We start from the raw sequence: 72089 nt of genomic DNA on the forward strand, positions 1-72089 counted from the left end.
GCTGCTTTGAGAGGTGACTGATATGTGGAACCAATATCCGTGAATTTGAACTATACAGCAACAAAATGTTCCTCCTATTAAAGAAATGGCCCTGAACACCTCTCAGGTTCATCACTAGGTGAGAAATGTCTGATGGATGCTCGTTGATGGAGACTTTTTTCTGTTACATGCTTGGTTCCAGTGGTTTAATTCTGACACATCATCACATCATCTTCAAGTGTGAAATTACCACTTATTTAGGATAGTTCAGACTGAGAGAGCTCCCCTGCACTGTCCTTCAATAACTTTAATTGTAGCAAGCCCAGGAAAATACATTTCACACACACATGCACACACATACAGTAGCAATATACACACACATATATATATATGTATATATATATATATATATATATATCGCTGAATCAGAGTGGCACTCAGAGGCTAGTAAATGGTGAAACGTTCAGCGGTTTATTGTTCAATATTTTGGAGTACAGAAAAGTGAGTGCAACCCTGATTCAGCGCTGTGTATGTGGTTGGAGTCCCTGCCGGGGGTGGGCACCAGAGCAAGTTAGCCTGTTGGGGCCAAAGATTGCTGGGTGTTGCTGTGTGTGTGTGTGTATATATATATATATATATATATATATATAGATCAATGCGCTGCACTCACATGTCAGAGTGAAATACTTCAAGGTGCTCCAATAAAGATAGCAAGGTCCAAATGTAAGTTTGACATATAATGGGCACTCACCAAATAGTACAAAAAATTCTATTTTATTGATCACATACAGTACCACGATTTGACGTTTGTCAAGACAGACAGACCGCCACAAAGCTACCCACCACAGAAGCCCATGGGGACTCGTGGTATGTGATCAATAAAATTTATTTTTTTCTACTATTTGATGAGTGCCCATTATATGTCAAACTTATATATATATATATATATATATATAAATGTGTATAATATATATACATATATATATATATATATATTTCTCTATATATGAAAAAGAGGGTGAGAACAAGCGCCTTATAGTGTAATATGATCAGGAAGCTTGGCACACTTTACAGTGAATAAATGTGTACCGTATTGCCCAAATAGTATAAACTTCATAAAAACTTTGTCAAGTCCAGCGAATCACGCCTAAGTGACGAAACGCGTTGAGGATGCGGGGACCCCCGCTATTCGTGAACTTGATATCAACTTCAGATAAGCCTGTTTTGATCTTATTTAAGATGAGATGAGAGCTGCATAAGCTTAAGGATATGTAAGAGTTCTTAGTTTTTTGTAATTAGTTGGAATTTGGTCAACTGTTGCTAGGTAGAGTAGTTTTCGGGGTTTATTTGGTTGGTTGGTTTCTGACCATGTGTTGGCTTGTGGGAATGGCTACATGTGGGCATTATAAGGCTGGTGTACACCCAGCAACTTCCTTTCTGGATGGTGTTTGTCCCTCTGTGCCATCCTATACAGTATATGGTGATATTTATTAATTTTCTTCTCCCTGTCTGTGTGTTCTTGTCTATTTTCTGTTACCCCTTGTCTTCTCTTTGTGTCTCCTTTTATTCTATTCCCCTATACTGGCTCCCTGCTCCATTCCCCCCTCTTTCATTGCATTTCCCCTCTTTTTCCATGCCCGCACCAGGGTGTGGCCTTCTGCTGTCCACCTCCGCCGGGTGCCCCCATGGTGCGGTATCAAGCTGCGGGGGGCCCGGTTTAACATCTCTCCTTCTGCGGCACCCCCCCCTGTGGGGGGTAGCACCCACCATTTTGTTCCCTGGACCCGCCCCTTCATACCAGGGCACAGCCCCCTTTTTGGTTCCCTGGGGGGAAATTTTGCTGGGGGTACCTTTTTTCCATTGGGGAGGGCAGCTTCCACCCCTCCTCATCCCCCTCCGTTGCCTGCCAGCCTTCAGCCCCAGCCTGTCCCCCTCCCCTTTTTCCCTGCCAACAGTCCATCCAGTTTCCCCTGCACTTTCCTCTGCTCCTGCTCTCCCTGCCTGGTTCTCCCCAATTTTTCCTCCTGCTTCCCAACCCCCTGTTCACATTCTTCTGGCCAGGGTTCCCTTTTTCCCATTATTCTTCAGCTTGCCCCCTCCCCTTTTTTCTTACTGGTACCCTTTTTTCTCTGCTTTACCCTTTCCCCCATTTACCCTGCAACCGGTTTTTGGGGTTTCTGCCTCCATCTCCACCTTGGTTGCAGCATTCTCCTCCTCCACAGGGTCCAGCCCCACACCCACCGGGGCATTCCCCTCCCAGAGCAGGTTGCACTACCTCTCCCCCCTTTACCTTCTTCTCTCACAGCATCTTCTCCTGCACCCCCTGGACTTCCCCTGGTGACCGTTCCAAATACCCCCGATGTGATGTCTAGTGATTTAACATTTTCTGTTTCTTGCCACAGTGTTTTGCCTAGTGTTCCATGATGACTTCTGGTGGTGCTGGGATCTCAAGTGGAAGCGCTGTGGTATGTCTTGCTATAGGTGACATGATTGTTGCCCATGATTTTTGCGGTGCCTGCGGCTGTTGGTGACGGGATGTCGGGGCCGGCTGATGGAGAGTCTGCTGTCTCTCCTTGGCTGTTTGATACGTCTGGTTCACCATAAATTAGCTAAGCTGGTTGTGCGGCATTTAGTTAGGAAGGCGGATAAGCATCAGTCAGCTCCTTTTGCTATTGTGGGGCCTGTTGAGGATTCTGATATGGTTTACTGTGCCAATACAGCAGTGGAGAGGGGTTTGCAAAAGAGGGTTAGGGACAAGATTAGTAAGGGTAAGTTTATGGACGTTTTTCTCTAACCAAGGAAAGCTTTGAAACCTGGGGGGCCTGGGGAGGAATCTTGCTGTAGCTATCACCATTGGCTTAGAGGCATACTGTTTTTTTCGGCCTGCTACTGTACCTCGAAAGGCGGCCATTGGAGCACCGAAATGTCATTAAGTATATTCATTTGGTGCACAATAATTTTGTCAAATCCAAAGATTTTGTTTGGAGAGATTACGACATACAGTTTCATTTGAGGCAGGATGGTCAGCTGGTTATGCCTCTGGGCCGTAAGGATGTTGGGGTCTGGTTAGCAGTTAACTAGGAAGCTAAGGTGCCTGCGGAAGTGGTGCAGGACAGGAAGGCTACCCTCCTTTTGCATGCTGGTGTGAATGTGCTTGCCAAGGGGAAATGTCTTGTCTTTAATGATTCCCTGTGTTCCTGGGGGGCTGGGTGTCGTTTTTGCCACTCCTGCCACATCTATAATGGCAGTCACCCCACCAAGGACTGTAAGTCAGGATCGGAGGGCGGTTCAAGGGGTAGGACTAATGTTTCCGGAGTTGACATATAAGGCCTATTCTACGGTGTCATTAGATGATTTGGCCAAATGGTTGGGCTGGTATCCTTTGCGGGAAGATTCCTAATTTTTGCTGGACAGTTTAATTTAATTTTCCGGTTACCCGTAGATGGCACATTGCATGTGGCCTCCTCCCGGAATTTGCGTTCGGCCAGAGAGCTTCTCCATGTGGTGTGACAGAAAGTGTTTGCTGTAGTGGCTTTGGCCGTAAGTCCGGGTCTTTTTTCCAGCGCCACCCTTTGCCGGACCTGTGCATTTCCCCTCTCAGTGTTGTGCCATAAAAGGTCCAGGGGAAATACCATTTTATGCAGCATTTGTTGTACCCACATGGGGGCTCTGTGAACGATGCAATCCCTCACTCACTTTGCCAGGTTTGGTACCAGTTATTCGGAAGGCACTCCTGATGATACAGGGTTTTGGTCGTGGGGCTTTGATGGCGATATTGGATGTGGAATCCACTTTTCACCTACTGCCATTGCAACCTGAGTCCCTACATTTTATGTGTTTTAAGTTAGATGCCAATTTTTTGTTGACAGGCGGCTCCCCACGGGCTGTGCTATCTCATGCGGACATTTTGAAAAGTTTAGCACTTTCTTGCATTGGTGTATTCAGGCTGGTATGGGCCATGCGGGCATTGGACATTATTTGGATGACTTTTTGTTGATCGGTCCATTAGATAGCACAGTTTGTAGGGATGTATTTTTTCTTGCACAGGCCCTTTTTTGGGTCCTTGTGGTGCCGTTTGCCTTGGACAAGATGTTAGGCCAGACTTCTTTCTTGTCTTACCTTGGTATCGAAGTGGACACAGTTGCTGGATGCTTTCGGTTGCTGGCAGATAAGGTGCAGTAATTGCAAGGTCAGATTCCGTGTTGCTTGGATTCACACCTGGTTAAATTACACCAGGTGCAGCCGGTCCTCGGTTCATTTAATTTTGCATGACAGAACATTCCGATGGGGTGGGTGTTTTTCCGCAAGGTGGAGCGTGCCATTGCAGGGGTATCCCACCCGCATTTCAGTGCCCGCCTTTCCAGGGAAACCCTGGATAACCTCCGGGTGCGGGCTTCATTTTGGTGGATTTCAATTTGGAGTCAATTTGGCCCTTGCAGCCTGTTGACAATGCCATATTGCAGTTGTTCACCGGTGCTGCAGGTTAAAACTGGGTTCAGAGCATTGTTCAGGGGGACTGGTGCGCTTCTCCATGGCCTGCATCATGGATATCTCATGGCTTGCAGTCCAACCTGCAGTAATTGGATCTTTTTCCAATAAGAGTGGTTGTGGATTTGTGTGCTGACAGGTTGTCTAGCCGGAACTTAATTTTTGGTGTGCAACCTGGGTGTGGTGCACCCTAATAATAATCAGCATTCTTCTTCTAATATGGCACTGCGTCTGTTAAGGCTCTTAGTTTTGAAATGTTTGCAGGCGAATTTTGTCTTCAGGGTGCGATATGCCAAGGTATTGGGAACAGGATAGCGGATTCCCTATCATGTTTTCAATTTCATAGGTTTCGGATGTTGGCCTCTGAGGTTAATCCGATTGGGATGACTTCTCTGTCTTCTGTCTGGCAGATTGTAGAGCCAAACTAATTGCTCTGGCCCGGAGTTCCCTGGCTCCTTCAATGTTGTGGGTTTATGGGGCAGCTTGGCATGATTGGGAGACTTAACAGGTTAGGTATCCTTCTGTGGGTAAGCCTTTGGGTCAGCACTTAGTTGAGTTTGAGTGGGGCCATTATCAGAGGGGCAGATCTAAAGCTTCCGCCCTAGTGGGTATTGCTCTTTCTCTCGCCATCATGGCAGTCACGACCCCACAAAGTAATTTAGTGCTGTCTAAACCCCCCCTTAAATGTTGGGCTATAGAAAGGCCCATTGTAGGCAATATTTGCCGCCAATTTGATGTGGCACTGCTTCAGTGTCTGGTAGGGGGGTTTCATTGATTACTTCTTCTGAATTTTAATCTGTTTTGTTCCAATTAGTGTTTGCGCTGGCTTTCTTTGGTGCATTTTGGATTAGCGAGTTTGTGGCATCTAGTAGGAGGTCTGCTGAATCTGGTCTATTACTTAAGCTTGTGGTACTTCAGGCTGGGGCTGTCCTGTGCAATATCCCCACTTCTAAAAGTGATCAGTTACGGTGTGGGCATTGGGTTACCATCAAAACTCATCTTAATACTGAGATTTGCCCTTTGCACTTGGCTGGTTTATATGCGGGTCTGCGTCCGTTAGTCGGCCCGCAATGGTTATGCATGCGGACTCCTCTCTCTTGATTAATTTCCAGTTTGCTGCTGTGTTTAAGCCCTGTTTTGGTCAGTTGGGTTTGGATGTTGCACAAAATAGTAATCGCACTTCTTGCGCAGCGGCAAGCGGGTTGCTTCCATCTGCCATTCAAGCTGTTGGTAGATGGAGATCATCCGCCTTTAAGTCATGTGTTATATGTGATAAGCTTTAAGTTGTGATTTTCCTACCCAGACACATTGTTTACCTGCCAGCTTTAGAATGGCTAGCATTCAAAAATTGAGGGTGTGAAGGGATTTTTTAGTTTTTCCTCCAAAAGGGCCTCAATTCAATTGGCTTATTATCCATGGCTCACGGGAGGTTTTTTAGATTTTCTCCTTTGCTTGGGTATTGCTACTAACATTCTCCTTCTTGGTTACCACTCTATACTTTTTTTTATATATGTTCTGCAACGTTTTTGTTCTATTTGTTCTTTTACTGCATTATCTGTGTCTTCTGAGCAAGTGTGGCTTGTGGGCCATTCAATTATCTATTGGACTGAGAAGCATGGGATGGTAAGACGGGCATCCCTGTTAGGTGGACATCAGGTTCGGTGGTTTGGGATCCGAGGTATGCATTGGTCAGCTCTTTTGGACCTTCTGTTTCATCATAAGAAGCACTGTGGGTGCCTGTCATGGTTGGCGATTCATCTTGGAGGCAATAATATTGGGCAGTCGAGGGTATTGATCTGTTCTTGCGGGTGAGGGCTGACTTGGCTGCCATGTGGTCACGGTAGCCTGAGGTGTGCTTGGTGTGGTCAGAAATTGTTCTTCACAATGTATGGAGGGTTTTTAGAGACCTTTTGGCCTTGGATAAGGCTCGCAGGAAAATTAATAAGGTTGTTACTCATTTTGTCTCCAAGGCCTGGTGGTTTGGTGGTGTGGCACCCAAGTTTGCGGCTGAAACAGGCTCAAGTTTTTTGCCCTAATAGGGTACATTGGTCAGGACTAGGGTAAGTGTGTTTTTGGGTGCTGTTTCCTTCTTTTGGATGCGGTCTGGTGTTTTAGTTTGGGTGGCAGCCTGCAGTTCATTGAACCTAGCGTTGGTGAGAAGGTGCTACAAATCAGCGGCCACGTTATGTTTAAGAAAATGTTGTGGAGCACATATCCTTTGAAGGGTCATAGTATGTCCTACCTCTGTGAGAGGACTTTGGGTGTCCATCTCTGCAGACATGCACATACTATGCAGTATTATAGGGGGTTTGTGAGTCTTCACAGCTCAGCTTACAATGGCCTCAGGGAGGGCATATCAGTCACTCCCTAATATTGGTTAAGTAACATATGGCTGGAGCTGAGTATTTGTAGCATCCTTCTTTGCCTCCCAAAAGTAAACTAAAAGCTCAGGGTCCTTCCTTCAATAAAAGCAAGTTATGACCATTTAACCAAAGCAGTCTGTGTCCGTGTCTTTATTTTAGTATAAGTTAGTTGTAAGTTGTTATATTGTCTTTAATTGCAATAAAGTTATAGTCATCTTAATGTACTTTTACACCTGTAGGCGTTTTTGTCTGTGAATATAAAATAAACTGTGTTTAATATACTACACTATGAGAGCATCCTCTTTCACTTTTGATTTTGGTTACTGATGCTAAAGGTCTATATACCTACTGCAGTGGTTGTTGTACTGGTGTGGACACAGGATGTCACTATAAAGATACACAACTACATGCCTATTATTTGAGGCAATACGGTACGCATTTATTTATTGTAAAGTGTGACAAGCTTGCTGATCATATTACACTGTAAAGCGCTTGTTCTCACCCTTTTTTTCATTAACTCTCGGGATCTTACAACAATGGTTAAATTGGAAAACATTGAGCTGCCACCGGGACTCCGGGATTATAGTTGAATGGACTGACTTCTCAAAGAGATTTTGCATATACAGAAATCCAGTGGACTGAGCGCTGTTTAGTACCATAGTCTCATATAAATATATATATATATATATATATATATATATATTTATATATACAGTATATATATATATATATATATATATACAGTCAGGTCCATAAATATTGGGACATTGACAGAATTTTCAGATTTTGGCCTCTATTCACCACCACAATGGTTTTGAAATGAAACAAACAAGATGTGCTTTAACTGCAGACTTTCAGATTTAATTTGAGGATAATTACTTCAAAATCAGGTGAACGGTGTAGGAATTACAACAGTTTCAATATGTGCCTCCCACTTTTTAAGGGGCCAAAATTAATGGGACTATCAACTCAAAAGCTATTTCATGGACGTGTGTGGTTTATTCCCTCGTTATTTCATTATCAATTAAGCAGGTAAAAGGTCTGGAGTTGATTCTAGGTGTGACATTTGCATTTGGAATCAGTTGCCGTCGACTCTCAATATGAGATCCAAAGAGCTGTCACTATCAGTGAAGCAAGCCATCATTAGGCTGAAAAATCAAAACAAACCCATCAGAGAGATGGCAAAAACATTAGGTGTGGCCAAATCAACTGTTTGGAACATTCTTAAAAAGAAAGAACGCACCGGAGAGCTCAGCAACACCAAAAGACCCGGAAGACCACAGAAAACAACTGTGGTGGATGATAAAATAATTATTTTCCTGGTGAAGAAAAACCCCTTCACAACAGTTGGCCAAATCAAGAACACTCTCCAGGAGGTAGATGTATATGTGTCAAAGTAAACAATCAAGAGAAGACTTCACAAGAGTGAATATAGAGGGTTCACCACAAGATGCAAACCATTGGTGAGCCACAAAAACAGGAAGACCAGATTAGAGTTTGCCAAACAACATCTAAAAAAGCCATTACAGTTCTGGAACAACATCCTATGGACAGAGGAGACAAATATCAACTTGTACCAGAGTGATGGGAAGAGAAGAGAAGGAAAGGAACTTCTCATGATCCAAAACATACCACCTCATCAGTGAAGCATGGTGGTGGTAGTGTCAAGGCGTGGGCATGTATGGCTGCCAATGGAACTGGTTCCCTTGTATTTATTGATTATGTGACTGCTGACAAAAGCAGCAGAATGAATTCTGAAGTGTTTCGGGCAATATTATATGCTCATATTCAGTCAAATGTCTCAGAACTCATTGGACGGCGCTTCACAGTGCAGATGGACAATGACCCGAAACATACTGCAAAAGCAACCAAAGAGTTTTTTAAGGCTAAAAAGTGGAATGTTATGCAATGGCCAAGTCAATCCCCTGACCTGAATCCGATTGAGCATGCATTTTACTTGATGAAGACAAAACTGAAGGGAAAATGCCCCAAGAACAAGAAGGAACTGAAGACATTTGCAGTAGAGGCCTGGCAGAGCATCACCAGGCATGAAATCCAGCATTTGGTGATGTCTATGTGTTCCAGACTTCAGGCTGTAATTGCCTGCAAAGGATTTGCAACAAAGTATTAAAAAGTGAAAGTTAGATTTAGGATTGTTTAGTTTGTCCCATTACTTTTGGCCCCTTAAAAAGTGGGAGGCACATATAGAAACCGTTGTAATTCCTACACCGTTCACCTGATTTGGATGTAATTACCCTCAAATTAAATCTGAAAGTCTGCAGTTAAAGCACATCTTGTTTGTTTCATTTCAAAGCCATTGTGGTGGTGAATAGTGGCCAAAATATGAAAATTCTGTCAAGGTCCAAACATTTATAGACCTTATATATAGGCCGACGCGCGTTTCACCGGAGGCGGGCTTTTTCAAGGACGCTGCCCTCCGGTGAAACGCGCGTCGGCCTGTCAGCTGGGGGATCCCGGTGCGCACTAGGGATCCCTTTACCTAACACCCGTCAGAGAGCACACTCTATACAGGTATAACCTATTACTTTCTCTTTCTCTGCTCTCTCATTAGATGCCTGTGTGGGGGGTCTCTGCGCTGCATGTAGCAACAGAGATACTACCTATACGGTGGCACTAAAAGCAGAGGCAGTCTGCACTGTTTCTTTGTATGCCTGGTGACAGTGAAACTCATCCCACATCCTCTGATTTCATTGATGTGGGACAGCAGTATCTGACCCTTAAGCGCATACGCTCTGCATTTCATTCTATAATACATTGTATGCTCTCATATATCTGAAGGAGGGACGCCTCTATATATATTACACAGTAATTACTGATGATACGGGGTTATTTATTGATTACGGTACACAGCTTTTTAATTATGTCATTGTTGATTATTACATGTTATTTGTGTTATGTGATGTTATATTTTCGCCATACTTTATGAGGGATATGTCCCTTGATTTAAAGGATTTAGATGTGTGTTGCAACATTCAGACTAAGAGCTAAATGTAGTAAGAGTTCACTTTACAATTAAATCGCTACTTGAATATATTCTGTATTTACATGCAGGACTCTCGGTGATCTCGCAATATTTTAATGGTTAATTTGACCATCTATATAGACCATTGTCTGTTTCATTGTGCAACACTAGTCTAAGATATTTATGTTTGTTTTTTTTACTGTCTTTACTGTTCTGTCATTTGTTTAATGTCATGTGTGTGACTCTTGCCTAGAACACCCAGTATAGGTTTTAATGATACTAATAAAGTTGATACTTTTTAAAATTTCTCTTATATAGCTTTTTTCATGATTTAATTTTGTGATTTCTATAAGTTTGGGGTGTGCCTAAGCTATTGGGGTCCTTTTTCTTCTGTTTTTTCTTACAATAAGACTAAGCTAAGCAACAGCAGTTATGGCACTAACATGTGGCAGTTCATCTTCCAACATGGCACATAGTGGCACTGCAGTGGTAGACAGGATGGCAGTTCAATAAACTATACGACCAAAAATCAAGAATGTTTTCATTAATCAAAAACTAGGTCAGAGAACTGAGGGAATTGGAACAAGTTTATTGGCTGAAGACAGGGAAAGAATGGAAAGATTAATTAGATTTTAATTTATTTTTTATTTTAATGTTTTGATTCTTAAGAAAATGTATGAGGGAATATCAATGTAGGATCAAGTTCTTCAGTTCCTAAAATACATCTTTGATCTGGAGGACATTTTTTAATTTTTATACATTTAATAGAAATGAGGTGGCCTTGCTTGTGGATGTGCTGCTAGAACATACTGTAAACAAACATTTACTTTGTTCTCAGGGAGGTTATTAGGGATAATGGGACCAATACTTGCTGTTTACATCAGAGGAAAGCAGCTTGTAGTTCTCCAGGCTAAACTAGAACTCCCAGCATCTGTGATGTTTGCTGGGCCTACTGGAAGTTATCTGTCAACAACAGGTGGCGTGCTTCATGTTACCTCTTTATACACTGTATGTACCATGTAAATATGTATGTATGTGACCAATATACACAACTAATTTTTGTATTAAACATATTTCCACTTTATTGCACACATACTGGCAGGAAGATGCTCTGTGTTTCTGCTGCTCATATTTGCCAACCCCATCAACCTTGTGGTTCAGATTTTTTTTTTTAATGAAAGGGGCATACAGAAGATGCTGTCTGTGACCATTACAATTTCTGGACATTCATAAACTATAAAATTAAAAATGTCAGGCAACAATGCCCCAAACAGCACATAATGCAAAGAAAAGAAGTGCAAGATGGAATTGTCCTTGGGCCCTCCCACCCACACTTATGTTGTATATATGAAACAGAACATTCACAGTTTAACAAACCAATAACTTCAGTGATAGGGACTGCCAATTGTGGCTAAAATGATTGGTTAATTTGGGCCCTCACAAAATAAGCTGCCAAAGTAGACATTGGTGGCAATGATCTCTACATACACAAACTGGCTTTACAACATAGGTAAGATCAGATGTCGTCATTGTCATCATCATTCCTATCAGTGTGTGAATCCTCTTCCTTCCACAATAATAATTAGTCCCCGCTGGAATCCACCAATACAGACGCCTCTGTATTTTTTTTACTTAATTGCTAGTAAAGGTCTTCCTCGTGGAATTTGTAATTCATTCTAATGAACATCTTCTTTTCCACATTTTGGGGAAGTAACCTCCTATGCCGATCGCTGACAAGGTTCTCAGCTGTGCTGAAAACTCTTTCAGAGTACACAATGGAGGGTAGGCAACTAAAGTAAAGCAAAGCCAGTTTATGTAAAGGACTCCAAATTGCCTCTTTTTCCTACCAGTAGTGAAACGCACTGTCTGACATACCTATTTGGATGCTATCCCTAAAATAATCATCAACCATTCTCTGAATGGTGATCGTATCAGACAAAGTCATGGTAGACATGTCACTAATTGAAGGCAGTTCTTTCATACCTGACTAGATGTCATTAGTTTTTGCTGACTGATCTGTATCACCAGCAATGGGTCTCTTAGGAAAATTTAGTTTTTTCCTGGCAGCCACAAAAACTGAAGGAGCAGATGCTGCAGTGTCACATGCTGCTTGAGCTGATACTTTTTTCCCCAACAGCTCTTTTCATCTCTTCAGATTTGTGTCCATCATAAAGAAAGATGCAATGTATAACTTAAACCTACTGTAGGAGGTTGCCAAAATATAGTGATCTGATTTCAAGAGATTGAAGACCCTTGGATCCAGGTGAAGGAAATGAAAGGCTTGATCTACAAGTCCGACATATTTAGTGGAACTGCTCCATTTCAGCTCCTCCTTCAGTTTACCAGCTGCTTTTGCAAAAGTCTGATTAAAGGAATGACCTGACTCAAGCTGGCAGTGTCTGAACTAACTTCACACGTGGCAAGTTCAAAGGGTTTGAGAACCTTGCACGACATGGAAATTATTCTCCACCGTGCTTGACTAAGGTATATTCCTGCTCCTTTCCCTATGTCATAGGCCATTGGGTAGCCTTGGGTGGCCTATTGCTGCTCCTCCATCTGCTTAAGGATATAGAGGGTAGAATTCCACCTAGTTACTACCTCTTGCTTTAGCTGATGGCAGGGCAAATTCAACAGTACTTGCTGTTGTTGCAATCTTCAACAAGCAGATGATGAATGTTGAAAATGTCCCAAAATTTTTCGGGCCACTGAGAGAATCTCCTGCACACTCCTGTCATTTTTAAAAAAAATTTGCAACACCAAATTAATTGTTTGAGCAAAACATGGGACGAATTTGAATTTGCCCATATGTAATGCTCTCACAATATTGGTGGCATTGTCAGAAATCACAAATCCCAAGGAGAGTCCAAGCAGGGTAAGCCATTTTGCGATGATTTCCCTGAGTTTCTCTAAGATGTTCTCAGCGGTATGCCTCTTAGTGAAACCAGTTATACACAGAGTAGCCTGCCTCTGAATGAGCTGGCATTTTTTAGATGCTGCTGCTGTTTCTGTTTGCTCTGGTCAAGGCAATACACCTACCCAGTGGGCTATCACAGTCATGTAATATTTAGTTTGCCCTGATCCACTTGTCCACATATCTGTGGTTAAGTGGACAGTTGGTACAATGGCATTTTGGAGGAAACTAATATCGTTTTTTTTATTGTCCTTGTATAGACTGGAAACTGTTGTTCTAGTGAAGTGGAATCTAGAAGGGACATAGAAGCGGGGACACAGGACCTCAATGAACTGTCTGAAACCCACTGCATTAATGGCAGATATTGGATGCACATCTAATACCAGCATAGCTGTTATGCCATCAGTAATCAGCTGTGCAACTTGGTGACTGCTGTCATACTTGTTCCCCTTTGGAAAGGATTGTTTGACAGTCAATTGTTTTGTTAAACTACTAAAAGAAGTCTTCTCCCTGGTCAACTTCTGGGATGAATATCAACTCACAGCAGCAGCAGCAGCAACAGGCATAGCGCTCATGGATCCTTCTGAGGAATCATGGATAGGAGAGTAGTCAGTCAAGCTTATGAAATTGGATGCAGCAGGACTATTTCCAATCATGATTGAGGATGTTGATGATGCAGGTGTTGGTGGTGGAGTATGCAGGCGTTTGGATCTAACAGAGAGAAGATAGCAGCTAGGTGATGCTGGACTAATTGTTAAGTTTTTAGCCTAAGTTCCTGAATATGCAAACACTTTGGGATTTCATGAATGCCCTGCAAGTGGCATAACAGGGAGGAGATTCCTACATGGTTAAGGTCCTTACCTCTACTCACTCTTGCTTTGCAACTGTTGCCTGGATTTGGGTGGAAATAATTCCACACATGAGAAGTGGATTTTTTTGTCTTTTGCCCTGGCATGACAATGGGCTTTTTCATGCAATGGGCAACAACTGTTGCCTGAATTACACAAACAACATCCTTGGCATCAACATCCTCATCATTCTTATTAGCGCCAACTACAGAAATATCCTCCTTATCCTCCTGGCGCACTTCCACAGCAGCATACTCCATTTCTATGTCAGCATATTGACTTGTGCTGCCCATCCCCATATTTGCAGAGGGCACACAAATGGTGGAGGAAGGATCCTTTTCAAGTACAGTATTGGAAAGGTCAGGCTCACACATGGCAACCGTGGACACACTTGGACTTTCCTCAGTGATCTGTGACTTTTCTGAGCACAGAGTTGGTCCATGTGCCTTAGTGATTTTCATTTTTTTGACACTTCTACAGGGAGAAGGGCTTACATCATCATAAGATGAAGAACCACCAGTCAAAAATAAAAGCCAAGACCCTATCCTTTCCTTGCTACTTCATGTAGTAAATGGCATATTGCCATTTTCTTTCTGTGCAGCTAACTTAGCTTTTTTTTAACACTGTAAAACATTGCTTGTTTGTTGATTTTACATGCCCTGACTTAAGCTCCTGGGCATCGGATTTTGTAGATGATATTGATGGCCTTGTATCATCATCATCATGACTGCAGGCAGCAGCTGCAGCACTAATATGTGGTTTCAGCTCTCCTCTCATTTGATCATTCTTCATATCAGCAAATTTACACTGTGATCTGACTGGCAGTTTTTCTGAACAATATTTTTTTACACTGGAAAAGAACACCACAGGACGAGGCAGCAGTCCCATGATAAACAACATAGCATACCTTTATGGACAACAAAACACCCCTGTGGAGTACAGATGGGCCACCTGCAGAAACACAAATTTGTGGATGAAAAACTGTGGTCTGGTTGGCAGTGACACCTAACAATAACAGTGCAGATAAGGTGCTAACACACACACAAAAATAAAATCACAAATGATCTTTTTTTATGTTTTGAGGAATGATAATTTTATTTCACTTTAATTTTTTTACACTGGGGAAAATCACCTCTGGACAAGGCAGCAGCCCCTTGATGAAAAACACAGCACCCCTTTATGGACAACAAGGCACCCCTGTGGAGTGCGGATGGACCACTTGCAGAGTCACATATACGTGCATAATAAACTGATTTTGGCAAGCAGTGTCACAGAACAATAACAGAGCAGCTAAGTTGCTAACATACGCACACAAAAAAAGATCTTTTTTTAGTTTTTGAGGAATGATAATTTTATGTCACTTTTATGTTTTTTACACTGGCGAAAAGCACCCCTTGACGAGGCAGCAGCCCCTTGATGAACAACACAGGTCCTTTTATGAACAACAAAGCACTCCTGTCACAAATACATGGTTGATAAACTACAGTCTGGCCTGCAGTGTAACCGAACAATAATAGTGTAGCTACTAGCTAGCACACACACACAAAAATAAAAAAATATGTTTTTTAATTTTGTGGAATGAGAATTATTTTTAATTTTAACTTTTATTTTTTTTACACTGGGGAAGAGCACCCCTGGATTGACGGAGCACCCACCTTGAATGACACAGCACCCCTTTATGAACTGCAACCCTAGCCCCTTGATGGATAGGACAACACCACAGCAACCCTTTATGGATAACACAGCAGCAGCCCTTTATGTACTGCAGCTCCAGCCCCTTGATTAACAGGACAACCGTGACACAGCAGCACCCCTTTATGTACTGATTGCTGAAGCCCCCTTATATGTACTGCAGCCCCAGCCCCTTTATGTTTGACACAGCAGCAGCCTGCAGCCACAGCTTCCAACAGGACAATACAGTCAAACAGCAGTATGTGCACAGACAGAGCAGCATGTTTGTTCTGTACACTGTCCACAGCTGAAATTAAAATAGTGCTGATCACCAGGACCTTTATACAATCCAAAACCTGCGAGACTCCGACAGTGGGAGGATGACGTGTTTTGCCTCGTTTTCGGATCTGGGTCAAGCGGCAAAAATCCAAACCAGACTCGGATCTTGAAGATCAGGTTGGTCCAGTTCCTGGAGAACCGGACCCACTCACCTCTAATATATATAAATATATATATATATATATTATTATAAGGGCACGGTCGTGCCCTTATATTAAGGCGGCATCTAAAAAAACAGAGTTCTCCACAGAGAATTCTAAAGGGGGGGAGGGGTGTTCAAGGGGCTACACCTCAAAAGCTATTAGAGGTACAAATCTGAAATTTTGCATGGCTGGGTAGAACTGTCACTGGGTGCTGCATGCCAAATTTCAGGGCAGAAAAAAAATGAGGTTTTGGGAGTAATCTAAAGCTCCAACTGTCACATTTTTCTGACATTCTCAATTAGGACAACTTTTCTGCTGTAGTCTATGGGGGTTTTTTGGGAAGGCAAAACTCAGGGTAGGTGGCGAATTTAGACTTGGGGTTTGTTTTATTAGGTAGCTATTGTGCCAGGGTACATGATTTTGGGGTTCAGGTAAAGTAGAAAGTTATAGTTTTTAAAGTATTACCTCAAGAATGCGCCATTATAAAGATAGGACTTTTCAACTTGTTGCGCTGCCACAGTAGGAGCCTCCAGCATGTGTTCTCACTTTGGCTTCACTTATGGTAGCAGCGGTGGGGACACAGAGGTGGCGGTGGGGACATCAGCGTCGACAGTGGCACAGGTGTCAGCGGTGTTGGTGGTGTCGGCGGTGGCGAGGGTGTCGGTGCGACCCAGCGGTGGCAGAGGGTCCGGCGGCGGTGTGGGCGTTGATGGCGGACCTGGATCCAAGAGGATCCAGTCACTGCCAGCCATTCAGTGCTATTTTTTAAATTCAAAGATGGCCACCATGAGCCAATTTCGGCGAAGACACCAGAAGCCCTAGTGAGCAGCAGCCACGTAAAAGAGATAACACATGCTGCCACCCACTAGGTGAAGATGCCGAAGCCCTGGTGGGTTAGCGCCCACCAGGCAAAGACGCTGAAGCCCTGGCGGGTTGGACCCCTGCCAGGTGAACACACCAGAAGCCCTAGTGTGTGACAGCCACATAAAAGAGCTAACACAGGCTGCTGCCCACTAGGCAAAGATGCCGAAGCCCTGGCGGGTTGGAACCCACCTGGCGAAGACACTGGAAGTCCTAGTGGGAGGCAGCCAAGAAAAAGAGCTGACACAGGCTGGCGCCCACTAGGTGAAGACGGCGAAGCAAGACTCTGAAGCCCTGGAGGGTTGGTGCCCGCCAGGCAAAGACGCCGAAGCCCTAGCAGGTTGGTGCCCACCAGGCAAAGACTCTGAAGCCCTGGCAGGTTGGCACCCGCCAGGTGCAGATGCCAGAAGTCCTTGTGGGTGGCGGCCTAGTAAAAGAGCTGAAACAGGCTGTCACCCACTAGGTGAAGACGCCAAAGCCCCTGCGGGTTGGTGCCCACCAGGCAAATACATCGAGGCCCTGTCAGGTTGGCATCAGCAAGGCTATAACGCCGAAGCCCTGGTGGGTTGGTGCCCACTAGGCAAAGTCGCTGAAGCCCTGGTGGGTTGGTGCCATGCCTAAGTCCTGGGCTCGTAAAAGACTTTAAAGGCTGCTGTCCCCCATGTGAAGATCTGTAAAACAAAGTATTTAAATATTAAAGTGTGTTGTGTTATTTTAATATTTTTTTTACAGGTGGACTACAGGTGGCAGTGGGCTTTAATGCCCAGCATGCTGGTACTTGTGGTTTTCCAAGTACCAGCATACAGGGAGGCATGCTGGGACCTATAGTTCACCTGCAAAAGAAAATATTCTTTATAATGCACCACATCAAACAATCAACCTGTCACCCACCACCCAGGGCTATCATCCTAGGCCTGGGGTGCCCTGAGGAGGGAGACCCCTTCATTGGGGGGGTCCCCAGCTCCTCAGGGATCCCTGGGCTGGACTCACTAGTGGTCCGGGTTGATGCTGTGGCTGGGGGGCCCAGTGAAAAGGCTCCCCTGGCTGTAGCATCAGCCCCCCGTTAGAAATAGTCCGGTGCTGGTTCTGGAGAATACAGGGGGGCCCTACTACTCATATTCAGCGCAACCAGCATGGGGCTGAGAGCTGGTTCTGGAAATACAGGGGGGAATAGGGCCCCCCTTGTATTTCCCTGAACCAGCACCCTTTCTAGTGGGGGATGATGCAACAGCCAGGGGAGCCCAGCCGCATCATCACCCCTGACTGCTAGTCAGCCAAGGCCGGGGATCCCTGGGGAGTTGGGAACCCCCTCAATAAAGGGGTCACCCTCTCCATGGCACCCCAGGCCCAGGCTGATAGCCTCGGGATATCTCGGGCACCTCTGGGTGGTGGGTGCTGGGTTAATTATGTAAAGTGTGGTGCAATTAAATTTAAAATTTGTCTTTTGCTGTGGAAATACAGTTCCCAGCAGGCCTCCCCCGCATGCTGGTACTTGGAGAGCCACAAGTATTAGCATGCGGGGCATTATGGGCGTGCTGGTAGCTGTAGTTCCACAACAAAAGCAATATTAAAAAAACACACAATACACACCATAGAAAAGTATAATTTTATTACATTATAAATGCACACACACATGTACTCACACATGCATACACTATCTCACATACTCACCTAGTATCCCTGAAGCCAATCTGTCCTCTTTTTCAGTAGACAATCCAATGGATTACCTGTAATAAAACATGTCATACTCACCTCCTCCTACTGTATGTGTGGATCTGTCCTCTTCATTCCAAAGTAGGCAAATCATGGGTCTTGGCAAAAAAAAAAATTACCCGAGCCCACGAACATTAGTAAAATTCTGTAAGAACACTAGTACCCGAATGACAGCTCCGCTGCAGGATTTCAGTCCAGAAATCCCGGTGCAGAGCACTCATTGGCTGAGAGAGGCGAGCCTTCCGCCTGTCAGCCAATGAGCGGTTCTCACCATTGAATTCAATAGTGAGAACTGAGCATGCCCATTTCAAAAATGATGCCTTAGCGCCATTTTTGAAATTCAAAGATGGCCTCCGTGAGCCAATCACAGCTCGCGATGTCATCGCCCCGCCCCCTCGGCTGGCTTAAATACTGCCAGCACGAGTTGCCGTGCAATCAGTCGGCGGCGGGAAGGCAGCAGAGAAGAGCTGCCGAAGACAGAAGATGCTGCAGAAGCCCTGGATGGGCGACGGCCCGGAAAAAGAGCTTAAATTCCATCGCCCTCCAGGTGAAGATGCCATAGAAGTCCTGGGGGAGCGGCAGCCATGTTAATGAGCTTTAGGCTGCCGCCCCCCAGGTGAAGGTCCCGCTAAATAAAATATTTAATTAAACGGTGTCTGTCTGTTTTTTTTTATATTTCTTTTGCAGGGGTACTATAGGTACCAGCAGGCCCTTAGTGCCCCACCTGCTGGTACTTGTGGTTCTCCAAGTGCCAGTATGTGGGGGAAACCTGCGGGGACCTGTAGTACTACTGCAAGACAATATATATATATATATATATATATATATTCATATGCACCACACATCATAAATCAACCCAGCACCCACCACCCAGGAGTCCTGGGATAGCTTCAGGCTATCAGCCTGGGCCTGGGGTGCCCTGGAGAGGGGGACCACTTTAATGGGGGGATCCCCAACTCCCCAGGGATCCCTGGCCTGGACTCACTAGCAGTCAGGAGTGATGCTTCAGCTGGGGGCCCAGTTAAAGGTCTCCCCTGGCTGTGGCATCACCCCCTGCTAGAAAGGGTCTGGTGCTGGTTCTGGCAAATACAAGGGGGCCCTACACATTTTTTCCTCCTGTATTTCCAGAACCAGGACCAGCTCAGAGCCCAGTGCTGGTTGCGCTAAGTATGGGGGACCCCTACATCATTTGACCTCCATATTTTCACAACCAGAACTGTTCTGAAAAGCCTGGTGCTGGTTGTGCTTAATACGGGGGACCCCTACGTTGTTTGTCCCCTGTATTTTGCACAACAAGTATTGGGGCTCCAAAGACCGGAGCTGGTTGTTTTCTGTGGGGGCGGGGCTAAGCTTTTCTTTATTTCACATAACATTTTAACAGAGATACATAGATGGATCTCACTGCTGCATTCGTCCATCTGTGACTTATTGATTTGATTTTCTCAGGTGCATACGCACTACCAGTGAGCCCTCTGTCACCCACTGATGCCCCATTTGCACTGCACCGCTGCCACTGCTCTGCAACATCACTGATGCCATTACCCCACACACCTACAGCCGTCTTGCTCTATGCACCTCCCAAACCAACCTCCTGCGTGCTGTCCCCTCTTCCACCTGCATTAGTGTACCATTTTGTTGCCCTTCTCCCCTGCAGGTGGCCCGGTTTGCTCATCCAAACCCTGATAGTTAATAAATTTTAAAAAGCTATGAAATTCCATAGACAAAAAACCTTACGGTTTCACATGTCCCATTAAGGCTGCTTAGACATGATCTGAAAATTCACAAAACCTATTAATTTTCTGCCACTCAAACTCCAAAAAGCAATGAAATTATGATCATTAAGGCTGATGTCTTAATGGACGTGTTCCTTGTGCAATACAGATTTGGTATGCCATCACACCCTGTGGTTAACTTCAGATTCAGCACTCTCACAGAATGAGATTTTTTTTTGCCAAGTCCCAGGGAGTCTACTGGAGAAGAGGACAGAACTATGCAAGGAGGTAAGTGAGTATTGGATTTCTTTTTGTGGGAAAACCGTGTTTTGTATGTAATAAAACTTTACTTTCAACTGTGTGTACTATCATTATTTTACTGTTTTTATACAGTGGGGGAATGGGCGCCGGCTGTCTGCTGGCACTTGTAGTTCCACAAGTGCCAAAAGGCCAGCACACTGGCACCTGTAGTTCCACTGTACAAAATAATAGTATCAATCTATTTTTCACACTATTACCCCTGCACCCATTGGCCAGGGGTGCAGGGAAGAGCCTCAGGCTTCAGCCTAGCCTGGGGTGCTTGAGAGAGGGGAGAACCCTTTACTGGGGGTTATCGCCTCCCCTGAGATCCCCAGCTTGGGCTTACTAGCTTGAGGTGTTAATGCTTTGGCCGGGGTGACCTGACCCAGTGAAAGGGCCCTCTGGCTGTGGGATTACATCCCATCTAGGTTGAGTCCCGTGGTGGTTTTAAAAATTACGGCAACCTTACCCCATTTTTCCCCCCTATTTTTAAAAACCAGACTGGCTCTCAGGGCCTACTGCTTGATTCTAAAATACATGGGAACCCTACACGTATTTTCCCCCATATTTTTAGAACCGGGACTAGCTCAGGAGTTTGGGGTTGGTTGTGCTTTGGGGGGGACCCCACATCAATTATTTTATTATTAACCCTTTATTTTTCTATTTACAGGCAGAAACATAAATGGATCAAGGAAAAAAACTAGATAGCGCTGATGAACAATAAAAATATATAATTTATTAGACACATACTAACAGTATAACGATGTTGCAATGTGGTACATTTAATAAAAATTATCACTTTTCCATACTGTGATAAAACATGATCAAAAGGCCTTTTAGCACATTTAAAAATACTTAAAGATTTTCAATGGTCCCAAATGAGTAATGTAATCTAACTACTTAGGTTGCCAAAGATCCCAGTATATATAGCCAGGTCCCACTTGTCAGCGAATACATCCTCTGCACTGTGTGTCTTTGACTATAAAATCCACAACGTTGTGATTGTGAGTCACTACTCTAAAAGCCATATGTTCAACCGATGTATAGAGCAAGCAGGGTTTTCAGGTTAGCATCAGTGCATATTTGCCTTTACCCTGCGGATACTCTGGAAGTATCTGATGTGAAGAGTCGGAGCGCTTGGCTATTAATGCAGTTCCCGGCATCCCGGTTAGATGTGCCAGAGTGCTCCGTAGTCAATGAAATTATCCTATATCACGGTCTCCTATAGCAAAGTGGGAAAGCTGACTCTGAAGGGCTGTAATGTACAGTAGATCACAGAAGGCAGTAGTGAAATATAGAGTGCCCAAGCAACTTGATGCGTTTCTCCAGGTTAAAATCTCCCAGTTTCTTGAAAAGGAGGATACGTATCACACTGATCTGTGTATGTTTCTGCAAGACACGCTGCTTAGGATGGAGTCTATTTGAAAGTTCTATTTTGAACCATGTTTGTTTTTATTACACCCATGATTATAATTATGAATCTTGGTAAATTCCTGTCTATGGAAAGTACTGCCATGTTCAGAAGGGTGTATTCATTTCAAGTTGTATATATGGGTGCATTTTAACTGCAGAATCGGCCATATTCACCTCTAAAAATACAGAAAATGCCCCTTTTTTTAGTAAATTCCTGTGTTTGTAAAAATGGCAAAATACTCCCCTGAATGCAAATTTGGGCAAACACAGAGGTTAGTAAATTTACCCCCTTCATTTATTTATTAATTTTTAATTATTTATTAAGTTTCTTATTCATTCGTATTTATTAACAGTGTCTATTCTCATAGAATCACATTATATTGACCCTGCCCCCTCACCCATAGAACCACAATTCCCATTCTTTAGGGGTCCCAGAGGACTCCCTAAAAACTCAGGACTCCCTCAGAGGTTCTGGGAGACTAGGTAAGTATATTGTGAATGTACTGTACATATAGGCCCTCATTCAAAGCCGCTCGTTAGCGGCAGTACGCTCGTTCCCTGAACGAGCGAGAAAATGTTAATTCCTGTGCTCGCTCGAAAGTTCGCTCGTAGCTATTCTTCCACCCCAAAGTCTTCCAACCCCTCCTCTAGCTAACGAGCGAGCAAAATTGCGACCGGCCATCTCCCAATTTGGTTGCAGGGAACGCTCGCACAAGTACAAACCGGAAGTGGGCCTGTCAGATTTCGATTACCTGCTCGTTCATTCTGCATACATACTTTAATCGTATCATGCCAATCAATATATTAATTAGCTTAATTGCTCTTCACATGTTTTCAATACGTTTTTTTTCTTTTTTCAATCAACTATTGTTGTCCGTGTGTGTCATTTTACCCGCATAATACGTACGGTTTCCCCAATTTTTTACTTTTTCATAAAAACATGTTGTAACCAATTATCCTTTTGTTTTCGTGTGTTTAGGATATTCCTAATTTCTGTTCTAAATTTCTTTATTTAAATTAGCTTACGCATGTCACTGCATGAAGCCTATCATAATTCACATTAGATTTTGGAGCCTGAAGGACACATGACTCATACAAGAACCAATACAATAGTTCCTGTTAATTTCCAAAGTACATTAGCCAATCAAAAGTTTTCTCTGCCCTTTATTAAAACTGTTTTTTGCATAAAAAATCATTGCCATCATGATCGCTGCAAGTAAGTTTTTTGTTTTGTTTTGTGGATTTGTTTTATGCCCTATCTGCGTGTGCTTGTTTACAGTATAGCCATGTTTGTTTGTTGCGGCCCTATCTGCGTGTGCATGTTTGTTTTCAGTATAGCCCTGTTTTTGCTTTTTTGACATGTCTGTGTGTGCATGCTTGTTTTCAGTATAGCCCTGTTTTTGCTTTTATGACATGTCTGTGTGTGCATGTTTGTTTTCAGTATAGCCCTGTGTTTGATTTTTTTACATGTCTGTGTGTGCATGTTTGTTTTCAGTATAGCCCTGTTTTTGCTTTTTTGACATGTCTGTGTGTGCATGTTTGTTTTCAGTATAGCCCTGTTTTTGCTTTTTTGACGTCTATGTGTGCATATTTGTTTTCAGTATAGACCTGTTTTTGCTTTTTTGACATGTCTGTGTGTGCATGTTTGCCTGTTTTAGAATGTTTCTTTTTTTGGGGGTGTGGGAAATTTGGCTTCCACACCCCCCCTTCCCTAAAAAATTTTTAAATTTTTTCATTAATCATTTAGGGGCTGAACGCAGAATCCTGTCGCCGCCGACCAGCCCGAGCCCATCTCCCCAACCTTCCCCCAATTCCCCCTCCACCCCTGCCCGGCCAATAGGTGAGGCCCCTCCCTCTCCCAATTTGCCCCACCACCAAAATTCATCCTCCCCTCCAACACCCCCTCTCTTTTCTTCACCCTCCCCTCCACCACCCCCTCAATTTTCTGGACCTTCCACAATTTCAGCCCTCTCGCCTCCTCAACCCACCAGCACTGGCCCACCTCTGAGGAGGAGGAGGAGGATGGACTTCAACCCAGACCATCCAGCACAATGACCGGTATGTTTACCTTTCTTTTGTTGTAATAAATCCTTTTGAATTGTATATACAATATCTGGGATATTTTCCACTGATATATCTCACCCATGTGAAAACACTCATTCTTTGTGTTTTGTGCTTTACCCTAACAAGGCTACTGTGTCCTTTTTGTTTCGCCTTTTTGTGTGTTCATTTCGAATTTATTATTGATACCATCTTAGCATTTGCCTTGTTATTTGTTTGGATCACCAAACTGGATCTTGTTTGCAACTAGATTTATTTGTTTATTTTGTTGTTTACACTTATAATGTAAGGTGTCATTTCCTTAAGGATCCCTTTTTTTTTAAACCAACAGCGGACCAGAGGCGGATGCCTTGCGAGGCCACGTTATTTCAATGCTCGTGGTCCTCAACCACATGTCGGCGCTCCTTAGGAGCTGATTTGTTTTTTGGGGATTTTTGGATTGGGTTTGTTTCGCAAAATAAAATTGCGTTGGATGTTAACGAGTCTCATTTCTTGTCTGAAAATATTTCATTGTTTAACCTTCCATAAGTCCACTATTTGGTCATGTTATTTAAAGTAAGGTAAATTAGATTGTACAAAGCGCTAGAAAGTATGTAAGCTGCCACATTAAACACCTCACCATACCAATAGGTTTGTGGCTAAACCAACAGTTTGTGGTTTTTCGTGTGGTGGGTAATGTAAATAGAAACTGAAACCTGCTTAGGCCTCTTTTTTTATCAAACTACTGATTCACCCTAAGACCTTTGCTGTTTTTTTTAAGCCACAAAGCATGTTCAAAGACTTTACAATTTCACACATTACAGGATACAGCATTCTGAAAGGTGGCATTTTGGGAGACAGGTTACACGTGCTTGTAATGTGTAAATAAACATTCTTTTGAATGGAAAACAAAACTTTAATATACAGCAAACACAAACAGAAAGTGAATTGTGACAAGCATTTCACACAGTGAAAACACACGTCAAAAATCAATCTACACCAAACTCCAAAAAAACAAACAACACTCAAGAACTGTTGAAATAAGTAGCAGGCCAACAGGAATCCACAAATGAGGCGATGAAAAAATCTGGCAACAAGTTAGTTCCAATGTGGCCACATGTAGACAATTTAGTGGATCAGGTAGTAAGCATCATTTTTACATGGTTTGAAAAGGAAGACAAGAACAAAAAATGAAAACCAAGATTAAAAAGGCACATTCCAATCGTACATGTAGACATTGGGTCAATTAAGTAAAGGTTTGACAATAATTACCTGAAAAAGCGGGCCACCACATCATCGCATATGGCCCCCCCACATACTGACCTCCAACCAACCTCGGGGGGGCCATCCTCAGGTAAGGCATCCTCTGGCTGCATTGGCACACCACTCCTTATGGCGATGTTGTGAAAGATCCCACACAGAACCACAATTTTCGAAACCATATCCGGCAAATACATGAGTTCGCCACGAGAGCGGTGGAGGCATCTGAATCAGCCTTTTAAAAGGCCGATACAGTGCTCCACCACTTGCCTGGTGGCTGCAAGTGCGGAATTATACTCACTTTGTGGCCCTGGTGTGGGAGCCAGATAAGGAGTGAGCAGCCAGGGCATGCAAGGGTAGCCACTGTCTCCTGTGAAAAAAAAAAAAAAACAGTCAGGATCACTGTGTATCAAGCTTGGCAATGGTTACAACTAAAGGTCTCCACTTACCCAGAAGCCACGCATCACCAGCTTGTAGGTTGTTTAATTTATGCCAAATCCCTGATTGCCGGATGACGAATGAGTCATGTGCACTCCCAGGTAATTTTGCATTCAGGGACAGGATCTGGAGGGAGGCATCACATACCACCATTATATTAAGGGAGTTATAGTGCTTTCAGTTGCGAAAAATGGCCTCCAGCCATGCTAGAGGCTGCAGTGGTATGTGAGTACCATCCACAACCCCTATGATGTGTGGGAAGCTAGCTATTTGGTAAAAATTGGCCTTCGCCACACTAAGGGAACCCATATCCAATGGCATGTTAATAAAATGATGGAGGTGCTTGAAAAGGGCCTCCATCACTGCCCTCAGGATCCTTGAAAATGAGGATTGCGAGATTCCAGCCACTATTCCCACCGTGGTTTGAAAGGATCCTGAGGCACAGAAATGTAACACCGCCATTAATAGCGTAAGTGGTGATATTGCTGTAGGACTGTCAATTTGCCGCTCAAGATCACTCTCTATTAATGAGAGAGTGTCTATGATGATTTTTGGAGGAAGATGGTATCATCGTAAAACCTCATCATCGGGCATTCCAAAAAGGGTGACACGTGTTCTAAATATCTTGGGCCTTGCACGCCTACGATGCCTATGCCTGGGACGAGATTGAGGTTGGTCAGGTTCTGGAAGCATGGCCAAAACAATACAACCAACATCAACCTGAAATGGGATGCCAGGTAGTTATTTTTGGATAAAAAGGTAAAGTCAAAAATATACTTATCTTAGGTTAAAATTCCAAAGATGCTTACATGCCGGGGTATGGTCATGAGTGCAACAACCTACATTTCCAAATTTGAAATTCCGGTTAGTATTTTTGGTGGACATATTTGATTCTTTAACCAAAAACAAAATGTGTAAAAAGATAGGGGGGAGCACACATTATTTCAAACATCAAACCTACTTTGAGAGGCCAAAAAAGAATGTGCAAATTTCTACCCAAAAAAACATTAGTGCACTAAATAGTTCGCATTTGGCGAAGGAGAAAAAGGAAACATTAGTGCGCTAAATAGTTCGCATTTGGCGAAGGAGAATAAGGAAACATTAGTGCGCTAAATAGTTTGCATTTGGCGAAGGAGAATAAGGAAACATTAGTGCGCTAAATAGTTCGCATTTGGCGAAGGAGAATAAGGAAACATTAGTGCGCTAAATAGTTTGCATTTGGCGAAGGAGAATAAGGAAACATTAGTGCGCTAAATAGTTCGCATTTGGCTAAGGAGAATAAGGAAACATTAGTGCGCTAAATAGTTCGCATTTGGCAAAGGAGAATAAGGAAACATTAGTGCGCTAAATAGTTCGCATTTGGCGAAGGAGAATAAGGAAACATTAGTGCGCTAAATAGTTCGCATTTGGCGAAGGAGAATAAGGAAACATTAGTGCGCTAAATAGTTCACATTTGTCCCTTCAAAAATCCCGAAACAAAAAATTAAAATAACGGACGCTAGATTTAGTGTTAATACATGATATGCCACAAAAAAAGAAGACATGAATGTGCCAAATATATGCGAAGACCCACACATCAAATTCGTCAAATAATGTTAAAAACTAACTTACCAAAAGTCGAACAATAAGTTACAGTCCAAAAACTTCTCTGGGGCCAAGCCAAAATAACTGTCCCCAAAAAAAAAAAATTATTAAAATGCAGAAATTCGGATTGTAGAACCCTTATTTTTTAAAGGACATGAAAAAAATACTTACTCACAAAAAAACCAACAAAGAAAATCTCCGCACTTAAAAAAAATGAACGCAAAATATCCAAAACAAAAAAAACAACAACTACACCTCCCAAAAAACGCCTCACAACCACTAATCCCGCCAACAATCCACGACTACACACGATACCTCCAACAATCAACACCCGCCACCTCGACTCGAGTCGCCCATATCCATAAATAGTTTTTTTTTCCCGCTCAAATTAAGGAGGGATCATAGGAGCGCACAATCAATGATGCGAACCAAAAAAAAGGACGCATGTATAAATACGTCACGGAAAAGCCAAAACGGTCTGGTGTAGTTCAAGTGGTTTTGCAAAAAATGTCTACAGACCAGCAAAACGATGGCCAAGAGGCGCCCGGTAAGTACTTCTCTCTTTCTGTTTAAAGGATTTGTTAGTCCCCAAATGTAGAGACAGTTGGACATGTAAATTATATTTATTTTTGAATTGAAAGGTGTGGAGGATGCCATGGAAGAGGCTGCTGGGCCGAGTATGCCAACCAAAGAAAGCAAAAATAAAAGGCAGCCAAATTCACAAGAAAGGAGATGGAGGTTTTGGTTCAAAGGTGTGTTGACACCCTGCCACAGGCAGATCGGAATATGGTTCAAGCCAGAAGTGGAAAATGTGAGAGGAGATAGCCAGTGCTGTCAATAGGGTTGGTGAGTTTGAACGTCTAGCCCGGGATGTCAAACGGCGGTACGTAAAAACTACATTTTTAAGAAAAGTGGTTACAGGGCCAAATACTGCAGGAATAATGCTTTTGTTTTGTTCCACAGATGGATCGATTACAAACATCGTCTAAAACAAAAACTGGCAGAGAGGGCTAGGCATGCAAGGGGGACAGGTGGGTGTCCCACCCCTGTGTCATTGGAGCTGAATGACTTTGAAGAGCTGGCACAGGGGTGTGTGCAGTATGAGGAGGTGTTTGGCGTGTCCAACATGGATACGGACATGCCAGACTTTGCGGCTCCTCATGTTGTCCCAGGTAAATGTTGTTATGTTACCAACTCTGAAATGTGTTTGTGACAATATGTAGATTGTAATGTTCCTCTTTTCTCTTTTTTCTCACAGAGACACAGGCGGATGAGTCTGCTCCAGAGGGGAGCCGTGGCCGCAGAATTTCTGCTGGCTCTGCAGGGGAGGAAGCAGTAGATCCGACTAGGGACCCTGCAGAAGCCAGTCCAGGGCAATCCCCCTCGCAGGCAGTGGCCCTCCTCACGGATCTCAATTTTAAAACGGATCACCACACGGAGATTCTGCTGAGGATGGACGCCAGTCTGCTACGGGTGGCGGAGGCCATGGAGCAAAATGCTGCGGCCAACGTGACCATTGGTCAGGCCCTGGCGGAAAATACCAGGGCCAACATCCGAATTGCCAATGCCCTGGAGCAGCTCGTTCGCCAGCACATGGTGGAGCCGGCCTCCCTTCCTGCCGGAACATCAGGATCCTCCTCCTCTGACACAACAACAGCCATCCCTCCAAATGTGCCTAGCCCTCTGCCTAGTCCAGAGGCCACAACATCTGCCTCTGGAGAGGCCAGCCAAAGGACATCCCGGACCCGGTCAGGCTCCCACCCTACCCCAGCCAAACGGGGCAAAAAGCGATGACAGCACTGGCGAATTTTCCCACAATCCTTCTGTGCTTGACCCATATTCCTTAAGGGCCAAAACTTCCCTCTCCTTTCTTGTGAATTGTTTTCAATGTGTGTTCTTTTATTTTGGCCAAATGCCATTCTTGGTTTTTTTTTAATTATGTCATTTTTTGTGACGTTATCCAGACCTGCAAAGTTGCCAATGGCCTGGAAAAACAAAAAATGTGTTTGCCAAAAATAAAACAATCAAATTATTCTGCATTGTATTGTGACATTATTCCAAAAATGTATTTTAGGTAATCCCGGTACCCCAAATTTTAAATTTTTTAAAAATTCCAAAACAAAAAGGGTTAAAAACCATTTGGGAGTTTAAAGGCACACTTTTCCATTTAAAAATGTTCGTGAAATTTCTGGGAACATTAAAAATGTAGCAAAAACACAAACATGATGACAATATTGTTGCAATAACAGAAACCCCTAAACCAAAATAATGATTTTTTTTTTGTCAACAAAAATGGTACGCTAATTGATTGTCTAATCCTGAAATTAGCAGCTGAGTATTTCACCTGCGTACGGTTTTGGGCTTCCACCTAAAAAATAGTGTCTAAACACATTACAAGCAAGTTTTGTAATCAAAGTTGATTGCTTGTCTGTTTAAATTTAAAACATTGATGAAACATCGATGAGGCTCGGGGAGGGGGACGAGACCATCGCCATTGTGATAGAGTATACCAGACCCCAAGCTGTGCGAGCAGTTTGAACGGAAAGTGGATCAGACAGTGACGTATGACTCGTTCCGATCACATTTGACGTTCGCATGAGATAATTTAAGGACGCCCACAAAATGCCTCGACACGCCTGCGATTTCCCATCTCCACCCCCGTCACAGCCCAAAAACGGCCTGTTCTGTCAATCACATTTGACAGGTCACTTCCTGTTCGCTATTATACGCACATGCGCTGTGTAACACCGGCGCATGCGTGGTTTCACAACATCGGGACGCTACGAGCGTACTGCTGCTTACGAGCGGCTCTGAATCAGGCCCATTGTTACTAGTTCTATTAGTTATTTTATAATCTTGCAGATTCTGTTCTTAAGAACAGTTTTTTGTAGGCTGTACTTTCATAATACTGCCAGCCGATATCACTGCTTGTCGGAAACATTTCACAAAATTAATGACGGCAGATCCAGTCTCTTGGGATATTCATCTAATCTTATTGTTCTCGACACATCTGCTAGCCTCAGTAGTAGTAGAACTGTGTAGGAAAAATACTATGGACTGTAATGTCTATTCCATTGTTGTGGATGAAGCTAGAGCGTCAGATATAGACATGCCTGCCAAAATGCTGTAAAAGCAATGTTTGAGTTTTCAAGTTATTGATTTTAGGTAGAAGTCTTATTTCAAGCATAAGGAGTTAGTCGAGCATATTGATTTTAATTATTGAAAATATTTTTAGTTAATATATCCTTTAAGTATAAATAACTATTTAAATATTTTGCTTTTATTATAGCTACTGTAAAAAAATTATATATAGTGACACATTGTACAATATGTATCATTTCTGTCAGTTTCCCCCATTAGAAAATACGATATGTTTTATATTACTTTCGGGTGTTTATATATATACAATTTACAACAAGCAATGCTGTAATGGATAAGCTGGGAAAAGTTCCTTATAGTAAGATTTAATTACAGCAATGTGGTTTCTGTAAAATGTATACCCATTATAAATGTCTTCAACAAGACTAGATGTCTGATGATATCAATTTGCAAACTTCATCACGCAGTGAGCTAGAAGCACAAACTGCCATCCGATGAAAGATGACAGAAATTCTGAATCATTAAGATTCGTAGAAAAGAAAATTTTTAGAATTAAATATAAGACTTTAAACAGCTGCCTACTTGACATTTTGGTAGCATATTGTAATAAAGAAATTTTTATTTTCCTTATAAAACACCACTGAATTTTTTTTTGAAAGTATATGTAGCAGTATCACATACAGAATTTGTAATCCAGAATGAAGCAAGGGTTACAGTGTCACAATTTCATAACTTAAATGTACTTCCTGTCAGAGCAGCAGGCAACAAGCTTTCACACAAAATGAACACCTATTAAAAGTAATGTGTAAGAAAAAGAATGAAGGGATCAAAAAGTCACTTGGTGAAATTGTGATTCATTAGAGGTTATCTGTTCTTGGTAGAATTTTTTCATGTAATATTATTGAGAGAATAATTTAGATATTCCAGTGCAGCATGTGACCAGCTTAGATTTGCAGCTTTTGCAATATTAAAATCTGCTCCAGAACTTGGAATTTACCTGCTATGAATTTATAAATGCTTGTCTATCTGTATTTTCTAGAGATGTGCGCTAACCCCCGTGTTTTGGTTTTGGATCTGAATTCATCTACATGTTTTGGTTTTGCAAAACCACCCACAAGTGTTTTGGTTTTGATATGGATTTTTTTAAATAAAAAATAGATAAAAAGTTTTTAAAAACAGCTAAAATCATGTAATTTATGCAATCCAAAACCTGAAATTCGGATTTAAAATCTAAATTTCGAATTGTGAAAAGATCAGAACAGCCACTCAGATTTACACTGATATCCTCAGGAGATCAGAAGTGCAACTCGGATTCATCCAGATCCTCAAAATTCTGGTGGATTCGAATTTCTGGAGAACCGAACTGCACATCATAAGTATTTTCTAAGTTTAAAGTCTACTGCAACCAGAGGTATATGCTAGCATACAATTTTTGTTGCTGATAGTTTGTTAGAAAGAGAAACATCTTGGAAATAGGTTATTGACCTTATACAGGGCCGCAACTAGGGGGGGGCTGGAGGTGCACGTGCACCGGGTGCGCCGTTGCACCCGGCACCAGTGTCCTCTAGCCCGGCGCCACAGGGAGACTCCAAGCCGGAAGCCCGCTGAGATGTTATTACCAGCTGGCGCCTGGCTCCTTCTCTGCAGCGCCGCGTAAGCCGGAGGCTGGAATTCTCTCCTGAACTCCAGCTTCCAGCTCTCGCCACAGGCACTATGGGAGAGATGTAATGACGTCTCTCCCATAGTTCCGAGGAGCAGCCAGCTGACCCGACAGCGGCAGTCACAGGTGCGGGGTTTAAGGGAAGTATTATTTTTTGTGTGTATGTGGCACTACGGAGGCATTAACAGAGGGAACTACAGGGGGAATATAGTAGCATTACCTACAGGGGGATTACCAGGGGGCTCTACAGGGGCATTACCAGGGGGCTCTACAGGGGCATTACTAGGGGGCATTACTATTTGGTCACTACAGGGGCATTACCATATGGGCACCACAGGGGCATTACTATGGGGACATTACCATATGGCCACTAGTACAGGGCATTACTATAGGTGCACTGCTGAAGGGGGCATTACTATGGGGGAACTGCTGCAGGGGGCATTACTATGGGGGAATTACCGGGGAGGGGGGTGGGGGGGAGCTGGTGGGCGCCAAATTACTGTCTTGCCCCGGGTGACAAAAACCCTAGTTTCGGCCCTGCCTTATATGTCCTAGAGATTTTAACATTGTGAGCTCTGTCGTTTTATTACTTTGTATGCTAATATTTTATTAGTGTTTGTTCCTAAATGTAAAGTGCTACAGATTATCCTAGTGCTATATAAATAAATGTTAATAAACATTAGCCAATATACCATTTGCAGTGTGTTTGCATCTTAATTAAAGGTCACATCTCTTAGGAGATAGCACAGCTGGTGGAGTTAGATTTAACTACGCTTTTTAAGATAGTCTTCATCGTTCTGTACCATTGAGTACATAAAAATGGGCAAGTGGGATTTTCAAGTGGCTGTAAGTAGGTTATTATGGCCAACACTTTACTGTTATGGATGGAAATAAAGGAGTTTAGAAATCAGGAAACAGAGTATCAAACATTAACCACAATTAGAGAGAAAATGGAGTAATTAACAACCTATTTGTTCAAAGTTGAAATTGTTCTAACATTAAGGGGTAAATTTACTAAAGTACGAGTTTTTAGAAGTGGAGATGTTGCCCATAGCAACCAAATTCTAGCTATTATTTTCTAGATGATGCTAGTTAAATGTTAAGTACTGATTGGTTGCAATGGGCAAAATCTCCACTCTGAAAACTCTCACATTAGTAAATTTACCCCTAAGTGTGCAATGAAAAATAAAAACAGATCAGTTATTAAGCACAATACAAATTTATAGGGGATCAAGTTATAAAGCGTATACAGTACCTCAAATACATGGATGTTTTGTGTGATGGATCCTTTCACAGGTCTGGTGCTGCCTGATGGGGAAAAGATGCAGCAAGTTTGCTCTTGCTCTGGAACTCTAGGCCAGATTCAGACCCGTTTGCTAGGCTGCGTTCGCACGTAGCCTGCCATTGTTTGCAATCTCTGCATGCGTACAAAATGCAGTGAGCGTGCGCAAACTAGTCCATGTGATCGGGAAGTGTTTGCACCATGTACACAGATGCTCCACAAGCATGAGTGACTGGTCGAGCCATTTGTGGGTGGTGACACGGGTTAGTCGATGGTAACGGGGGTGTGGTGGTTTGAACGCAGGCATGTCTGTGCATCTGAATGCCGTTTTAGGGGCATGCATAATTAAGATGCAGCATCAGCATACACGCCACATGGCTGAATTAAAAAACGCAGCACTCACAGTGCTTGCGGTAGGGTATGGTCAGCCACAAGTGCTGCATATGGGTCCACAGTTACTCAAAGTTACTGACTGTTTAATGCCCTTCCTGGAGATGATGTATGTTACCAAGGGAAAGTGGGCGTCTTGTGTCAGGCTGGTGGGCATCTAAATACATACCACGATGAAACGGCAAGACATAGTGGGCGTGCTAATGTCTTGTTAGCGACCGCGGGATTTGCATACTCTTGCTGCTGACGGCTGCATGCGAATGCATCCTAGCGAGTGGGTCTGAATCAGGCCCTCAATTCCCAAGATCACTTTTTTCTTTTTCCCTTTCTCCACAGTACATCAGAGAGGCAAGAGATCCTAACCCTAACTACAGAAAATGAACAACCAATTTGTTGCAAAACCATAGAGTCACTTAAGCAGTAGCAACTCAGGTAAATTTTAGGGTCTTAAGGCCTAATTCAGCAGTGCATGCTAGTGCACTGCTAAACGCAGATTTCCAATGTTCGGAAATCTGTGCAGGTGCCAGACCCATTCTGCACATGTGCAGAATGGGTCTGCGAGACCGCACGGAGACTGTCAGCAGACTGTCAGTGATTGACAGTCTGCTGCCATTTGGGGGTGGAGAAGGGCGGCGATGCCCTCTGTCTCCTGAACCGGAGTCATGTCGCTGCCATTGCAGGGGGGGAAGAACCAGGATCTCCATTGGCTGATGGAGATTTCCTAGCTTCTTCACCTAAACTGCGGTGGCCGGTGGCAGGACCCCATGGGTCACCGCAGCCGGCCGATGGTATGCAGATTTCCGATGTTGGGCTGGACAATGCTGCTCGGATAAGTAATGCACAGGAGGCATGATGCCTCCTGCTGCATTACCACATCTACAGACAAATCCCAGGTGCACAACTCCAAATTATTAATAATATATATAAATGCAATAACATTTTGCAATCAATACAGGTTTTTACCATAATCATGGTTAAGGTTATGGGCCTACCCACCATATCCAGGTAACCTCTTTCGGGGAGGTCCCTAACATACTAGGGTTCAAATCCAGAGCGCAGGACCCCCCAAAACCGGCCCAGCCAAGCTGCCCCAGGGCACCACCATAGTAAGAAAAGTGCAGTGTAAAGAGATAGTTAGGAGCAGCTGCATTCTTTATATGCAGCTGCTCCTAACTATCTGGGTACAATTGGTGGGGCCAATGTGTCTGTATGTATGTATGTATGTATGTGTATATATATGTATATACATGTGTATATATATATATTTATATATGACTAATTATACTTGGTAGGTTCTCTAGTATTGCCCCTCATCTTTGATTACCATGCAAGTAGTCCTAATAGTGCTTAATATCTGTTAATTCAATGGTTATTTATATACTCTTATATATTTATTCATCAATAAGATAGATATCAATTTAAGGCCTATTAGTAACATAATAAACATTTAATAACATGATAAACATTTAACCCATAGACCATTCAATCAGTAGAAGAGACAGCTGACTATCCTAGATAAGTATGGGTTTGTCTAATTGCTTTAGCCAGACCCTGTTGATTTACAACACCTGGCTTGTCTTGGCTATAAATACTCAGAGACTTTACCCACTTGTCACAATCACTCCCAGAGGAAGGCCCAAGAGGCTGAAATGCGTTGGGGTACATCATTGGACTGACTACCTAACCTAGGATCTGCACAGAAAGAGGAGCTCACTGTTATTTCCCTGCACTAGCCGGAGCGCCCGCCGGCTGATGTGCGCATCCCAGAAGTACAGAGGCCAGACAGCAGTAGGCGCCCAAAGAAAGAAGATGCATAGGAACGGTGAGAACCGGAACAGACAGCAGAGAGGACAGAGTGAAGGGTAAGTCTCTGGCAGGTGGTGGATTCGTCTGGCAGTCAGTTCCGGCTGGAGCTCATAGCCGTGACTGAAACCCCCCACTTAGACATAGCCAGCAAGTTGGAGGCTCCTATCACGGTGTTAGGCCCATTACCAGGCTTAGCGCTGAGACTGGAGATACAACTACACCCGGCCTGGCCTGGAGCCCCGACCACCGTCCATCATCACACCATCAGCTGAAACGGTATGTGCACGGACTTACCACAAACAGGTTAGTGGGACGCCGCAATCTGATGCTTATTTGCTAGTCTGACTTATTGGCATTCATTGAGCCTCTCTACTAACAACGGACTGATTATCCGAACTATCGTCCAACTATTATATAATTATTTTTATTTTTACAATTATTTTTATTTTTATTTTTACTTTCAGTTTTATTATTATATTTTTTTCACAATTGTTTCCCGATTTATCAACATTAAATTGATGATAGTGCTACACCATATTTTCTCTATATTATTGTTTGGATAACAGGTGTGTACTTATATCTTGCTGATATATGGTCTATGACCCACACTTTAAATGTGACTAATAGTATTAAGGACATCTGTATCCACTAGATCCATTGTGAATCAACTAAACAGTATTATACAGATACTACATATATATTCTTTTCATCTACGTAACAACAATTCTCACTGCATTATCTATACAATATAATTATATACAGATATATTTTGTTGAAGATAGGGTAAAATAGATAACACCTAATTATCAAGAAGTTGAGCGCTACATTCTCCTATTTTATATATTGATCCTAATTGATAGGCAGAGGGTAGCCTATTACTGTAAATAGCTCACTATTGATTGATAAGCTCAGTGCACAGGAACCACCTGTATTCATTTAATAATAATATATGTCTGGTCGGTTTACTGGAATCTGTAAAGGGTCCAGCTTTAGCCAACTTTGTAAGAAATTCCCTTCCTGCATTGTTAAAGATTGAAGCAGAATGTTGTGATGTGTTCATTAAACGTGTGCATACAGTAGCCCCCCCCCCACACAACTCCAAACCAAAAATTGTATTATTCCACCGCCTGAATTACCTCCACAAGGTGGAATTCTGGTCAGCCTCACAATGTCTTTCATCTGTCATGTGGGAGGGCAAACGGCTTTATATTTTTCAGGACTATTCAGTTGAATTGTCAAGAGTGAGAAGACCCTTTTCACCAACAGTATCTGTGATAAGCTGGTCCAGGAAAACACAAGTTTGCTCTAATCTATCTGACTAGACTTCACCTGTTTAATGGCACATCACACAAAGACTTCACCAACCTTGTAGATGCTGTTGCTTACCTTCAAGAAGAAACCACCTTGAAGATGTCATCATCAACAGCTGATATTTCAGACCCTCGTGACACCCGCCACAGTGCTTCACCTCTTTGCACTGCCATTTCTAGTTCTTTACTGTGTCTCTCATCCGGATCCCCACCTATCACCTATTCGTCCTCGAAGTAGTCATCCACCTGCATTCTACTGCACCTTAGATGGGTGACTGTATTACTGGTTTATTTTCTGTTCTGACTTGTCATGTTATTCTTTTTCTGATTTCTCTTTGATATACAGTATACTGTATACCTTATACAACATCTAAGGTTCCTATATTTAAACATTATACCTGAAGTCATATTGTAAAGTGTTTGTAATTATGCCCAGGGCATTTCCCACTTCTATTGTTCCCTGTACCCTTTTCTTGTTTTGTCTATTTCACTCCCTTTATTCCCCTATATCCTCATTGATTACAATTTTATTGCTGATTGTTATGATGTACTCAGTAGTTTACTCCACTTCTGATGGGACATAATTGAGCTTAAGAATGGTTCTTGGAACATAGGTGGAATCAATTCCCCTACCAAGAGATGGAAAGTTCTCTTATTTCTGTCAAGACAAAAAATTGACATAGCCTTTTTACAAGAGACTCATTTTGTCTCTTCAGAAACAGCTAGCTTCAGAAGCTTCAGATGCTTCAGATGTTTAATTGGTTATTATTGGATGCTGCTCCATTTACTTTCAAGGCTCATGATGTTGTCTATTTGGCAAGAAATTCTTTACATTGTGAAGTAACAAAGGAGATAGTTCAGCCTGATGGCATATATGTTATTGAAGATTATCCCTAGGCAAACCTAAGTTTGTTGTCTGGAATGTTTATGCACCAAATAACTACACAAAGTTTTTTTTCCCCCATCTATTATTCGCTAAGTTGTCTATTTGTTGTAATGACCCCCTAATAGTCTCTGGATATTTTAACCTTTTCTTCTTCCACCTATCTGGATAAATCACAGATACCTTAAAAACCACCTTCTCTTCCTAAACCAAGAATACCTCTATTAACCTGTAGGCTTCAGCTGGTAAATGTGTGGTGGGTTTTGCACCCAACAGAAAAATATTCTACTTGCTTATCCTCAGCACACAATACTCTCTCTAGAATCGACTATGGGGATCATTCAGACCCGCTCGCGAGCAGCAGTACGCTCACAAGTGGGTCGATGTTCCCCACTGCGCATGCACACGACGGAGGGAGCTCCATCATGCGCATGCGCGAGACCCGGGGAGCGACGGGCTTTCCATCGCTCCGGGTCTCGCACCAAAGGGGGCGTGCTGTCGATGTTGATTGACAGCACGCCCCCTATAGTGGGCGTGCCGGGGGCGTGCCTGCCAGACGGAGGCGTTCCCATGGGAACGCCTACCGTCTGTAGCCGGCCCCACTGACATCACTAGTGAAGTCAGTGGGAGTGATTTTGGCTCTGATAGAGCCCAAATCACTCCAGGGCTTGTGGCAGGGAGTCCCTACCGCAGGGTCTCCATCGCAAGTCCGATGGTTGCGATGGTCAAGACCATCGCGACCATCTTTTTGGCCGCTCGCATATGCTGTGGGTGGTCACCCACAGCTATACGAGCGGCCAGGAGGCCGCTCCATTTTCATGGAGGAGGGCCCTGATTCAGAGCAAGCGCTCTGGTCAGAGCGTCCGGCTCTGAATCAGGCCCTATATTCTTACATCACAATCTCTGTTTCCTAATATATCAGAGTCATGAATAGAACCAATATTATTGTCTGATCACACTATTGTTTGGTCAGTATTACATGTTTCTGGTGATAGAGGTCCATATAGACTTTGGCAATTTCCTTTGAACTGCTCACACTCCCTCAAGTTTCGAAATAGGCTGGAAGTGGCTTGGGAGGAATACTGTCTTAATAATCTCTCTTAGGCAGGCCTTCACCCCCAACTATTTTGGCAAGCAGCAAAAGCAGTGTTGCATGGCATAGTTAGATCATATGTTTCTGCTCAAAATAAAATGTTCTCCTTCTCATATTTACAACTCCAGCAATCACTCACTGATGCATACCAGGCTTTTAAGTCAAACCCCTCTATAGTGAATAAACATTTATACAACACTTCCAAAAATTCACTTGGAGGAATTTCTCAACCATAGGGGTGATCAATATTTGTTTTCAGTTAATTACCATTTCCACGGGTTTGGTAACAAAATGAGTCACCTTCTCTCTAATTTTATGAAAATGACTCATTCTTCAATGGTCATACATCCTCTATGCAAATCAGATGGTACCCTCAATACCTCTGGCTCCCAAATTTCAGACATTATGAATCATTTTTATGCAGATCTGTATTCTTTACTCCCTACCTTTCCTCCCTCTCTGAAATGTAATTTGGAAAAGATTGGAATGCTCTTCCTTACCCACATTGACTTGTCTTCCACACTGATAGCCAGTATTTCACTTCTGGAAATTACGTAGATGATACAGAACTTGAAGCCTTCCCAAGCGTCGGGCCCTGATGGCCTCAGCAGCGATTTTAAAAAAATGCTTGCCCCTAGAATAGGAGACAAAATAGTGGCAGTCTTTAATTTCATATTATTAAATGGTGCCATCCCACTTTATTTCAACACAGCAATCATCAGGGTTTTACCAAAGCCAGATATAGACGGTCCCTACCAGGCTTCTATAGACCTATTTCTTTGGTGAACACTGATTATAAGGTTTTTACAAAAATATTAGCTGAAAGAGTGAAGGTAATTTTCCAGCATGTCATTCATCACGACCAAACAGGGTTCATTTGCGGTAGGCACTCGGTTATAAATGTGCACAGAGTTTTATTGGCCATTCCAGCTTCAATTGTAGCTAAATCCTCTACACCGAGTGCTATCCTAACTCTTGATGCTGAAAAGGCATTTGACCTTACTACTTGGCACCATTTGTTTCAATCTCTGTATCGCTTTGGTTTTTCCACCTTGTTTATAGACACTCTCTGCCTTCTTTATTCAGATTCAGCTTCCCAAATCTCATGTAATGGGTATTTATCCTCTCCTTTTCTAATTCAGAAGGGAACGAGGCAAGGCGGTCCTCTCTCCCCCCTCCTTTTTGCAGATTTGAAAAAGAACCACTAGCTATTGCACTTTGCCAATCGCCTCACTTTTGTGACATTTCGATTGTGAGTATTGACCTGAAAATAGCCCTCATCGCTGATGACATGTTACTGTGTGTGTCAGATCCTGCTTCTTCCATCCCAACAGCTACTGTATGTCTATTATTGATTAATTTGGGTTAATTTTGGGCTACAAGATCAACATCAGCAAGTTTGAAATCCTACCTAACCAATGCTCTAATGATCATTTTCTCGTGCTCCCAGAGATGCAGTTATTTAAAAAAGTCTCCATGTATAGTACTTTAAATATTTAGGCATCCAAATAACTGCAGACCTCTCCCTTTACAAACTTAATTTCACTTCTATTATAAAGAAAATTGCTGAAATGCTAAATAATTGGAAGACTCTTCCTTTGTCTCTTTTGAGCAGAAATGTAGTACTTAAGAGCATTATTTTTCCCTAATTTTTTTTGTTATTCAGATGCTTCCAATTACAGTAGCCTCTCCTCAACTGATATCTATTATCTGCAACATACCATGCTCCGCTTCTTATGGCCGCACAAGTGGCCCAGAATAGCCAAAAATAAGTTGATGGCAACTAGATGTAGTGGGGGACTCCGTGGCATGACACCTGGTGCAGGGAGTGCAGTAGTGCCATAAAAATGGGGTGTGGCCTCATGGTTGGGGCATGACTTTGTGGGTAGGGGGCGTGGCCTCACTGCCTGAACTCCCATTTAAATCACTTTGGGGGTTCCAGAGGTGCGGACTTCCCCTGGGGACCACTCTGTGTGCAGTGCTGGCTCCCTCACTGTGTCAGGATGACAAAAGCTGCACAAAATGCTACAGTGCTCTCCCATTATATTATATGTTGTCACTTGCTTCATTTTCAATTTGATGGTTCAGTGTACATTATATGTCCCAACTGCCCGTGTTGATTGACAACCAAGATATGTATTTGATGTTCTCTCAACCTCTCATCTACCATTTGTATATTTTTGGTTTAATTTGCTTTTCTTATATACTAACTATGTTCAAGTGGTAAAACATCATCAGCTCATTTCCATGCTTTTCTTTATTACTATTTGTTATGTTTAACTATTGCCTGAAAAATCTGAATAAAAAGATTTAACAAACAAAAACACCATTTCTCTCTGATAACTGATTTCTTAAAGCACCAGTGATTGAATATTTTTTATCTGCATATATTTTTATTATAGTTATATATATACTATATCTACTATCAGGGCAACTAGATAAATTTGTTGGAAGGACTCTAAGACAGCTTTTTTACTCATATTGCTCACAGTAGTTTGTCATTGGATGCTGTAGCTCCAATGAACTGTTCTCTGTAGCTTGATTCTTTCTACCTCAGCAGAATCTCTTTCTACCACGTCAGACTCCCAGCATCTTTACTTTGCTTAGAGGGGCATTTTTTTCCCCTCTATAAAAGACACTTGTTAATAACCAGCTCTAATGAGGTTGTCCCTCTCCAATGAGGCTTGAAAATACACTATACTGGCACATTTCATCTCAATGGTTTTTCCCTTCAGACAGTTCCATTAACACAGATAGCTCACGTTGCAATGCATGGCTTTCCCGTTCACAGCACAAGACAATTCCTCTTGAGCGAAGTGCTGTCCAATGAGCCCTATAGAGTTATTTTTCTTTTTCCATGAGCTGGGTTGACCATGTGAGGCAAATCAGAAGCTTCAGTGGCAACATCCAGAGTGTGTCCATTACAAACTGTTCAGATAGTCAACTAAAACCTTGGGCATGCTAGGGGTGAAAATTACAGCCCTGCCATTCAACAGCTGAACTTAGTTCCTGAAATCTCCAGGATTTTTTGTGCTTCACTTCTTTGATCCTGCCTAGGAATGTAATATATTTGAATGCCATAGCATGTTAAGAGACTTTCCTGGACATTAGAATCCTGACCTCTACTGGTTGATTGACCACAGTCTACTGCTCTTACTTTTCTCAAGCCTGCAATGGACTTTCTTACCCTACTGTGTCCTCCATGTTCTCAGAGAGCTTTGAAATATCATGCCCTTCAGTATACCTCTATAACGCAATTAACTGTACATTGGTGACTTATATAACACAAATGTTTAATAAATAATTTTATTTTGGATTTGTATTTCCCACTTGATAGTCATAAGCAACATATAAAGGTTATGCTATAAATACTGCACTTACAGGTAATTACTGTTATTCAGGGGAATATGGGCACAGTCTCATAAGTCATTAGTCAATTTTCAGTGAAACAGATCATTGTGGAAAATGATTGGCTAATTGCACAAAAAAGATGCTGAATAATCAACACAGAACAGGATGTTTCTTCATTTCAGAGGGATGTGGGCAGAATGTAGATTTGAGTGAACATATGGTAGGTAATGTTCACTGCAGATACATATAGGCTTGTTTTATGGAAAAAGAAAAAATACTAGCGCTTGGAGGATTTCATAATGCTTAGGATGCAAAATAACAACCTGACCAAGTTAGGATGTTTGGGCAAATAATAAGTAGCCAAAAAAGGAGCGACTTTGTACCTGGACAAACCATGTTGCAATGTAAGCTGTGCAAATGTATTATTTTATTTTTTTTGCAAGCATGAAAAATACTATTGTATGTAGCTACAAATACTGGGAAAATTTATGTTTATACTGTAATGTAGTTTTTGCTAACACATCTCACCCAATTCTAATAATGGAATAACACTGAGGCTCTTCCTAAAGTGCCCCCCAGTAAGATTATGGAATTACTGTAGAAGTCCTGCAAAACCCTAGCATACAGGGACCCAGGAGAATGTTCAGTATTTGCTGAAACCGACCTAACAGAAAAAAAATGATCATTTAAAAGTAACACATATCAGACATTAATAAAGTATACAAAACAATGAATTGTCTCTGCTTTTATTTATTTTTGCAAGTATGATGTGATACCAATAATTTTCAGTAGACATAAAATAAACATTATCTATCAATGGAATGTAGTGTTTATGCTGGGGTTGGAGGAGAAAGAAAAGAGAGCTACTCTACAGTTGGGCCGTGGTGGAGGTAATCTGTTACAGATGAGCCTTTTTTGAAAATGAAAGTTGAATTATTTAATTTGTAGTATAATACTAATACTAGAGATAATCTCTTAATTTATATATTTTTAAGCATTAAATCGTATTATATAGATATAGTGGGGAGGTGGTTTTTAAGGTGTATCATGACATACCATAAAGAACCATGGAATCCAAAGTAATCTGAATCTATTTTCTTTGTATTCAAGATAAACTTTTCCATGTATGTAATGTGCCAAAGTTTTAATCGAAGGCAGTTCACTGTGTTTCCAATATCTAAAAATTAAGCATTTGGCTGCAACCACAATATGGGAGGCTAATTTTTTATATTCTTTAGAATTTTTGCTCTGAACTTGGGAGCAGATTATAACAGTTAAACAATCCATTAGTTAAGTACATTAACTTAGACAGGTTTAAACCACTGACAGTTTCCCCGTATATGGTATTTCATACTACAGTATACAGTAAATCTGGGATATTTTATGGAGGATGTAATAATATCAATAATATACAGTAATTGATATTCTGATTCTGTGTTCATGATAGATATTGAATTATATGTTATTTCTTCTTTGGCAGGAGAGGGATACATTTATATTTCCCACTCTTTTTCATGGTCTCCTTGGGAGGCATCTGATGGTAGATATTACATCATCCACATTTATTTACAGCCAAGATATATTACTTTTCGACTGATTCTGGCTACATCTTAGCATACTAGTAGCCAATAAATCCTTATGATTTTTGCTTTTTATAAAACAATAGGAGGTTTTCGGGGAACACCACTTTAAAAATTGGATACATCTTCAGTATGTTCCAGTGTTTGGAAAATGTTTTTCTGATAACTTGTTCATGTCCATTGTAAGTGGAAGTAAATAGCACAATGTTCCTGTCTCATTTCCTTTTTTTCCTGTTGGATGCTTCCACTAATAAAATTGATAGACATTTTTTATCTATAAATCTGTCCTTATATATTTTCACTTGTTCTTCACATGTATTCTTAGTATATTTATGCTTTATTCTATAGAACTGTGAATAAGGTATGTTATTTTTCAATTTTTTTAAATGACCACTTTTATAGTACAAGTAACTGTTTGTATCAACCTGTTTAGTAAAGTTCTTAATTAAAATGCTCTCTTCTTCACCTCTTAATGTGAGATCTTGACATACTTGATCGTATTGGATGTGAACTTTAAATAATTTTTTGGGTGGAACTAAGTTAAAAATAAGTTAAAATCTTCATCAGACCATTCCCATATTATTAAAATAACATCAATATATATTTTCTACAGTATTACATTATTTTTAAAAAGGTTGTGGTTATATATAAAAATCTTCTCCCAATTCCCCATAAATAAGTTACCAAAGCTAGCGGCAAAAGATGTCCCCATAGCAGTTCCACATATCTGTTTGTAAAAAGTGTACAGAAATTTAAAATAATTATGGTTCAATATAAAGTTATTAAGTCACTAATAATAGTTCTGTGGTCTTCACTAATTGATGGTTCTTTTTGTAAAAATGCTCTCCATGCATCAATTCCCTTTGAATGCTCAATGCAGGTATGTAATGGCTGCACATAAATATACCCAAAAAAATGCTTCCTTCCATTTGATGTACTTTATTGTTTGTAATACACTTGTGGTATCTTTTAAAAAGAATTCAACACTGTTTACCTGCTTGTTTAAAAACATAACTACATATTCAGATAGATGGGAAGTTAGAGGCTCAATTACAGCTATTATTGGTCTCTGTGATGGGTTAACCAATGACCTCTGGATCTTTGAAAGAAAATAGAAAATGCAGGTCATGGGGATGGTTTGCATCAAGTATTCGAATTCATCTTAATTTTAATTTCTTTACATAGTCCATATAGTAATAGTGTTCTTAATTCATCCATATCCATATGTTTCAAGTGGGTCACTCTCCAACTTGATGTATGAATTACTGTCTTCTAGAAATCCGAGAGATTCTTTTTCATAAAATGAGTGATCCAAAATCATTAGTCCCCTCCTTATCTGCTTCTTTTATAACTATGCTTATCTCTTCTGATCAAATTTAACAGTTCTTTCAATATCATTTTAGCTTTTGAAAATAGCTCAATTATTTCCTAGATATCAAAATTTTTATAAAAAATTTTAATATCCATACAAAATATTTAAACTAACTGAATCTTTTTGATTTTTTTTATTTAAGCTAAAAGTGAATGTTTTAGTTAATAGCTAAGTATTGTAGCATCCCTTTGGGACAGTTCAAATGGGTAAAATGTATTTGTAACCAAATTGAGAGGATACAATTTATTGGAAAATTGTAGGTTACCTTTCAACCTGTTAGTGTAAATAAAAAATATAAAAAAATTATAATGGTCACAATAAAGAGTAAGATAATTGAGCATTTATCTCAGAGAATAATACTGGACACAAACAAGTAGAAAGTATATTTGAAAAATACTCACAAGAATCCAGTTATGGCCAACCCCTTTTTTTAACAAGAAAAAATATTTTTTTATAAGGGCCACCATTTTAAAATAACATGTAGTAAAAGTGCTTTACAAGATGTAGATACCTCAAGATAGATAAAAAAAAATTGAAATTAAATGTGTGGTACATGCCTTTGATGCAGGACATGCAAAAAAAGTCGTTTGGAAATTTTGAGATTATTATGCTAATAATATATCCTATATTGTGAAGAATTGTATTACATGCCACAACATGAATGTACAGTAGTATACTGGATTGTGTGTTTTATGTAAGATATACTGTATTCCAACCCATTTAAAAAAATTATCTCTGCTCCAAATCACATACTGTATGAATATTTTTTCAGACATCTTTCATATAAAAAGTAACTGGAATAACAAAGATACTAATGTATGCTAAGCACAAGTGGAAATACACTATATATATATATATATATATATATATATATAAATTACATGCTACGGTTACAAATGGAGTAAATAAGTGTTTTTTTTAATAAAGACCCTATTATTTTTTTACTATTTTATAGGTTACTATTTTTTCTTTATGTCCCTTTTGCACACCATGGGCCTGATTCAGAGCCGGACGCTATTTGCGCTCGCTCGTTTAGAAAAAGGGGCCGGCTATTTAAATTGAGCGCTCGCTCTTTACGGTCTGTTGACGCCTCTATGTCTGAGCGAGCGAACGAAATATGCGCTCGCTATTTTGTAAAGATGCCCCCTGGCCGCTCGCATCCTACATCATCTCCGCTATTTATTTGATTAATTGAGTACATCGAAAGGCATCTGAACTGCTCACAGTGCTTGTGGTTGGATTTTCCTACCACAATCATGCGACCAGTTCAGGCTAAGAAACAACCAAGTGACTTGGTCGATGACGCTGCTTTGTTAATTATGCACACCCTTAAAACGCCCGTTTTGACCTTTTGGCATGCCTGCGTTCGGATCTCCACTCCCCGTTTTCAAGCACCTTCCCCTGTTACCACCCACAAACGCCTCATTCTGTCACTCAAATTAGCAGGCATTCACTATTTTGCAAGCACACAATTTCCGACCGCAATGACTGGTTCACGCATGCGTATTACAACCCATATGCATGCGCAGTTGTGTGAACATCGCTCGGAGCGAACGAGCGGCCGCTTACGAGCGGCTCTGAATCAGGCCCCATATTCTTTTATTTTGCATATAATATTTTTATTTATTTATTTATAGATATAATTTCATTGTCCTAATATGACTATAAGACATGTAAGGGTTTTGTGCTTTATCTTAGTATTCCAACACAGGCATTTTTAACTGTATGATTTTTAACTTTATGAATGTACATACATTTCCATATTACCATGTTTTCACCTCCAGGCAGTTAGCATGGTAATTAGTAAGCAAGCTGTGCTGTTGTCCCTTTAGTGCTAACTTTTTAATGATATTCTATCTATAGATAGTAATTGCTTTAGCATGCCATGATTCTCAATGTAACTATTGAATACTGTAAATGTGTCATGTTAGAGGTTTTCAGATCTGAGTCAGTATCCATGAACTGGTCTGATGAGTCGTAGAGGAATAGTGGTGGTTGAATCAGAGGTCTACTCATGAGTGAAAACTATGTGCTAAATGCCTGGTACCTTCAGAGAGGTCAGTGACACATGGAAGGCTCCCAGTCTGCCCCTGGAACCAATTAAGTGGAACTCAACCACTTACCCTGAATATAGAGATAACTGTCCGGAACCAGTGTTTGAGAACCCAGGGAACAGAGCAGTGAGTAATACAAGTAATCAGTAGCCCATCTGGAATCTGCTAACCGTTGCTGCTTAACTGATTACCAGAGCTGGGTCATCAAAGAGAAATCTAGATCCAGTACTCAGTCCCCAGCAACCATAGTGGAACCAGAGACTTGTACCAAAATGGGACCAAAGACAACTGCAGCTAAGACCTCAGATAACAGCAACTGAGCCAGAGTGGAACTGGAGACTTGAACCGGAATGGGACCGGGGATAATAGCAGCTGAGCCAAAGTGGAACTGGAGGCTTAAACCAGAATGGGATCGGAGAAAACAGCAGCTGAACTGGACAAGGAGCGGTGGTTGAACACAGGCTGGTAAGGTGCAGACTGGAAGCTGGACACAGCAAAATGCTATAAAGTGAATAGAGAAGGCTTAGATGCAGCAGTATTTAGGAATCCAGTAGACAGCAGCGGAGGATCAGGAAGTAGATTGGTGGTAGTATTTACACATTAGTGAGATCACAGGACTTTAAAACCTCATACATTGTTCTGACAACGCACTAGTGGCAGGTGCATGATTAAATAGGGCTCTCTTATTAGGGATAGGAGGAGGTGGTCATGTGAGCTCAGCAAATAGGAGAGACTGGATACTAATGCTCACCTGATCAGAGTCAACAAGGCTGTGCCCATGATGCCCAGAAATAGAATGACACCGCTCTGAGACAGAGTGACCAACCTTAATAAAGCACCGCTGGGTGAGGCAAGCATGACTAAGTCCTGGTTTTGTGACAAAGTGATTTCAGCTTTGTTGTTATTGCAAACAATGGTGCTTGGACTATAATCATGTGAATTGTTTATGAAAGCCTAATTTTCATTCAAGCTTTGGTTGCAACTAACTAAGAACACTTGAGTTTGTATGCAAAATAGTATTGAGACTTGTTTGTAATTACGTGATTTCTAATTGGATGACCAGTGTTAAAATACATACAAGATGTCCTTTCCTGTTTTCAGCCTTAATAAAGGCTTTAATTAAAAGTCAAAATCTGTTTGAATTTCAGGGGAGCATAGGCGACTTTATACCAGATCATCACACAATCGGTTAGCAGGAAAGAGGTTCCACAAGAACCTGGGGCTGGCCAGAATGTTCTCATATTTGTAAAGATTACCTTCTTTTTTCTGAATTCATGTAGGGAGAACCACCATTCTCTAAGGGTTTACTTTATGTTTTAAATGCTGTTTGTATTTCACATTAAATTATGGTTTCCTTTCTATGGTTGAGGGAACTTGAGAGTGAAGAATAAAGTAATTGGGACAGAAGCATAAAACAGTGCACAGTGTTTATGATTTAAGCACATATTCCATTCATTTATAACATGAGTGAATTTACATTAGGATTCCAAATACTGTTCAATATAAGTCTCTACATATTCACCTCAGATTTGAGTGTTTTGACTTCTTCTATGATTTTTGGATCCTTCCACACATTTCTTATTCACTGTTAGGTGTCCTTTCTTTGTCAAATATACAATACTATTTAATCCTTTATTATGCTTGGAAGTTTTTCAAAAGGAATACTGTAAATAAAATGAAACATACTATCTCATAAGAAGAATTAAGGACCTTAATATATGGACCTGGGACCACATGGTTGTTTTCCACAAAATAAGTTTATTTTGATTCTCTTGAGTAGTGTGTAAATGCCTTGTTGTCATATTATTTGTACATTGTTCATCTCAGCAGGCTAGTCAGACTCAACTTATGCAGTGCCTGTACTGACTCTTTGGTCATTTTGACACATTCCAGAATACTTTGGCTAATCCACAAGTTTTATTTCTAGTCCACTCTGCTTTTGTGTCACCTCCTCAACTTCAGATTCCCAAATCCAACAATTTTATTTCTAGTGGACTCTGCTTTGGTGGCACCTACTCAACTTCAGATTCCTAACCCCCACAATTTGATGGTGAACCCAAAGCTTCTAAAGGCATTTTGAATTAATGCACTCTCAGTTTGAACTGTACCAGGTAACTTCCCTTCTGAAGAGAACAAAGTGGATTTCAGTATATAATTTCCAACTGGTCAAAAGCTAGTCTGAGTCTCTCCTTTTTGGAATTTTCAAAACCAAACTACAGTAGTACAGGAAAGGCCAAGTTGAGTATAGTTGCATACATTCTTCTTCCGACTTCAAAATCAAATAACTGATGTACAGTAATATTGTTTGGTTCAGATCGTTTCACTGACATAACAAGTGGAGTTCATGCTATTTACACTATCGTCCTGGGTTTCCCCTGACTCTATTTTCAAATTCTAGTTCATTGCTCCTTTCAATGATTTCCTGTTTAGGTAACATGGTCAGGGTCCTCATATAATTACCCTTACTGCTCAGAAAATGAATCAACAGAATCAACACTATTATGAGGCTCAAGACTGGATGCTTGAGATTGGGTATCACCGAGAGTAGCAAAAAGAACCATGGTCTGAGCTTAAAGTATAATAACGTTTTCAAGTCATCATTGCCTTGTTTAGGGAGGTATACTTTAGGTTCTAGAACACCATAGTGATCCCAGGCCCTCTAGATATTTATTCCTTAGGAATAACCCTAATGGAGAAGTCCTGTACAAAGTACAAACTAGGACTAGGACTCTAAAAATGTGAGGACTCTAAAATGTTTAATATATTTCCTTATCAGCACCAGGGATACTTTCTTTTTTCTACACTTTATTCTTTGGGGTGAGGTTAGGAAACCCCTATTTCCCCTTAGGCTGCAGATATAGGGGGAAAATGGTGGTGGGTATAGATGCAATGGCTGTGAGCTTCACAACTTCATTGGAATAACATATAAAGCACTGTTCTGGAGGTTCTAGGTACAATGTGCTTAATTCACAAATGGTGGCTTTAAAAGCCACTGCTTCCCCTGTGGGTTGGAGGTGAAAATTTTAAATGGCGCTTGCAGTCAGTGTAAAACACACCAGGCTTTACACTGATTGTGATTGCCATTTTAAACTTTCACCTCCAACCCGCCAAGAAGTGGTTAGTTTTGAAAGCAACAACTTCATAATTAAAGCCCCATGGTTTTTTGTTTGCATGATTGCAGATGATTGTAGATGACTTGCACATATGTTTCATTTGTGTTTCATTTATTGTGAATGTTTTAATGACAATAAAGTGATTGATTGATTGATTGATTGATTGATTGATTGACTGATTGCTTTTCCTTTTGGTGCCACACATAAAGCTTTGACTTTACAGATTATATGTAGCCATTCACATCAGTCCCTACCCCAATGAAGTTTACAATACATTTTTCTTTTTCACATGGACACACATTCACACTACGGTTATTTTTTGTTAGAAGCAAATTAACCTACCAGTATGTGTTTGGAGTGTGGTAGGAAACCAGAGCACCAGGAGGAAGTCTATGCACATGGAGAACATATAAACTCCACACAGATCATGTAATGTATAGGAATTGAACTCATAACATCAGGGCTGTGAAGCAGTAATGCTAACCACTACCCTGAGCAGTAAATAATGGTAATTTACTAGGTGTATTAGAAGTGAGACAAACAACATAGGATGGCAAGAATCATGAGATAAAATCCAAAACTGGTGCAGAATATAACAAGTAGAGGCCAATACAGGTAGCAAAAAATTATAACAAAGAGAAGTCAAAGCTGGTGACAGCCACCAGCAATCAAAAGCAGCAGGATCAATAATGAGCAGACATCAAACAATACAGACCACAAACACCTGGGTACGCTGATGCAATTACTGCTGAGTAAACATTGCTGGCAACTTAATAAAGCCGCCAGTAGTCAATCCCAACATCCAATCAGTTCAGCTCTTTTAGCACTGACCAGTACTGCTTAGCACCTGAGTCTTAATTTCTGTAACAGAAATTAACGGCCCTCATACGTAACGGCCCTCATACATCTGCGACGGATTGCCGCGATGTTGCGATCCTGCAACCCGGCAGCTGGATCGGTGAAATCCAACTTGCCGATCATGATCAAAAAATTATCATGATTGGCAGATCAGTGAAATTTAACATGCAGAATTTCACCGTTCCTGCGATGGATCACTGAACATCTCTGGTGTATGGGGGCCTTAACTCAAAGGAATGTAAAGGTAACCTGTAGAAATTACCTTTGGTACTGTACATTGGAACAGGTCTGGCACTGTTTCTATCTCAACATTTGTACCTAATCCTGACAACAAGAAACATTGCTCCATTTTCTAATAAACAATCAGAGTAAGGAGCAAAAAAGAAAAACAGCAAACAAGGATTATTTGCTACTGGAACAAATCTTGCTGCAATGCAAGGGATGTAAATGCAATTATTTTTTAGCATGCAGGGAAAATACTTTCTGCTTTTGCATGTGATGTAGCAAAGAAATACTGAGCAGCTTTGTTTTTCCACTAATTGAACTATAGAATTAAGCTACGAAACACCCCTTTCCAGATATAACTCTCTCTGTACATTTTAAATCTGACACACCTGCAGTGCAACTTAGTTTAGCCAAGGTGAAAATTGCTCCCTTTTTTTAATTTCCGCCTAACTCAGAATTAGGTCCTTAGAATCCCAGTGTGCCTATTTGAACATTGGAAGGCATTCTACTAGAAGCATGTGCAATTAACAATAACTATTCCCAGTATTTCTGGCTGTACATTCAAGCTTTTCAAATCCTGGGTCGCTAGTTTTATTTTTCACTTTGCAGTTGACAATTTCATTACAACCAGTCTTACAGTGCACAGCAGAAAGTATTTTCTTGAAAACACAGATGATTGAAAGTTGTTGTTAGGGACCAGAACACCTGCTTATACTACATACGGCTAAGCTACAGTAAGCAGCTTCATGGTTCAGTGAATGCAACAAGCTAGATAATATTTAACAACATTGATTGTTATAAGCCTAAGGAAATGTATTTTATCTCCATTGAGAGACACTGAACACGTACAGTTCCGTGTCTTAAAATAAATTGTGTCCAATGATAGCATACCTCCCAACATTTGAGGAGGTCCACTCGGGACATCCGCGCGCGTCCCCGAAAAGGGGCATGGTCTACACGGGAAGGGGGCATGGCCAAGATGATGGGCTGCCCCCGGGCTTCCCCTAGTACTGTGATTAGATGCTATGCGCAGGCGCACCGCATCTATTCTCGCTCTGCATACACGATGCTCTGTTATGCAGAGTAGCAGTGTATGCTTCCCCCAACTTCCCCCCCACTGCGGGACACTGCAGCCCATGGAATGGACAGCGGGACAGTCCCAAAAAAAACGGGACTGTCCTGCTGAATGAGGGACAGTTGGGAGGTATGTGATAGTGTACCTCAAAATTCACTAAAACCGGTATTTACACATCCACAATGTATTTAAACATGTATTTCTTTTAAAGATGAGCGCTTCGGTTTTCACCAGAACTTAGGGGTTCCGAGAAATTATGAGTCCCAGCTCATGTTTTCCAGCCACATTCGGATCCCAGAACAAGGTAAAATGTCACTTTCCCAGTGTTGAATCTCATGATCAGTTGCCGTTTTACACAGGAGACTGGGGGGAGAGGATGTGGGACTGTGGGCTGTGTATTAAAACACTATCTCAGATGCCACCAGGGCAGTAGTTGAGACTGAGGGCCTGATTCCCTAACGATTGCAACTGCGAATGCAATAGTGATTACGCAAGCAGTTCCACTGTGATAACATGCTAAGCCATTGTGATCGCTAAGCCACCGCATCACAACATAAGGATGCCCACTTTACCTTACACACATCTATAATGTTTAGCAAGATTGTGAAACCATCGGTTAAATTCAGTACAATTGCAGCCTCACGCACATTTGCACAGGCTCTTTCTTTACTCAGGAATTGCTAACTTCCACGTATGCTATGAGTCCTCAAGATGCGTATGGCATCGCAGTGGATAATTTATGCACGCCCCTGTAATGGCATTCAAATGCACTGGTACTCCTGCGTTTCCCTGACCACTCACAAACGGTGCTTTCTGTCAATCACTCTGCAATGGGTCTACGTAGTCACTGTGATCGCAGTCCTGATCGCAGTTGATTATTGCACGTGCACTGCGATGCATATGCATGCGCAGAATGCAACAATCGGCCGATTGCGTGCATAATCGCAGTTGCAATCGTTAGTGAATCAGGCCCTGAGTAGATAGATGCAGTGGGTATAGGAAGAGTGACTGCAGGCATTATTTTCAGTGTACGTGCGTTTGTCACACATGCTGCACACTGTGTGGTACTCTTGTTTGTTAGGGCTCTATTCATCATCACTTAATTCCTACAAAAGAACAGTTCTGTGTGCCATGCCCTCAACTGAAGCAAGAGGTAGTAACCAGGTCAAATTCCACCTTTTATATGCTTTACCGACTGGAGGAAAAGCAACAAACCATCCAAAAGCCACGACATAGGGACTGGGAGAGGGGAAGGGTTGTACCAACAGAGTGGAAAATACTCTCTATTTTAACCAAGCTACTGAAACCATTTGAAATTGTAACCAATGAAGTGAGTCAGGTAATTCCCTAATGTACTGGAAGTAAGCTAGAGAAGTTGATACAGGAGATGAAACAAATTGATTCCGCTTAGTGTGTTGCACTTGTAGAAAAAATTCTTTATTCGCTACACCAGGATCAAAGGGATTGCAATATTTTTAAATTGGATAACTACATTTTGGTAACTATGCTTGATCCTAGGTTTATGTCATACTTAATGTCTTTCTTTCCAGGTTGACACAGATCCTAAGAGATACAAAATGATCCTTGCGAGCAAGTTGTCAGCTCAAGTTTCACATGACACGATGACCTCTGGTGATGATGACGAGTCAACTCAGCGCACCAAAATGAACATTATGACATCTGGCCAGGCCTAAAAGAATTACCCACAATTATTGACACTTCTACCATGGGTCAGTCTGATATAGTAAGCATCAATTGAATGGTAGAAGATTATTTTAATGACAATGTACAAATTAGCATTTCACACAGTTCCTTTGAATACTGGAAAGACAAAATGGCAATTGTACAAATTAGCTTTGCTTTAATTAGGCTGCCCTTGTGAGCGGTCAGTGTAGGAGGCTATTTCCAAAAATTGGGGAAAAGTGATGTTCATAAAAAATTAACTACAAATTCTATGAGGATGACATTTGCCACCAAATACAAAAAAGGTACAATGACTTCTGTATGAAGGGATGAGCTAATGTTGTGTGGTGATGATAATATTAACACTAATTAGGGTAAGGATGATAATGACATTTTTCAACTGTGACAATGATTAATAGCCCTGTTAGCTGCCTTAAGCCCATTGTTAGCCCATTGTTAGCTTTGCTTGTGGGGGCCCAAACAAACCAAGCACTTTAGCCACAAAAGTAGCAGTCCATGTAGTTGAACTGCTTGGTTTGTTAAACTGTGCATGTTCTTTTAAATATACAGTATAAGGATGAGTGGGAGGGTCCAAGGATAATTCCATTATGCACCACTTTTCATTATGGGCTTTTCCAAGATTGTGTTTGTGTCACAGGCAGGGTATATTACTGTTTTTTTACTGGGCTTTCATGTTGTTTTTTTATCTTACAATGCCATTCATCATCAGATTCTCATCCAGGCATAGAGGTACCATTTCCTGTAGTTTTTCCAGAGATACAGAATAGTATCATCAAATCATATGTATATTGAGGCCTGAGATTTGTGGTTTGGATTCAATTTCCACTTTAAAATTGTTATTGGGGTTTTGGAAGTTTATAATAGTGTTTCCCATGTCTCTGTTTTTTTTTTATTATAGTTTTATTAGTACTGTAACCAATCAATCATTTAATCAGTCAATCAATGAATGCTTTACCTGGCTTCTACTAAATACTCCACCTTCATTTACCTGTGCTGGCCTCAGGCCTCTGACCTATTTCTTGATTAATGCACTATAGCATTGTATTGTTTATTAAACTGCCACCTAATCTGCCACTGCAGTGAAACTATTTTTCATAGATGTGCTATATTATTTTTTAAAAACTGCCATGTGTTTGTGCTACTGCTCTGTCTTTTACTTTAGCCAGCCAACTCACTGAAGCCTTTGGCCAATATGTGTGAAAACAATATAGTGAGCTGTGAGGTGGTCATAATTGACAGGAAATTAATGTTATTGATGTTAATAATACTGTAGGAACCAAAACAGGCCCAAACAAAAACAGTTCCAAAATACATGATTTTAGCTGTTTTGATTAACTTAAAGAAATCCACTACCAAAACCAAAAGAGAGCCAAAACTTGAGGTTGCTTTTGATAAAAACAAACCACAGGGATCCATGACCCTCTCTAATTTCTATTCATGGGAGTCTTGCTAAAGAGGACGATGAAGGGAGCTATTCAAAAGGACGATAAACTTAAATATAATTTATTCTTAAGACAAACAGTATTTCTTCCCGTTCTTGCTGCTTATGAAAACAAATATAGCATCATGCATAAAAGTTTTTGTCTCCTCCTCCTCCTCCCCCTTCCCCTCCCTGTCCACCTTCTCCTCCCCCTCCCCCTCCTCCTCCTCCTCCTCCCCCCCTACAAAAATTGTCATCAATGTCGAAGAAGTCAGTAAAGTATCTTAATCTGATGCAACTTTCTGTAAGGACCATATATAAATAGAGATTCATAAGAGATGTCATGACTGCAATGATTGAATTTAGTGTATTGTCAACCACTCTCACTTACGAACTATAACAAAGTAAATTTGGATTTAATTGTCTGTGCAATGTATGAATTGTATTTAATTTTCATCAAATTTTGTTAATTAGATTACTGATGTTGCATATTATTGAATATAATAGGTTATTGACCATACATTTAAATGCAGAATAACTCATTTTAACCTAGGGGCAACTTTGACCCCATTTCAGGTTAAAGTACACAAGAAAATATTTTGGGCATCCTCATTTTAATAATGTAAATGTGGTTTTACGAGAAGAATAACCTATAAGTCACAGAAGGATGAAATTTTAATACACCTTATGTGGCTTATATAACACAGAATTTTAGAATGTGTGATATGCTTAAATTTAACCTATTTTTCTCCTCTTCACAACCTCTCCTTTCCAAGGCTACAATCATCAAGCAGAACCTTGTTGCAATTGACTGTATTTCCTTTACCTCCATGCTTCATTCACTTCAGACATATTGTTACATCTCCTGCCCTGACCAAGCCATTTAGCATCCTTACTTTTGCTCTGGACCCTGCTGCTCTTGCTATCACTACTTATCTTTGCAGATCAATGCTTCAACTATGGCATTCCAAATGTGCCAGATACAGTAACTTCACAGTGTTCTTGAACCAGCAAATTACACTGGAGGATATTGTGCTTTATCTGCAGACTTCCTCCATTTCAAATGTGTGCCTTCCTCTCAAAACTTAGTCCTTCAGCCACCATTGTTCTTTTCTATCTTCAACTTCATCATCTGCCCCCAATCATTGCCTAATCCCCTCACTCTCCACACTTGACATTACAGCTCAATTCAAAATTGAACCATCCATCAAGACATCACCTCCCACTTTGCCCTCATAGCCCCTCCCTTTCCATTGCCATCCATCCCTCTCCCCCCAGCCTCTCCCCATCTTACCCCTCCATCCTGAAAACTCTGATTTAGAAGTCATGGCCCCATTCTGGCCCTTTCCTTGTCTATTTCTCCCCTTAATCTTATCTGCTCCCACCTCCTCCACTCCCTCTCTCTCATTTTCTGCTTAAATCTTGCCCATCTCTTCACACTCGATCCTCAGGTAATTTTAACTCTGCATTCAACCATCCCCTTGTCTTTCCCATACTTAAAAAAAACACAATTGATCCTGATGATCTCTGTTGTTACCACCCCATCTTTCCTCCCATTTGTCTCCTAGTTCCTCCATCCGATTGTCTTCAAATGCCTTACCACATTTCTCTCCTTACATTTTCTACTGGGTCCACTTCAGTCTGGCTTTCAAATTCATTGATGAAAATTCAAGGGTGATTACTCATTCTGCTGGATCTCTCCACAGATTTTGAAACCATGCACCATACTGTCCTGAAAATCCTTCACTCCCTTGGTCTGTGTGACACTGCCCTCTCCTGGCTGGTCTCCTATCTTTATGATTCCTCTTTTTCTGTCTCTTCTCATGTCTTAAGTTCTCCCCCTCTTCCACTACCAGTTGGTGCCCCCAAAATACTTTTCTTGGTACCATTCTATTCACCCTCTAAAATTTCTCATTAGGGGTGCTCTTTAGCTCATTTAACCTCCATTTTCAGCTCTATGCTGTTGATACTCAGATCTAACTCTCCTTCCATGACCTCTCTACCTCTCTTCTCTTTCATGTTCCCAGCTGCCTGATTGAGTATCTTACTGTCCTCCTAAGCCCCTCACCTGCCTCAATTTCACTATCCATGGATAACCTCCCATCCCGTCATTCTCATAAGTCTACTGTCTTGGAGTTATTCTTGACTCCACCCTCTCCTTTAAACCCCACAGTCAGCCTCTGTCCCAGTCTTATTGCTTCCAACTTTTAAATATTTCCAGGATCATATATTTTCTCAATTTGGAAGCAAAAAATAATAATAATAATAATAATAATAATAATAATAATTTTATTTATATAGCGCTTTTCTCCTAAAGGACTCAAAGTGCTTTACGTTTACAGTACAAAATACAAAATAAGCAAGGGACATTAGTGAAATGCTTGGGTGAATAGGTGAGTCTTGAGTCTATTTTTGAAAGATTCTAGAGTGGAGGCCTCTCGAACTGTGCTGGGAAGTGAGTTCCAAAAGGTTGGAGCCACAAAACTGAAAGCTTGACCCCCAGTCGAATTCAGTGAGATTCTAGGTACTGTTAAGAGTCCTTCGTCAATGGATCACAGTAATCGAGTGGGACAGTAAGGAATCAGAAGCTGCTTCAGGTACCCTGGGCATTGGTCATGAAGGGCTTTGTAAGTTATTAATCCAATCTTGAAAGCAATTCACCATCTGACAGGCAGCCAGTGAAGGGAGTAGAGAATGGGTGTTATGTGGCTGGAATGGGGCTGGTTGGTTAATAGCCTGGCAGCTGCATTTTGTACCATCTGCAAGCGGTGTAATTCATTTGCTGGGAGACCGAGGTAGAGGGCATTGCAGTAGTCTAGGCGTGATGATATAAATGCATGTATGACTTTAGGCAGATCTTCAGAGGGAATTGTGCTTGATTCTGGCTATGTTCCTCAGATGAAAGAATGAGGATTTGAATGTGGCTGATACCTGATGTTTAAGTGTCAAGCCACTATCCAGGACAACACCAAGATTCCACACATGTTTAGTGTTTTGTAATTCTGATCCCCCAAGCTTAAGTCCTGTTGGTTGGCTATGCTGTAGCCCTGTCCTGTGACCTATCATAAGAACCTCTGTTTTATCAGGGTTCAGTCACAGCCAACTGGCACTCAAAAAAGACCAACATCTTTCCACTGGTCATCTACTGTAACCTCCTCTTATATGGCCTCACTGACTCCTGTCCCTCTCCACTCCAATCTGTCTTTAGAGCTGCTGCTTGGCACACCACTCTTTGCTTACTGTCTTCCCCTCTGTGTCACCACTATCTGGAGGAAGATGGGGAGGAAAAGGAGTAGTAAGATGAGGGAGAGGATGAGGAAGCAGACCCGATCTACCATGTGGTTCATATCTGCCATCAATTTTTTTGTTTCTATAGGGGTTGAGGAGGGGAGGAAAGAGGAGGAGAAAGAATAAGTGGAGGAGGAAGAGGAAAAGCAGTAGTAAGAGAAGGAAGAGGAGGAAGAAGAGGATAAAGAGGTAGAGGTGGTAAATGAGGAAGGAGAGGATAAGGAAGAGAAAGAGGAGAAAGAAGAAGAAGAGGAAGTTATTATTTCAATTAAATATTCCCATAATGATCTCTCTGATTGCAGAGCTATGGAAAACATTGTAAGCGGATTTATAAAATGAATCTGACTCCATATCTACGTTTCACAATATATTTTTAGAAAAACAAGTGAAAGTAAATCCAAAGAAATATTTTCCTTTTAAAATTGAGAATATAAAAGTTTATACTGACAGGAGAACCCAGTTTAAGACTTAGGGCCCCATGTAGTAGAATTTTTTGGAGTGTTCACACTGACATTATGCAAATGATAATCAACCCTTCATCTGATGTACAGCTGTGAGTCTAAATGGGCAAGGACTATGACACCTACAGTACTTTGAGCAGCTGCAGTTACAACCATTGGAAGTACCATCAAGACTTGCACCAGTTTCATGATGCAAGGGAGGTTTAATAAATGAGGGAACAAGACCTCTCATTGCGTAAAATTATTCAACTTGTACACATATGTATATTCAATTGTATGGCCTTGATACAGATTATTTTTCCACATAATCCCCATACTTGTCTAAACATTAGTTCCAATGGTAGAACAAGGCATTTATCCTGGCATAGAAGAAGTCTCAAGCACCTAAAGCCAGCACATGACAGCATGCTGAACTTCACCATTGTATTTCCTTCTACCCAGGTGCTTTTTCAATGATCCAAAGAGATGAAAATCTCTTGGTACCAGGTCAGTCTGTATGGAAGCTGGTCCTGTACCTTCCAATGGTAGTATCCTAACAACTCACATAAGCAATTGGCTGAGTGTGGGCTGGCATTATTGTGCAGCAATATGAAACCTGTTCACAGCAACTCAGGTCGGGAAGCAGTGGGCTATCTGTTCTGGCCTGGTGGAAAATTAGAGTGAAATAAAAAATATTATACACATGAGAGGTCTTGTTATCATACTGTACTTGTTAAACCACCCTTATATGTGGACAATCTCCATTAGAGAATGGCCTCCATTGTATGTGAATAAGTGCCTGAGTCCAAAACCACCCCTGCCACACAAACTATATCATGATCATGAGATGGAAGATCTTTGTGTGTCTGAATAGCCACCTCCAAGTCACTACTTAGAAATTCCCAACACATTACAGAAACCGTGCTGCTCAACCTGTCCTATGACTCTGTGCACAAACACTGTAAGATAAATGCAACATATTAAGGATTTAGATGCATGCACTGTGTTTGATACAGAATAGTCTCCTTGGTGTTTATTACATATAAAATGTTAATTTGAGTTAATTTGTTACTGGTGAATTTTGTTAAGGCTGCTAACATGTTATAGCATTAAAGAGTCTTGTGTTGTATTGCATCTATGCACACCTTACAAATTGGACTTTACATATTATTATTATTATTATTATTATTATTATTATTATTATTATTATTATTATTATTTATAGCTCTTTTCTCCAGGAGTCAAGACACTTTGTACCTTTCTCATATCATTATTTGACAGCAGTCAGTGGAGGTAATTATCAGAAGTGGCAGTGTTTAACAATTCATAACAATAAATGAAAACATAATTGTAGATGATGATACCTTATAAAGAACTGCAGGTAAATTTGTTTTATAATAAAAAATACACAACCGCCTCAATTAGCAGAAGACATTACTGTAAACAAAAGCCACCCTCACTGGTAAATGGCATGAATAGCCACAAAGAAGATTAAACCTCCTTGGTTTTACCTTGTAAAGATACGAAATGCGTTACTATGTAGTCTCCATAATGCTCCTTTAGGGAACTAAATAAGGGGGAGATGTATCAAAGCTTGATAAAGTGGAGACAAAGTACCAACCAATGAGCTCCTAACTCTCAGCCTGTAAAATTATTGGTCAGTACTTTATTTCTCTCCGAGCTTTGAAAGATCTCCCCTTAAATGAACTAGTGAACTAATATGTCAGGACAATTACTCATGAAAATTTTGTTCAGTCAGCTCCACAGAGCCCACACAATGGGTTATATTGATTGGTTGCTTTTGGCAATGGGTTGGGTATAAAATACCAGCAGTCAGGTTGCCAGCTGTCAAAAAACAGACAGTGGCATCCCGATGCTCGATATCCCAATAGGGGTTAGGTAAGTATCCTACCCCTCTCCCTTTATCCCTCTAACCCTAACCCTCCTTTTCTGCACCCTAACCCTAACCATCCCTTTGCCACACCCTAACTCTCCCTGTTAGTGGCTAAATCTAACCCTCCCCCTTGGTGCCTGAACCGAACCCTCCCCCCTTAGTGCCAAACTCTAACTTCCCGCAGTGATGCCTAAACCTAACCCCCCTGTCCGTAGCCTAACCCTAACCTCCCCCTATAGCCTAACCCTAAACTCACCATGGTGCCTAAACCTAACCCTCCCTGGCATCTAACACCTAACCAGCCCGCTATATTTACAATCAGGAGGACAGGTGTTGGGATTCTGGTGTCGGCATCTTACTAGTGCCGTGATTCAGGCACCGGAGTGCTGGCTGGAAGTGAGGATTCAGGCACTGGGATTTTAAGAGCCATCATCCCCGCTGTAGGTATCCCAACTACATCCCATGGGTAACATCTCCATTTCTAAAAACTCTCACTTTAGTAAATATACCCCAATGTCTGAGCATAGCAGTTCCACCTGTGGTAGTTTTGAGTACTGACTCACATGTATTACATGAGAAAGCTGAAAAGCAGTGCAGCTGCAGTCAGTGGAGTTACAAGAGGGGTGCGGGCAACACCCGGGTGTCACCCACCAAGGGATGACACCAAAATGCCAACTCCTCCTCAGTGGCAGGAGCTGGGTGCTGCACTGTAGTATTATGTGCAGCACTCAGCTTCTGATACAGTGAGGGAGCCTGCACTGCACATAGACAGGACCCCGGGGCAGTCTGCATCTCTGGGACCCCCGTAGTGACTAAAATGGTGGTTTGGGCCATAAGGCCACATCCCTACTTGCGAGGCAACACACACTTGTGGTGCCACGATCCTTTTCTTGGCATGCTACAAAGCCTACAACTACAACCCTTTCCGCACTGGGTGTCACCACGGTGAGGAACGCCACTGGCTGCTGTAGCACCTACAAATCCATTAGCATATTTAACACAGCAGGGGGAAAAGTTGGGGGATGTTCAGGACCCAGGGCTAGCAGCAAGAGTTTGGACCATTGGACTAATATGACAGCGATTTTGTTGATATGTGTGAGCTATTTGGTGAGGGTATGTTGAGTTAAATACAAACTCCAGCAGAATTCCAGATATACTAAACAGTCCAGATGCTTAACTGTCAGGATGCGGCCTGGGATTGACCACTACTCATCATTGTGCTGGCTTCCCTTGATCTGGCTGATGGTCAGATGCCAGGTTCAGTGGCGGGCGGTGTGCTGAGTATTCTCCATGGGTTCTGCTAGGACTTCCATGTGTGCATCCTGGTTCTGTGGTCCCGTCATAGATGCAGCCTTGTTGGTCCCTATCACCTGACTAGTCCCTTATCCAGTGGTAGCCTGGTCAACTCCAGGTAACAGGAAGGTGCCTGTTCAACTTTGTTCACTCTCCAGTAATTGCAGCTATTACATCACTCCAGGATCTATGCTGAGATATTCTCCCATGCTTCTCTGCCTTAGGATCTCCAGTGTGTTTGTTCAGCTCTCATGCTGATTTCTGGTGTTCAGCACTCATGCTGATTTCTAGCATTATATATTCCAGCTCTCACACTCAGTGGCGGATTGTGCCACCGGGACACCAGGCCGGTTTCCCCTGGGCCAGTCCCCACAGTGTCCGGCAGCCACCCTGCACTCACATACCACTGCTGCCTCGATCGGACCTCAGCTCCGTTTGGGCAGCTCTACAACATATGCTGCATGCTTGGGCTAACGCTGCTGGCAAAGGATATAGGCTTACGGGGGAGCTATTGGCTCCTGCCACAAGCCTTTGCAGAGCCTGTCAGTCACCACCGATGGCTCTGCCTCCATCAAGCCCCTCTGCAGCCCAGCACAACTCCCAGCCCTTACCTTGAAGAAGACAGCAGCCCCAGCAGCCCGTCACTGTGACGCTACGGCTGAGACGAGCAGCGGAGCACCAAATAAGTGGTGATGACGGTGGCTGCTGCACAATGAGAGGGGGTGGGGTTAGACACACAGGGGCTGGTGGAAATGGGGCTGGGTTACACAGGGGCTGCTGGTGGGAATGAAGCTGACATACATGGGGCTGGCCTGGCTGGGGTACACAGGGGCAGCTGAGACACGCAAGGACTGGTGGGAATGAGGCTGACAAACATGGGGCTGGGATAATCAGGGGCTGCTGAGACACACGACTGGGGGGAATGGGGTTGAGACACACACAGCGGCTGAGACACACTGGGGCTGGGGAAAAAGGGGTGAGACACATTGGGTCTCAGGGGGGATGGATCTGAGAGACACAAACTGGGTTTGAGGGAATGTGGCTGAGACACACTGGGTCTGGGAAATGAGGCTGATACAAACTGGGGTTGGGGGAATGAGAGCTACATGTGGGCCTGAGTATGGAGAGACGTAAGAGAGTCTGGAGTAACACGGGGGCCTGGAAAGACACAGAAATTGTTTGATCAGGGAAATTCACATTTTGCCCTGCACACAAACTTTTTACTACACATTATCTGGTTATGATGATGACATTGGTTATATTTCCACGTAAACAGGCATCTTCCAGACAGTGTGATCCACATGAATAGGGAATACCGGCTAAAGATGCTGCCCAGTAAGACTCAAATTCTTCAGAGGTTCCCTGTTGCAGAGAAACCACCATATAGGTAAGAAAAAATACTTCCAAACTGTCTGGCCTGTACCAAGTGCAGAGGAATGGGGGTCCCCAAAAAGAGTGCATCATTCACCAATATTTCTGTTGCTGACCCTGCTCCGCTCAGTAGCTTGCAAAAGCCCCTCCAGGCCTTAAGACAAGGAAGTATCCTGCCCTCCTCCACAGACCCTGCCCCCTCAACAGACCCACCCCCTCAACAGACCCGCCCCATAAGGGCTGCTTCCATGTTTTCCATCCCAATCCACCCCTGCTCACACTGATTTGTAGTGTTGTGTTTTCCAGCTCATATGCTGATTTCTAGTGTTTAATGTAATTTAACTTACCTTTTAGTTTTCATCTAAATTAAAGACCCTGAGTCACGTGTCAGGGACAGCTGGGAGTAGTAAACTGCTTCAGAGTGTCAGGGATAAATTTACTAAAGTGAGAGTTTGTAGAAATGGAGATGTTGTCCATAGCAACCAATCAGATTCTAGCTATTATCTTCTAAAAGGTGCTAGTTAAATATTAAGTAGATCTGATTGGTTGCAATGGGGAATATCTCCACTTCTAAAAACTCTCACTTTAGTAAATATACCCTTCAGAGTGAGTCGCCATGTGCTGTGCGGTAGTAGGTGGAATGAGTATTAAGTAATATCAGTACTGTAATGCTGGCTGCAATGCATTGTGTGTTCTGACTGATCCAGCTGAGGAGATAGCTGCACATTGTGTGAAACACACTACAAGGTTGAATAAGAGTCCAGCTGAGCTCTGATCATGATGGTATATAAAGATTGCTACTAAACATTGCTTGAGGTGACATTGGGGCTAAGGGCCTGGTACATGCACATGAGGAGGTGGAACTTTCAGAATTGATGGCATATAAAGGGGCACGCATATGGTGGCATATATGGGGCATGAGGAATCTCTAATGCTATATAAAGGGGCATGATGGAGCTCTGGCAGACTGTATAAAAGGTCATGAGTGGCCTCTTATAGCATATGAAGGGCATGAATGGGCTCTGAAGAATATAAGAGGCATGAAGGGTCTCTTTATTAGAGTGATAGGAAAAAGTCCTGAGATCTGACAAATAAAATGGTTTCAACAATTCTGCGATTTTGACCACACCCCCTGGTCTCATCCTCGGTCTGTTTTGTTTCCGTTATCTGTGCCAACAAATACAGATGTGTCCTTATGTATCTTTGCTGCTGATGTGCTAAAAAGCCCCTCTCTGTGTGTCAGGTCCCGTGAGATAATGTTAGCGTGAGGCATCTTTTTTGCATCTTTTTTGCCAAAAGCAGCACCAGCGGACTGTGCTGATTCATTTGATATGCGCCACTTGCATATATGAGTGCTACGCAGGGGTTTATTTATAAAGCAGTGAAAAGTGTGGAGAAGTACAGTATACCAGTGGAGAAATAGCCCATAGCAACCAATCAGCTCCTACCTATTATTTTATTATAGACTGTACTTGATAAATTCTATGCAGCGCAGCATACTGAGGCCAGATGTATGAGGATACATCTGTAACTAGCAGCAAACCGCAGCTGTGTCAGTTCTCATCTCACCCAGGCAGAGTTGCCAGCTCTCATACTTTAGGGGCCACAGGAAAACCATATACAGCCAATGGGCAGCATGTTGGGTATCAGCAAAAATGTGTGTCCTGTCACGGATGGGGTATAGTGTTTACAAGCATAAACTTGGGCACACTATTTTTTGGCATGGGTAGGGAAAACCATGTACTGTCATAGATGGAATATACAGTATACGGTCATGGATTTGGCTGGACATACAGTACTATTTACTGCCATTTATTAAAAATATACAATATTGGCAAGGACGCCGTGCTGAATTTGGTTATAGCCAGAAATCTTGGAATGGGCAAAACCTACAGTTGCTGCAAATGTAACCTTTCTCTAGATTTCCATATCAAAATTTGATAAAACTTAGTTTATGCTGAGCAGCAGAACAAGGTAAAGAATGACATCAATGCAAAGCACTTACTGATTAGTTCTGTACTGTATTATACTTTAAACAACTATGAAATTAAGAAATTATGTTCAGGGACTTGAAAAGATTTGATACTAAAATCATCCAAATGAGAATTTTAAAGTTGTCATCTGCGACATCTAGAAGTGAAAGTCATAGTGTGCACCTTTACTCATAATAAAGAAATTAGTGTTGGCCTTTGAAATTTTCTTTTAAAGATTCAATAATCTCGTATTGACATTTTTCTCCCAGCACTGAAGCTTTATTCCTCATAAGCAGAACTTTCATTGTCACGCAGTTCTACTTCAGTGCATTAATGCAAATGAAAAGATGTGAAGACATGACATTTCAAAGCTAGAACGACCTGTCAGGTTCCGTCTCCTTTCAAGGTCCTCTGACTCCTGGTGTAGGTAAATCATCATGTCATACCTCAGCAGGAAAAAACACTTCATCATTCTTGAAAGAAAACCCCTAAAATGCTATTTTAAATGTATTCTTGAAAACAGTACAGGCTATGTATCAATCTTACCGAAGTAAAAAAAACAACATTTTCTGTCATCAATTTATCAGGTCTTCCAGATTGTGTCTCTGTATCTGTATTAATATTTATAAACGGAGAAACTAAAGTTCATTTAATGAATATTGTGAACTATGAATAAAGGGCCTGATTCAGCAAGGATCGCTATTCTGCTTATAGGCAAGCAACGCAGTTACTAATATCAGCGGTGATATTTAAATGTTTGCATTCGCATTGCGATCACAGCCTAACATAAGAATGCCCACTTCCCCTTACATCCGTATACTTTGACAACATAACTAAACAATCGGTAACATCGAGTAACAACAGACCAATATGCACAGTTAAGGCAGGTCAGACCTCATTCAGGAATTTCTTACTTCAGCGCATGCTATGAGGCCTCAGAGGATGTAATAGGCATCCCAGCGTGCGGGATGCCGATGGTCTGAATACCGGCACTGAAATCCCGACAGGTCGGGATCCCGGCACCAGTATCCCGACCACTGGCATCCCAAAGGTAAGTATCGGGGTGTTAGGGGGAGGTTAGGGTCAGGTAGCAGGGGTTAGGGTTAGCAGTGAAAAGTGCGGAGAAGTACAGTATACCAGTGGAGAAATAGCCCATAGCAACCAATCAGCTCCTACCTATTATTTTATTATAGACTGTACTTGATAAATTCCAGACAACTTCTGAGTATTTGGGTTGTCTCTTATAGCATACATTTTTAATGATCATATGAATTAAGGTATACTAACGCGTTTCTTGGCCTTCAGTCATCTGGCCATTTCCTCAGAGGGAAATACTCAAAAAAGAACAAAACCCAAGCGCTGCCAGAGAGCTGCTGGAAAAAAGGGGGATATCAGCCCCTTAGAAACACATATACAAGAAACAAAAATATGCCAGGGCTACTAATGTATAGGAAAAAGGATAACTAATGACAGTTGGAATCGTAATTCTCATACCAAATTTAATGCATTATTACACTAAACACACATATAAGGAAATTATACACAAGAAAAATAAATAAATATAAAATTAATGATAATGAAAATAAAAAAATACTAGTGTTTAAAAGCAACATAAAAGTATGGGTGAACCATGTCTGATTGTTTCTTAATGGATCCTCCTTCCAAATAGAACACAGTCATATACTGGCTGATGAAAGAAATGTAGATAAAGTATCCCTTAGGCAAGAAGAATTACTGGTATTGGATGAATGATTAGTCCACAGTCCTTGGCAACATTCAGTGGCTGATGCAGATAATAATAGGGCTGTAATAATCCACCGGAAGGTAAATAATCTGCCAAAGCCAACAGGGGTTTGTGAAATCCAGAATGGATAGGAGAGTCTCCAGATCTAGGGCTCAATGCGTTTAACTGGTTCAAATCACATCAAGCCTCCTTAGGAGCATATGCTCTTCTGTATAATTTCCTTATACTGTATGTGTTTTTAGTGTAATATTGCATTAAATTTGGTATGAGAATTATGATTCCAACTGTCCATTAGTTTACCTTTTTTCTATACATTAGTAACGCTGGAATCTTTTTGTTTCTTGTATATGCATTTCCTCAGAGGCAATGCTGCATCGAGTGACTAGTAGGTGGGGTTAGCACTCTATTATCTCTATTCATAGATGGCATTTTAGGGATCTATTTACAATACAGAGAGCATTCCAGAGATTGACATACAATACAAAGAGACTGCCACACAATACAGAGAACTTTTCCAAAGAACTCCACAAGATATAGAAAGTATCCCAGAGGCTGTCATATAAACTAGAGATCATTCCAGAAACCTATAGAAAATACAGAGAGTATTCCAGTGCCTGCTTACAGCGTAGAAAACATTCCACAGGCCAATGTATAATACAGTGAGCATTCCATAAACAAATACTGTATACTGTATAATTAGGAAAAAAAGGAAAACTTTGATCTTCATCAGTTTCTTTTTTACATCTTTTACTGTACATATTATATTTAATTCCTTTTTTTTTTAATTTTCCTTTATTGATTTGTGACTATATGGTTATATCATCATTACCAAACTTGGGAATTAATCTGTGTCAGCCTTTCATTTAACGTTGGAAGTATAAATTTTTATGCATGCTTACTCTCAATTTATTTTAGATACTACCCGACTTTTTCGTGTTTAATTCTGCACATAGCGCGGTCTTGATACTGTATGTCTTAGTAACACCTTCATCATGTTTACGCTACATAGCATTCCATGCATTGTATTTAATTAAACTAACAGTAGACAATCTAGATAAGCAAATACTTATTTATACATTCACATATCTAGTGCTGGTGACACTCTCATGTTCTGTTGGACTGTTGTCTGTTTACACTCAGAGCCACAGAGTAACTTCCCTTAGCTAAGACTGTGAGCTTGAGGAAAATAAGAGCTATGAAACTGGAAGACTTACCTGGAACAGGAGCCGGCTGTCAGCTCCACACATTTGAGTTTGTGGGCTGAAGAGACACACTGGTGAGCTGGGGGACTGTGGGGCTAAAGAGGCATGCAGGTGAGCTGGGAGGGCTGAGATAAAAAAAACATGTTACCTGTTGGGGGTCAGGGGACACACATAACATGTTACCTGTTGGGGGTCAGGGGACACACAGATTAGCTGGTGGTATGAGAGGATACACAGGTGAGATGGTAGGGATGAGGAAACATAAAGGTGAGTTGGGGGGCTGTAGACACACATACTGTAGGTGAGCTGGTGGAACTGAGAGGACACACAGGTGAGCTAATGGAAGAGAGAGAACACACAGGTGAGCTAGTAGGGGGCGGGTGGGTGCGCAGCTGAACTGGTGGGAGCGAGGAGACACACAGGTGAGCTGGGTGGTGAGGGGAAACAGGTGTGCTTGTGGTGGTGAAGGGTGAGCTAAGGGGCAGAATGGGACACCCAGGAGAACTGGTGATGCTCAGGGGATACACATGTGAGCTGGTGGGGGTGAGCGTACAGACAAGTGAGATGATAAAGGTGAGGGGACATACAGTAAAGGCAAGCTGTGGTTGCTGATGAGACACACAGGTGAGCTAGTAGGGGAGAGAGGGCACACAGGTGAGCTATTAGGGCTAGGGGTACATTAAGGTGAGCTGTGGGAACACAGGATAGTTGGTGGGGAAGATGAGACACACAGGAGAGCTTAAGTTGCTCAGGGGGGACACATGTGAGCTGGTAGGAGTGAGAGGACACACAGGTGAGATGATGAGGGTGAGGGGACATACAGTAATGGTGAGCTGGGGAAGCTGATGGGATATACTGTACAGGTGAGGTAGTGGGTCTAGGGGGACACAAAGGTGAACTTGTTGGGGTGTTCATACACACAGGTGAAGATGGGGTGAGGGGACACATAAGTGTGGTGGTGAATGATCACACAGGTTTGTTGGTGGGGGTGAGTGGACACACAGGTGAGCTGGGAATGGCTGAGGAGACACACATATGAGGTGGTGGGGGTGAGAAGTTACACAGGTGAGCTGGAAGCAACACTCAGACACCCGCGAGCACAACACTTAAAACATGGGAAGGTTTATATACTGTACCTCCGAGGTTTAAGAATCAGGATGGCACTTTTAAAAAATTTAGTTTAAGATGATACATTTTGATGTTCCGTTTGGCTTTTAGTAGATTGCTCAGTTTAAAAACATCATATCTAAATGAATATAAATCTCCTGTTTGAGCAAACCACAAGTTAGTAAATTCCCCACAGTGTTTAGTACTGCTACTATAAGTCTATACATTTAAATTTCACAATGTTTATCCAAGTACAAATCATTCCAGGTGTCATCAATCAGTTTAATGAGCAATTTCACTTAATTGGATCTTTTTCTGTAATATAAGACCATAGAACATAAAATAAGTATGTTGCTGATTCTGTTATAAAATGAATATGTTGCTGAGTATGTTCAGCAGCCAAGACATAGATGACGATTTGGAAAAGAAAGAAAAAACACTTGTTGGTTTGTTAAGGCCCCTACACATTAGACGACTTGCAAACGATGCAATGTCATCAACGATTACCCTCAAACGGTCTAGTGCATACACACTGTGCAATGTTACAAATGACAAAACGATATATCGTGCATCGTTTGGTGGTTAGATCGCTAACTATATAATGTAACCATATAGCCTGGTCATTCGGTAGTGCGTACACATTGCACGTTCTGAGGGGAATTGTTAACGAGACTGACAGATCTTCCTGATGTACAAAAGATCTGAAGATGCGACGAACAACACCGTGGAAGCGCGCATTGAGCGTACAGACTTGGAGACTTGAACGATTTGTCGTTCCGATGCGTCGGAATCTGCCAAATCTTTTAAAATAACATCTAGTGTGTAGGGGCCTTTGGTTTGTTTGTTTACATATAAATCTATGGATTTATTTTAAATTATATCACCATTCAAAAAAAAGCTTATAAAATGTATTATGTATTCATAATAATTTAAATAGCTTTCCAAAAGCAATTTTGGCATGTAAAATTAAAAAGATATTCATGGAAACAAGTAAAGTGTCTGTAGATAAGTGCAACTTGGATTTAAAGGGACTAGGATACAGGAGCGGTGAATTTACAGTACTGTATAACAATGGAAGTAATTTGGAAACTGCATAAAAGAGGGCTCACAGCACAAATTGCATTTTTGAATATAATCCACTAAAATGATACACGAGTCAAAGTTTAACATCTTCTCATGGAGTAAATTTGGAAGTTCCTTCATAATACAGGCTTGAACCATTTATGCTACAGTACTTGCATTAGACACATGCCAAAAAAGGCTTTACAGTAGATTTGGAGGATGATTATTTATTTATTTATTAACAGTTTCTTATATAGCGCAGCATATTCCGTTGTGCTTTACAATTGGAAACATTAATAGAACAAAACTGGGTAATAATAGGCAGATATATAGGCAGGAAGGCACTGCTCGCAAGCCTAAAATCTATAAAGAAATAGGCATTGATACACAAGGATAGGTGCTATATATTGCATCTTGGTCCAGCCAGAATGCACAGTTTCTTGGTGGGCTGCATAATCCAGTCACACAGGAATGTTGGCCAAATGTCAGGAGAATGTGTGAGGTTGTGTGTGGACTGTGAAAGGGGATGTAATTAGATATGGAAGTTATGAAGGTTATGTGGGCAGTTCTGGAATCTGATAAGCTTGCATAAAGAGGTGAGTTTTCAGGGAACGCTTGAAGGATTGGAGACTAGAGGAAAGTCTTATTGTGTGTGGTAAGGTATTCCATAGAGTTGGTGCAGCCCAAAAAAAGTCCTGTACCTGTGAATGGGAGCAAGTAATGCATGGGGATGAGAGACGCAGATCTTGTGCTAAGAGGAGAGGTCAGGTTGGGAAATATTTTGAGATGAGTGAAGAGATGTATGTTGGTGTGGTTTGGTTAATACCCTTATGTGTAAGTAAAAGTATTTTGTATTTAATACGGATGACAACTGGCAACCAATGGAGGGACTGACAGAGCGGAGCAGCAGATAATGAACATTTGGCAAGGAAGATCAGCCTCGCAGCTGCATTAATAATGAAATATAATGACGAGAGCCTGTTTTTGGGAAGACCAGTAAGGAGACTATTGCAATAGTCAATGCGGGAAATAATGAGTGCATGGATTAGCATTTTTGCAGTGCCTTGTGTGAGATACCAAATACTACCAAACATCACTGGCTGAGACTCACTGGCAGTTTGTGTTGCTCCCCTATTTGAATTTTGGACTGCACTGCATCCCCACCTTTGGAGCTGCCAGTGGCTGGGACATTTCCAGCATCATTTAGGACCACTGAACCCTATGGTCTTAACATAAGATAACTCTATTGTATATACTGTATGTTCATGAAAATCACAGTGTTGGTCTATTCTACTGTTTTCCAAATCTGATACTCAGACACCACCACCTGTTCATATTTTTACAATTTCTGTAATCTTGCATAGGTGACTTATTCACCTGTTAATGATTACAGA

Source organism: Taudactylus pleione, unplaced genomic scaffold, assembly GCF_031769625.1.
Source record: "Taudactylus pleione unplaced genomic scaffold, aTauple2 ptg000238l, whole genome shotgun sequence".
NCBI classification, from domain to species: domain Eukaryota; kingdom Metazoa; phylum Chordata; class Amphibia; order Anura; family Myobatrachidae; genus Taudactylus; species Taudactylus pleione.